Raw genomic sequence first — 72,089 nt, 5'->3', positions numbered from 1 at the left:
AATTCAGTATTTATGTGTTTCAGAAGCAGAAGAAATATTTGAGCTGGACAATTTCACCCTTTGAATCAGTATAAGCTTGATTGAACTGACAAAATCTTACTCTGAGATGTGTGTTTGCTAGCTATGTGCTGACCTATGTGTTATTTTTCACTCTTTACAGCCCAGATGATTTTAATTGAAGTATTAAGCCCTAAGAAAAGAAAAAGACTTTATCAGCTCACAACATCTTGCTTGCTGTTAATGTTTTCTTTCACGGAAATAGCACAAATATTTAAATATAAACAGCATTTCCGGCTTATTGAAACCCTTGAGGAAATAAGACAGAGTATCATGGCAGTAGTATTATGTAAAAAGACTGTCCTGGGTACAGCAGTAGCAGTCATTTTTTCTCCTTAGTAGCTGGTGCAGCGCTGTGTTTTTGACTTTCGACCTGGGAATAGAGCTGATAAAACTGATGGTTTTAGTTGCTGGTCAGAATGTTTAGTCTGACCAAGGACTTTCTGAGCCTCATGCTCTGCCAGGGAGGAGGGGAGGCCAGGAGGAAGCAGGGACAGGACACCTGACCCAAACTAGCCAAAGAGGAATTCCATACCACAGAACGTCATGCCCAGGATGTAACTGGTAGTTACCCGGAAGGGCTAGATCACTGCTGGGTGGGGGTGAGTTATCGGTCGGCGAGTGGTGAGGTGTTGCGTTCTCTTCCCTTGTTATTTCCTTTATCATTATGCTTATTGGTGGTAGCAGTAGTGGTTTGTGTTATACTTTGGTTACTAAACTGTTCCTATCTCAAACCGTGGGAGTTGCATTCTTCCAATTCTCCTCCCCATCCCTCCAGGAACGGGGGGAAGAAAGGGTGGGGGGGAAAGTAGACTGCATGGTTCTAATTTACGGCCTGGGCTTAAACCACGACAAAGATTAAGGAGAGTTAATTTAATGTACAAACTAATAAAGCGGGCAGGCTCTAGATTCAGCAAAAGACTTAAATATACCTTACAAGTCCTAAGTGTCATCCCATCACCAAAAAAGCTTTAGAAGCTCTAGAAAAATCAGACTGAGTTCAGTGATGCAGGTAGAACAAGTGACTGGACAAATCGAAACAAATAGACACTGCATCTGACAAGGAGACAGTACACAGAAAAACATGTTGTGCACAAAACGGTACATACTCCAGCAAACCATAGGTGCATTTTCAAATACACACACTAATACATTTCTGGAAATAGGGTGAGCAGAAGGACACTGTTTCACTCACAATTTCATAATCTGACATGGAAACTCTGTGACATCACTAAATAACTATGTGCATAACAATGCGTATAAAACACCTATATATGAAATAAACAGTTGTCCAAATTAAATCATAACTTGTATACTACAAGAACGGGACTCACTGAGACCCTTTTGTCTCCTGACCTGATTTCTACGCAGGACCCTTCTGAAGCCAGTAAGATAACTTTATGGTGCAAACAGAATCATGCCAAAAAATATCTTATTTGCAATGAACACAGAGAAAACCTATTTCCCCTGAACAATGAAGGACATAGGAAATAACCCTACTTTGCAGCTTTAAAGATGTCTTTCAGCTAGCATAGCTGTGCATTACCCACAATTGCTCCTGTCTGGCCTGTCACCTTACAGGTAGGATTTCTGCTCAGATATCATAGAATCATAGAATAGTTAGGGTTGGAAAGGGCCTTAAGATCATTTAGTTCCAACCCCCCTGCCATGGGCAGGGACACCTCACACTAAACCATGCCACCCAAGGCCTCATCCAACCTGGCCTTGAACACCGCCAAGGATGGAGCATTCACAACCTCCCTGGGCAACCCATTCCAGTGCCTCACCACCCTCTCAGTAAAGAATTTCTTCCTTATATCCAATCTAAACTTCCCCTGTTTAAGTTTGAACCCGTTACCCCTTGTCCTGTGTGGCTCATGTTCATTTTTTCATCGACCAACACCCCCAAGTCTTTCTCTGCAGGGCTGCTCTGAATCTCTTCTCTGCCCAACCTGTAGCTGTGCCTGGGATTGCTCCGATCCAGGTGGAGGACCTTGCACTTGGCATGGTTAAACTTCATAAGGTTGGCATCAGCCCACCTCACAAGCTGCCCTGGGAGTTGAACCCCTGTGGTGACATATGTTTGAAGAATCCTGTTGGGGAGCTGTGGGAGGGGGCTGCCAGGCAGTACCTAGGGGGTCAGGGCAGTGGTGGCCACAGGGACAAAATGTGGCCAATGAAAGTCAGGCAGGGTGGGATGCAGTGACTGATCCGACATGTGCCATACACAGGTTAAAAAACCCAGACACTTTGAAAAATGCTTTATTTGTTTATTTATTTTGACCTATGCCTGCCTTGTAGATAATACTTGGGTCATTCACATGCTTCCCCAGGAATGATAGTTTGATTTTCATGTCCTGTTCATCTTCTATCTCTTAGAAAGAAGTCATCAGCCACCAGGTCATCAGTTTAAGCTGGGTGAATTCACTTTCCATTTTAAATTGTGCCTCTTTCTGAGAAAGGAAAAAAAAATGAAGAAGAAGAGGCCCAAGATTTACCTTAGTCCATGTTCTTGTGGTTGGGACACCAACATAGGATGAGGAGACCCAGACTCTGGTTGAAACTTACAGGAAAATGTCAAGGTTTTTTCTCAATGGACAGAGCCTCAAATCCATAAATGGTTGTGAAAACAGGACTAGAAGACCCCTCCTGAACCACAAATACTCTCCTCCCTTCCCACTCAAAATAAAGGTCCTACTTGCTGGACTATACAGCCTTTGCTATTCCTCTCTATTCTTCACTTACTGAAAATCATTAGATAAAACTCGTTACTTGGCAGAACTGTTGTTTTGCCTACCTCTGTCTTGATGGAAAGAAGGAAGATCTGCTTCATTTTTTCAAAACAAATGTCAGTGTGTATCTGCCTTAGAAAGGCTTTTATTGTCCATACCTGGAAGCAGATAAATTTCTGACATCTGGAGAGGAGTAAGATTTGAAACATATTCTTATATGTTTCATACATACTTGCTTTTCTGAGCCACTCAAATATCACAGTGCTGTTTATGAGTTTGTGTTCCTGACTTCAGATTCTGTTCTTGCTTGGCTTTTCAGGAAACACTATCTTAAGTGTGTGCATTGTCCAACTCATTGGCTTAAAGTGCCAATGTAAAAAGTAAAAACTTATTGAACTGCACAGACAATACACTGCAAATAATATACACTGCAAATAAGATCCATGATAATTTTGCCTCTCTGAGGATTATCATGTCTTTTTCTAGCAAATAAAGTAAAATTGAGTTTACTAAAATGTCTGAATGATCTATTTGGCATGCAGACAGTATTCACCATGCAATATCCAGCTAAACAGTGCAGCAAAACAACTGTCTTACTTTTTTTAAATCTCAATTTATAAAGAGCTGATGCTACCTGACTAAATCTAGCTTTTCAAATATTATCAAATCTCTTCTGTCTAAGATATGTTATCCTACCAAAACAGTCTCCAGTATCAGTAAGTTGAGCTGTAAGCTGATCAGCAGGAGAATCATATTGATGACTGTATTGTTAGGATAAGGCATTCAAGCATTCATGCTGCAAGAGAATATAGAAGTGTGGTGGGAAACCACAGCATTCTCTGCTTGCAGAACAGCTGTTCACATATTTGTAAACAATATTTTCCACTTTCCCCTTCTCCCTTCTATTTTAGCTCTAACGTCATATTTGTAAGATAACTAGAGACAGTAAGAAAATTTTATTTTTATTTCTATGGCAAACATAACTTAAAGTGGAATAGTAAATCTAATTTAATTTAGTTTAGCAATCAAATTGAACTATTGCCTGTATAGTTCATCATTAGACCTTCATCTATGTCCATTCTTTCCCTCATGTGTTTATAAAATTAGTCAGACTTGCAGCTACTAAAACTATTATAGCTCACAGCACCCATAGTGCCATTACACTACCAGCAAGAGAAGCTTTGCCAGCACTACGACACATGAATACTGACTGAAAAAAATCAGAGATTCTAGTCTGTGGTACTGCTATTGCCTCCCTCCATCACAGGTAACATAAATTGTATCTTCTCTGATATGCTCATCAGCCCCCAGGATACCTGTGAACCTGGGACGTTCTCACAATATCCCTTAAACCCCAGAGCTCACTCTAGACCAAATATGACCATTTTTTTCAGATCCAGATAGCTCCTAGATATATAGGAAGAAATTTCATCAGTAGTCTATAAATCTCTTTCTTTTTCTGAAAGAGAATAGACAGGGGGTAAGAAAATGCACTAAAAAAGAGAAAGGCATTAATATTTGTTTTGACTAAAGGAAAAAAAAAAAGTATTTTAACCTGGGTGAGGTATCAGTCTCAGAAACTGAATGAAAAACTTCAATCAAAATATATCAATTTATGAAGTTAGAATCCAATACATTTCTTATTTCTAAGGAGAGCTAATATAATTATTAGACAGGTGTGAAACTACCAACTTAATTACATGTGTTTAATTGGTGCTAAATACAACACTAAATGTAAACATGAGAGAATAGAGGTAATAATATGAAGGGAACTGTAAAAGTTAGAATGTCAGAAATGTACTGAGATAGTCAAGTGAAATGTCACTGGGAAATGAAAGTCAAAGCAAAATTATTTCTACAGTGAAAGAAGAAATATCATTGACAGCAATTTGTACACATTTAGAACTAGACATAATGAGGAAGCTAGAGGAAGTGAATGCAGGTGTAGATTGTTATCTAAAAGACATTGCACACCAGAAGGAAGGGGAAGAAAGGCCTTTTAATAGCTATCAATAAATACTGCCTAAGAGGATGACACCATCAAGACAGTCAGGAAAAGAGTAACACATTACTGGTAGAGGAAGGTTTTCTGGTGTTAAACTGCTACTTTTCCTTCCTTCATCACCCAGCAAACCTGCCAACACCATGTTGAACTTGAGTTCAACATTACTTCTTGAAACAGAATTCTAGCCTGGCTGGTGAAAGATCCTGTTTTCATATGTCATCAGGGATGCACCAGCCAGGAAAATCCAGATTGGCCAGTTAATATTCTAGCAGTGAGCAAAGTCCTTTGTCCTGGTTTCAGCAGCAGCAGTCAGTTTTTCTCCTTCTTAGTAGCTGGTGCAGCGCTGTGGTTTTGACTTTCGGCCTGGGAACACTGATGTCTTTAGTTACTGCTCAAATGTTTAGTCTGACCTAGGACCTTCTGAGTCTCATGCTCTGCCAGGGAGGTGGGGAAGCCGGGAGGAAGCAGAGACAGGACGCCTGACCCAAACTACCCAAAGAGGTATTCCATACCACAGCACATCATGCCCAGGATGTAGAACTGAGAGTTCCCGGAAGGGCTGGAGCACTGCTGGGGTGGAGGCGAGATATCGGTCGGTGAGGTGTTGTATTCTCTTCCCTTGTTATTTCCTTTATCATTATTATTATTGGTGGTAGCAGTAGTGATTTGTGTTATACCTTAGTTATTAAACTGTTCTTATCTCAACCCGTGTGAGTTACATTCTTTCGATTCTCCTCCCTGTCACTCTGGGAGCGGGGGGGAGGGGAAGAAAGGGGGGGGAGTGAGCAAGAGGGCTGCTGGCTGACTTATGGCCTGGGCTTAAACCGCTACATCTTTACATACTCATTACCATGCATAATGTAAAGATTTTCAACTAGAGGCAAACAAAAATAAATAAAAAGGAAGATCTAAATCAACAAAGAACATTAAGATAAGTGCTTGTTCTTAAGGTGTAATGATCACTTGCTTACAATTACAGGAACATAAGTTAGAGAATCAAATACATTTTCTACATCTTAGGTAATTAAAAGTAATCTGATTAGAGAACAAAGTAGATAAATGGATAGAATATGTGCTTTGTAGCAGCACAGTATAAATTTCAGAACTGTTCATAGAATGTTCCCTAAGGAAAACAATCTAACTGGAAAATTCAGACTTGGCAAGATCTAGGTGTAGTCCAAACAGCTTTTCTGTTTCTAAATCATATGGTTCACAATTATACAAACTCTGTTTTAATGATACTCTTTCTCTGATATTTTTCAGTACAAAGGCAGACATCTTTGATTATCTTTAGAAGGGATATGAGCACTGTGCACAACAAAATGGACAATAGACAACTTATTTACTTAGATCCTCTCTATTTAATGTGTGGATGAGGCTAAGAGTTGTTCTGTGACCTTCTGATTCTGAGGACAATATAGGATTTCACTTATAAAGCTTTTATTTTGGCAAATCATATTTTGTGCAATTTCTATCACAAAGTTTGTATAACACTGGGGAAGTAGAAACTAACAACTAAGAGTAGAAACACAGGCAGCAGTGTATCTATCTTCCCATCAACTCCCGTTAGTCAAGACAGCTTTTGCTATGATGAAAAATGTAATAGGATATATAGATCATACTAGATGTCTTGTTTTGATTTTACATTCTTTCCTTGTTAAGTCAAGTGCACTGAAGCCAATATGACACAAAATGACTGACCTGGAGAGGTCAAATTTATCTGGTTCTTTCAAAGTCCTGATTTCACTCAAATATCTGCAAGAAATAGGGTGAGCAGAGAAGGAAAATAAGACAATGTTATTTTTTTGATGGGAGCCAGTCCCTAGGTCAAAGAATTCTTTAAAAGGTAATTTCACTATATTTCATATAGAATGCAATAAGAAAAGTAATTTCTATAGGCACATTCAGGGATTCAGGTTGAGTTTTGTAATTCCCACTGACGTGAAAACAAGTCATGACAGTAAAGCCCCATAATATGAATTGGAAAACAGGAAAGAAAAACACAAAATAGAGCTGAATGAGAATGAAACAAAACAGCCACTGTGAATTCCAGCTTTAAAACCCCTAAAATACTTAATGCTGCTTCTGCAACCCAAGGGATACACAAACTGTGACCCTTATCACACTCCCAGGCCAAAGCTCTAATCCATGGAAGAGATTAAAAGAAAGGTGGTTTTTTTGTGAGGAGGAAGGTGTAAAAAGCAAGGTTAGACCCACCTGTGTAAAAGAGGTGAAAGAAGTAGACAGAATCAGCCCTAAGATCTCAAAATAACTTCATACAATTGATTTTCTTATGCTCTACCGCTACGGAGGAGGTTGAGTAAGGAAAAGAGTAGAAGAGCTTTCAGCCAGCTCTATGCTACATTCTGTAGGCATGTTCAAGACTCAGTATGCTCCTACTATAAACCAATGGCTTCCCAGACAGCTTTTCATGCTATGATTTCCCCCACTACCTGACACCTGCCCTTCCCTGGATCATGTGCTGCTGCCACTTTTCTTGCGACATTTCAGGCACTCAATGAACATACTGCCCATTGCCAACTTGATTCTAAACTAAGCGGCAGAAAATTAATTTGGCCAAAGTAAAAGGAAACCATGTTCTACTGGGACAGCAAACTGAACTGGTTCAGAGAAGAGCTGTCAAGGATTAGTCACTGGGGAGGGAGGGTAATTGCTCCTTTTGGCAGCAAAGAGCCATTAGCTTATCTCAACTGTATGTAGCTTCAGCTAGCAGTGAACTCACCAGCAATATCCCTTGCAGAGAATGTTTTCTAAGGGCCTTTTCATTCATCTTACAGAATCTTTACATTGAGAAATAAAGAAAAAGCTGTAAATCAAATCAAACCCAAAAAGCTTCTAGGAGCTCTAATCAAAACACTGTTACAAAGGCAATCGTTGCTGCTGCCCCCAGATAGGCAAGAGCTTGCAGCTTAAGCCCTTGTCCTCGATTTGTAAAGCAGGAAAATGCACGGGCTACTACTTTGCATTTAGCTCAGAACAACACAGTAGGACCTTGGTGGAGAACAGCCACTAAAATGAGGATGAAAAACTACCTTACACTGTGAAGCTTCCTCTTTATAATGAACTGGGACACAGACTCTGTGACTCCCCTTCTACATTTAGTAAACTCTGCCATACTCAGAGTGAGACAGGAGTTTCCTATGTATTAAGCTCTAGATACTTTTAAGTAACAGTTCAAATTCAGAACAGGAGAAATGATACTTTATAAAACAAAGTGTTAATTATTCCTCAAAACTTTAATACAAGATAAACACACTCAGTAGATGAAGCTATGGAAAAATTGTTGTTTATGGAGCTAATTCCATGGGACTGTTTCACAGCCTAATACTGCAAGTTCTTTCCTCACAGGAAAAAGGGAACGGGAACCAAAAAGGCAAGAGACTAGATTTTAAAATAAAACTCATTTTAGAAGCAAAACAAAATTAACCAAATGCAAAAGATACACAGTGATTTGCATAATACAAATTGTAACACTTTGATTGAAAACATTGTAGCATTGTGACTGAAAAAAGGAGTGAAGAAAATGTGAAAATTTTTAAACTTTAAAATATAGACAATATAGTAGTACAAATACCATTAAAGTTTACAGACTCTTTAAGACATTTCTTTAAGTTCAATTTAAGGATCCTTTATTAAAAACAATACACTCCCCACAGTTTTTTTGAAGCAAGACACAGAAATCCTGAAATCTCTTCAATAAGATCACATTAATAAAAATTTTTAAAATACAGTACCATTATTATGTAAAAGTTGTGTAACCAAGAAAAGACTTTTTCTAAGAACTGTGCAAGGAATCTGGACCTATAGGAATATAAATGCTATAATCTAAATTAATTCATAGGTCAGAGAGATACTCATATGGAAATATTTTCAAGAAGTACACAGGAACACAAGCCAAATATTTGCTGAACAAAAAGATAAAGATAAACATAGATGTAAGTTTTGAAGATAGAAACATCATTCCAAGTAACTCACCTGAATGGGTTCAAGCTCAGCCCCCAAAATGTCTGTATTTTCACATACGTTAGTGGGGCAGTATTTTATCTTATCAATATCAGTAGCAAAGCACACAGCGGTTAGCTGAATGTAGAACCAGTTACACCTTTGTAGTTTTCTTGCATGTTTCTATTTCATAAAACTGTTTGCTTTCATTCATGTTCATGCCAGCACTTAAACTTATACACAACACTCATCAAATATTCTCTTGAATTGAAAGCTGGAAGCACTTTCCTGTCATTCTGTTAAAATCATTGAAGAGAATTAAGCAGGATTTCAGCACAAAATATACATACATAAACATTTCATATATTTGAAAACCAGACACAATTCGCTGAAGTAACATGTATGGATACTGAAAGCCACGCACACATGCAGCCAAGTGAAAAATGCACAAACTCAAGTCACAGGACAAGGGGGTAGAACCACAAAGAAAGCTGCCATAAGAATTATCCTGCCATTATCCTGCCATTGCTCCTTTTAGAAGTTGTGTTTCAAATGGCCTGTGACAGCTGCAGGGAGGTAATCAAATTATTCAATCTAAAATAAGTTGCTCCTGCAACTTACTTACTGAGAATGAGAAACTGTATGAGAAAGGTGTATATGGGAATGGGACTTAAAATGGAGAATGGCCTTGGAAAGCACAAGCAAGGTTACATATTATCCGGAGGGAAATGGCCCAGATGGCAAGGACTTCAGATCCTTCAGTATTCAAATATAGCTCCAAACTATTCCTCCTCACACAGCATTACTGGTGCCAAGGTCATATCAAGTCATGGACGAAAGACATCCATTTGAAGGACAAGATGAAAGTTTTGCCAATAGATAAGAGAAAAACATATTGGAGCACTTCAGGTCTTGTGAAGTTTACTGTGATTGAACCTCCCTCCAAACCTGGAGTTTACAAGTGCTCTTGGATTCCTCTCCCAAACTAAGCTAACACATCCCCCAGCTGTGCTTTCTCCTATATTTGACTGACTGAAAAATCCATCCTGTAGTAACTTATCAGTCTTGTGATGACATCATGTGATGACAGGATTGCTTTTCCTGTTTCAGATATGAATCAATATCACAAATTCTTTGAGGCTTTTGTCTACAGGACTTTTATCCTGCTGTTGCATAGAGGTATGGAGACAGTAAAGAAAGGTGTTGCAGGTAAAGGTGGAAATCCCAATGTGAGACAGTGCAGAGAAGGACAGTTTTTCATCCTTGCATTTATGACAGAGCAAATAGGGGGGTCACTTATTCTGGGGTTTTCCCACATGGTCAGGAACAGCACATTATAGAATCATAGAATCATAGAATAGTTAGGGTTGGAAAGGACCTTAAGATCATCTAGTTCCAACCCCCCTGCCATGAGCAGGGACACCTCACACTAAACCATGTCACCCAAGCCCTCATCCAACCTGGCCTTGAACACCGCCAAGGATGGAGCATTCACAACCTCCCTGGGCAACCCATTCCAGTGCCTCACCAGCCTCACACTAAAGAATTTCTTCCTTATATCCAGTCTAAACTTCCCCTGTTAAAGTTGAACCCATTACCCCTTGTCCTGTCACTACAGTCCCTGATGAATAGTCCCTCCCCAGCATCCTTGTAGGCCCCCTTCAGATACTGGAAGGCTGCTATGAGGTCTCCACGCAGCCTTCTTTTCTCCAGGCTGAACAGCCTCAACTTTCTCAGCCTCTCTTCATACGCGAGGGGCTCCAGTCCCCTGATCATCCTCGTGGCCCTCCTCTGGACTTCTTCCAACAGTTCCATGTCCTTTTTATGTTGAGGACACCAGAACTGCACACAATACTCCAAGTGAGGTCTCACGAGAGCAGAGTAGAGGGGCAGGATCACCTCCTTCGACCTGCTGGTCACGCTCCTCTTGATGCAGCCCAGGATAAGGTTGGCTTTCTGGGCTGCGAGCGCACACTGAAGCTGGCCCATGTTCATTTTCTCATCGACCAACACCCCCAAGTCCTTCTCTGCAGGGCTGCTCTGAATCTCTTCTCTGCCCAACCTGTAGCTGTGCCTGGGATTGCTCTGACCCAGGTGGAGGACCTTGCACTTGGCATGGTTAAACTTCATAAGGTTGGCATCAGCCCACCTCACAAGCATGTCGAGGTTCCTCTGGATGGCATCCCTTCCCTCCAGCGTATCAACCGAACCACACAGCTTGGTGTCATCAGCAAACTTGCTGAGGGCGCGCTCAATCCCACTGTCCATGTCACCGACAAAGATGTTGAACAAGACTGGTCCCAACACTGATCCCTGAGAGACACCACTCGTTACCGGTCTCCAGCTGGACATCGAGCCATTGACCACAACTCTTTGCGTGCGGCCATCCAGCCAGTTCTTTATCCATCGAGTGGTCCACCCATCAAATTGATGTCTCTCCAATTTAGAGACAAGGATGTCGTGTGGGACGGTGTCGAACGCTTTGCACAAGTCCAGGTAGATGATGTCAACTGCTCTGACCCTGTCCACCAGTTTCATAGCCCCAACATAGAAGGCCACCAAATTATTTTATTGATGTTCAGATTGAGGCATTGAAATGTGATTAATTGCTTAATAGCTCAAAGTATGGACTAAATAAAATCAGGGTAAGAAATTAAAAGTGGGATACATCTGATCTGAGCTTTGGGTTTTCCTTGTTAAATAGAAATGTTGTTATTGTGGACTTGTGAGCATAAATCCAGATGAGAACTTTGGTTTGCATTTCAGCTTCACTGCTTTAAAAGCTGTGAAGTTTCTAAGACACAGTCTTGACAACCTCTAGTTAACAGAGGAAAGCCATCCCACTGCCCCAGTCACTTATGTGAAAGGGAGTAAAATTTAAGTGTTTTAGGGAGCTGATCTTTATTGCTAGTGATTTCCTAGTTGTTGCTTTCCAAATCTGCTCTTCATGGTATGCCTCTGGGCAATAGCAGACTCTCTTGCCAGGTATACGTAATTGCTACTTTCCCCCCAGCCCCCAGCACTTCAAAGCTGAATATTGGAAAGAAAGATTAGTTTAGAAAGATACATATATTTTTACATGACACCAATGCTTTTAAACATTCACAACAGTAGTCCTGAAATCCCATTTCAGCTGCTGATTGCATATTCATGATCATAAATATATTCATTGAGGTTTTAGTTGTAGCATGTTTCTCAAAGTTGTAAAATGTTTTGTTATAAATCCACTTACACTGTAGTACAGATAATTTACATTATTTTCCTTTTTGTAAGTTCATGAGTGAAAAAAAGAGCTCATTGAACAGAATGTCCTTGACTCTTTCACATAAGACCACTTTAATCCTTCGACATAGCTTCTAATTTAACATCAGAAACAATAAAGTGTATATGCAGCTGCCACAGTGCAGATAAGGCAATGTTTTCCTGACTCTCAAAGTCATAGTTTACTTGATAGGTTGATGTTTCAATCAAAAGGATTTTTTTTTCTCCATGCTGGCCTGAAAAGATATTTGGTACAGAACTGACAAGACATCTTGTTTTTATTCTCCTGGACTTTTCTTACACAATCTCAAAAATTCTGAACTAAGGTGGTTCTACTCAAATACCAGAGGTGCTGCAGATACAGTGGCACATGCTGCTGAATTACACTTCATAAATGCTTTATTTGTTGATCTTGATACCCACTTCATTCTTGGTTCCATATGCCTCAGGGTTAGTCAGGTTATGTTAATTAGTTGCAGATATGGAGACAACAGACTTTCTAATAAGATAAGAAAGTCCTGTGATTATGGTATATGAACGTGATCAGGAAATGTGCTTCAGCAGGCAACAATGCTATAGATTTTCAGTCAATTACAGTCCAAGCTCTTGAAAGATAAGCTCAGAAAGCTGCTTAAATATAGGTACTTGCTTTAACATTTTCCTGCATGAGGCTTTGTATCAGTTCCCCTCATCTGATGAAAGCAGCATGATTTCTTTATAGAGAGTTACAAGGGCAATCTTTAAGGCTAATTCTTGTTTTTATGGTCATTGCAAGTTTCTTTAGCAAAATTGAAGTTATATGGGTTATTTCCATGACCTTTAAGACTGCTGGAGCCCACTTGCATTTGGAAAATTATTGTTCTATAGATAACTGGATTCTAGCTAATACGGTCTTATAATTTCTTCATAAACCACAGCATATGGTCTCCACTCCCAAGAAGGAACATGTGTCTTCAGCTCATTAGGCCAATGCATTTTGAAAAGTTATGAATAGGTGATCTTTTAAGGCTCACTTGTCCTTATCTTAGAGTGTCCTCTAAAGGACTGTGGTTTAATCCTAGCCAGCAACTAAGAACCAGCCACGACTAAGAACCACTTAGGAAGAAAATTAATTCTATTACAGTCAAAGCCAGAACAAGTTCTTAAAATCCCACTATTCCAGTAGACTCTGTAGCAGAATTTTAGCACTGAAATGCTTGGATGTACACATACATGAATTATGTTATTGCCCCAAATTGTCCTAGTGGGTGAGAAGAGGTAGCTTCACTTCAGATTTTGACATCAGCTGGAATTGTGAGGAAAATCTGTGACTGTATATGTGATTTTGAGTTTATTCCTTTCCAGCTTACATATTAATTGTGAGCTAAGTAGATCTTCAACTACTAAAACATGACCAAGTAGCATGTCAAGGGTTAATCTTACATTCCAGAAGTCCCAGCAAAATTATTTATAGGTGCAAAAATGTACTTCCCAAGTGTTTCTTCTCTTAACAGAGGGACATCATAAACACACTTCTTATATCAGATTTACATCTGAGTTATTCATGTACAGCAATTCTACTTGCTATGGTGTCCAAAAACAAACATAAAATTTATGATAGACCACAGACATTTGCTACAGGAATACACACTGCTGTGTCTTCCACCCCTGCAGCAGAACAAGCAAAACTGTGGTCCATATCTGAAGTTCACCATGGAAAACTCTATTAGCTCACAGTCAGAGTAATCATCACTCACACCCAGTGTTTGCTCCATAAGCTTGTACATTACAGACCATCCATGTTAAGCTGCTATAAAAGAGAAGCCTGGACGCTCTTCCTTCCTACCCCATCTCTCCTTTGCTGTTTAAAGAGCACATGCCTTGGATGCTGGACATCTTTCTTTCAGTATTTGGTTGAACTTACTCCTTATTGTGCTAAGAATATCCATCTTCTAGGTTTTGTGCTCTCTTTATTCTTTCTGCACTTTTGTGTGCAAAAGACTGAAAAAAAAAGCTAAATAATTTCCCAGGCCCTGGTGTGCAGTCACCTGTGAGATTGGACAGTAGCTGTTTAGACAACTCACAGTGCATCTCTGAACATGAATTTAGTCTGAGCTAAAGAAAATCTCTACAACAAACTGCATTTGCAAAGAGAACAAGTTACGCATGATGTCGTTATCCATAAATAATGCTCTGAGAAGGTCATGACATCAGTTTTACATCATGTAAGGAACTCTCACTGTCTATAGCACAATTCTACAGCGATGTGACAAAACTTGCCATTATCTGTTCTACTTCAACTAGAAAAGTCCACTTGCTCAAACTTTGTTTTTTCATCTGTGAATTTCCCAATTTCTCTACTGTGGAAATATGGATTGGTGTGGACATTTATAAGGAACAAGATATATATATATATGCATCATGAAATTAGCTCCTATATGACAGCCCAACAGAGATATTATGGCTTATATTAAAAAACAGTATATCATGGAAAATGATGAGTCACCATTGGTGTTATTCAGCCAAATGATGAAACGTTTGAATTCAAGCAGCAAGGGAATGCTGGCTTGCCACAGCTTCTAGATAACACAGCTGCTTCACCTGTGTCCCTAAACTTCATTTTTCATAATTCCTGCTAACAAAACATTATTTGGTTTTATTTTTCCACTGACATTATTGGGCTATGCTATAACCTAAATCCTGTAGCTTTAGGTCAAGCAATGTGTACAATCACTGTAAGAGAAGTTGTATTTTATCTTGACATTCATTATATGAGACAGAGAGTGATGTGTCATAAGTAATAAAAGAGAAACATCACATATATGATGTACAGAAAGGATTGTTCTCCCTTGCAGATACAGAGCTCCTGAATCTCTGAATAGTAATGAGGATTGAAAAAAAAAATCTTCCAAAAAATACAACCTTAAGTAATGATACCACTGTGCAATCAAGAAACTATATTGCCTGAAACAGTAATAGTTTCTCCATTTAACTGATTTTCTCTGTACCATTTCAAGTAAAAAATAAATATTGGAGTATTAGATAAAGTGTATCAGTCTGATAAAAATATGTTATTCAAATGTGCATATACTAAGAAGTGAGAAATATGTTACTTAACTTGTCACCAAATCAGTCTCTACCTACCAAACAAAAAAGAGTATAGTATATTAAATGAATTTTAGGATGTTAAGAGGACTTGATATTGAAAGGGAAAGTGGTTCATAGAAAAATTCTAAGAACTTGCCAGAAAAGTTTAAATTGACAAACAGGTATTCTTTATTGCTGCACCGGGAAATGTGGGAGATAGCTCCTCTGAGCGTGTCTTGCTCATACACCAAACAAGTTGTGATTGTGTAGCCATCAAACATACATATTCATTACATTACATGTATATTCATAAAGCTACTTATACATGACACCATTCTTTTTGAAAATTCCTCCCACATGCGCACAATAATGTGGCAGTGGTCTTTGGGACCCCTGGTGGTCATTTCTGCCTCTTCTTCTTCTTCCTCACTTTGCCCTTTGGCTGAACTTTAGGTTTGGAAAGTCCCATTGTCCTGCTAGTAAACACTAGTTCGGTTCTAGCTGGTTGTTGTAAAACATTTACCTAAGATACTTCTTCACTGTCATCTACCACAAAGCTCTTAACCATTGCTATTGTCGCAAAGCTATCAAGCTCAATGTTACTTAACCACAAAGCAGAATTGATTTTACTTATTTACAAAAGATTATACCGCATTTTGTATTTCTTTGTGTCAAAAGAAAATGTTTCACTAAACATTTACTATGCTTTATTTTTACTGATTAGTATAAATGTAGCCACCTTGCTAAAGTGGTATAGACATAACATTCCAAGAATACTCATTCATAATATTACTGCAGGAAAATCAGAACTATGATGAATAAAATAATCCAAATAATGGTTGGAGTTATGAATGCTGCACTGAAGTTAATTAGCAAAACAAACACAAACAACTAACCATACTGTTACTATATTGGATATGTATTATTTTCTAGGAAAAAGGGAAACATTGTGGCACAACTCACCTGTGATACTAATCCCAGAAAGCAGCTAACCTCCCAGTGGCTGTGGGCAAGCCCTGACAATATCGACTTTTTTATAACCACAACCCAGAGTAACTAAGTGTTCCTCACATCTTGCTCTAAAACACTAGCTTAGCAAGAAAACCAAAAATTGTCTCGAAAGTCAGTCTTCCTTGCCTTCTCTCATACTCTAGAAACTCCAGGTAAAACTGCAGGCTTGTTGTCCGTATAAATTTCTTTTAAAATTGCAAATTTAGAGAGATCAGTTTGAACACAGAGAAATATTTATATGGGATGTGCCTATTTCAAAGCATACAAATGACTTTGAGTTCGTTTCACTGGAGACACCCTTTACATTCGTTGTACACTCAGATGCTGTCTTATGTTCTCCTTCACTCTCTTCATGCTTTGCCTGTTCTATTCAGATTCCTCATATGATCTCTCTAATCATTAGAGTATTAAAACATCCCCTGGTATAAACAACTTTGTAAGCAGAGCTACTCACTTGTAGCACAGAATATAGAAATGATAATGAGCCATAAATGCTCTTGTAAATCATGAGAGTCTTCGGTTAACAAAAGAATATGTAGTATTTATTAACATATGTCCTCCTACAAGCCTCTTTTCTGGAACAGTCAGAAAAGAGGTGTCAAAGAAGTCCCAAATGATGGATGCCCTGCAGGGACTAAGGGAACAATTTTCAGCATAGTGTTCTCAAACTATTTTTCAATGCTTAACTGAACTTTACTCCCCTATCACACTGTCGACCTTCCCCTGTGGAAGGACGTGCATTTATATCAAGCAGTGCTAGGTAAGAACATGGCTTCTGAAGAGATCATTTGTGCCATTTTACCACAGACAAGTCTGAATTTCTGTTTCCACAAGTGAAAAGCTAGAGCTGCATTAACACTTTTCTGTACACTTAGTATGAATACTTGGAATCCATTGACTCTCACGTGTTGATGCACAAGGCAGAAAGGGAAAAAAAAAAACCAAAACAGTTAAAAGGTTGGTTTTCCTCAGTATAAGTAACCAGAAAGCACAATATCAGGATGCAGTGAGGAGTCTAGCCAGATGTATATGATATCTGTGATATTACTAATACAAGCACCAAGGAGAGCCTAGCAGCAAGCTAAAATATACATTTTTCCTCACACAAAACCCCCAGCATGAAAGACTACCAGAGCAGCCTTCCTGTCCATTCTTGCTGAATCAGCTCCAGTACCAAGAATTGGATTTGATTCTCAATTCTGAAAGCCTATATGCAGAACTTCCATGCTTATCAAAACAAGGTTTAGAAAGAGATACACAGGGTTTGAAGAACAAGGCTTGAGACTGCCTGAGACCCAAATACAATCCTTTGGTTACATGGTTTTTCATAGGCAGGATGTTCCTCAGATGCTGCTAAACTACACTGTTGCTATTCATCAATTAAAAGGAGTCGGTACTGTCAACCTGAGTGTTATTTTGAGATGCATGAGCAGCCACTCTGCTCTAGTTGATTACAGAAGCTGACTTTTTTGCCACCATATTGACTCCACAGTTGCAGCATTTCAGCCTTAAGTGAATATTGAGTCATTTCTCAGGAACTGCAAGAAACAGCTAAGCAGATGCATTCAGTCAGCCTAGTCCGCTTTTCCCTTGTGCAAATCCAAATGTATCAAAGTTTGATTAGCACTGTAGAGAAAAAAGACCATCTGCTAACAAACCAAATGCATGTCCTGTTGCAAAAAACAAAAAGAGCTGTTAGATACCTGCACTGCTGAAACATATAGGGAGCAGGAAGCTGTTTCTCTCAAACAAATGTGTGCCCAAAATAATGGTAAACTGTGAAACCAACATAGCAAAGGTGAAATCACACAATTGGAGCACTTTTTCTTACAGTCCATTTTCTGTAAAAATACAACAGCAAGTACTGTTGTTACATCCAGTTTTCAAATCAGATTAAGGAAATCCATTATTCACTGGATAAAATGATCAGGACTTTTTTTTTTTTTTTTTTTTTTTTGTTAATCCTAAACAATTTAGATTAAATTCCTAAGCCTGTGTCTGCTTAAATTCTTGTGGAAAGACTTTCAGAACACACTTTATAGCCATGTGCTTAAGTGGATGATGTAGGTCATGTTCAGTAGAATTCTTCAATGAAAGATAAAAGATCTTTTCACAACTCTTGATATTTTTGAAACATTGGTTTGGAGTGGACAGGAAAAAGAAAAAGCCACCACAACATCAATTTTGTTTCTGTTTATCCGACAGCTATGGCTCCAAAAAGATTGTTAGTGAAATACAGAAGTTAGAGTCATATTTCATTGATGTCTGCAATAACTATTACTTCATGAAATAAATGACCCTGAGAAATGTCAGTTTATACCTTTTAAAACAAGTTTTAATTTAGGCCAGTTGTCACAGTACAGAGTAATATCATAATTAATGATGTGAAACTGGTAGCTAAGATGTCATTACACACGGGAATGTCACAGTGAATCAAGTTAAACTAGCTACTAAAAAAATTCAGTTCTGGAGTATTAGTTTTTATACGCACAGTATATCAAATAAATCTTTGACAAGTTACAAAAAAGGGCATGGATTAAATATGATATGGGATGAGCAGATTTGGTATAAAGCTGGCCCAGAATCTCAAAATGCCAGCAAATCAAGGCCTGGGGGTAAGTCAGGCTATTTATTTGCCAAGCTGACCTACTTCTATTACGTTTATCATTCTTCTGAATAACGTTTACAAGAGCCTTTCTGTCAGAACAAGAGACAATGTTAATTCATCAGAACTCTGATGTCATTTCTAAGAAGGCTGCTTACCTCCTGAAGGCATGTTTACAAGCATTTCTAGGAAGTGCTCTGAGTTGCCCAAAATACCTTTATCCTGTTATCAGCCAGCTTTTTCTAAATCAAATTAACATTGACACCCAAAAATTAGGTGCAAAATCAAATTAGCATTTACATCAGATTAAAAAATAGTTTCAGTTGTTATTTTTCATTATGGAAATACAGTTGGTAGCAGCATAAGTTACTTTGCATGTAAATATTTATGAACAACATAAAGTTTTAAGAGAATAAAACGTGATTAAAACTGCATAATGGACTGAAAGTATGGTATCTGCTGGAACCTGTCACATACTCTTTTACCTTTGTGGCCTTGTCGTTGGGATTCATATGGGTAGGTAGGAGGTGTTTGGGCAGGCCTAGCCAACAAAATTCTCAGCCCTAAGGGCAGAGGTAGAGTTTACAGTGGGAATCTGAGCTCTTGCTTTTATAAAAATAATTTCAACTTACCATCATTCCACCGTATTCAGTGTATATTCAAATACACATTATTCTTTGATTGACTGGAACAGGAGAAATTTAAAAAACAACCAACTACAAAACCTCCAAGTTTTACTTATTGTAAATGCGTTAGTTTATGGCAGGAGACAATTACCTGTCTTTTACTAACACGTTCTGATGCATAGCCCTTTTTCATTTCAACAAATCAGGACTTACACGAGCTATTGCTGCTCTTGTACAAACTGGTGGGGTTTTGTTCCATTTTATAAATGTATTTTTTTCCCTTTAATAATCCTCCTTTATTAATGTTCTCTTGTTTAAACTTGATTTGTGCTTTTGAATCCAATTTTTTTCCTTTACAAAGGACTGTAGTCCTGTGGACGGTTTGACTAGCCGCCCATGCGTAAGAGTTTTGTATCATCAGGCAGTGCAACTACTGGAAGATGTGACTACAGCCTAAGGGTATACCCATGCCCATTTTGAACTGGTTTGTTCAGACAGTAATTTCAGTGAAGACTGAGCCCCACAGGCTTTCTCCTGCTTCTCCCCTCATATACCAAACATTCCCACAGGCTTATATTTAGAATCCCACACTGCTACAATTGCAGTCATCAGTCCCTTTAAACAGAAAAAGCTATTGGGTGCAAAGCAGAGCGTACAACAGTCTCTGCTTTAGTATAAATTCACATTTAGGTAGTATAAATACTTAAACAGGATGTTTTAGAAGCACCTTTACAGGGAGTACTTTCTCTGTCTGTCTCTTTACTGCTGGACATGTCACTTTCTTCTCATGTAGACTTTGTTTATTTGCAGTGTCTATCTCTAATGAGCTTTTTTGTACATGCACTTAGCCAGGCGTGTCTGCAAGAAACATATTTACACCTCTTGCTGAGGACTTCTTGCTAATGGAATACCTGAGAAACAGTCCACCAGCTCCATAACAGCCTTTCCTACCTTGATGCACAGTTCAGCTCTGAAGTTAGCAGTATGATCATGGCTTTGTGTAGAATATTTGTCCAAAAGGCACATTAATTACATGTACAACACTACTGAGCGCTGATCTGCAAGAAACTGTACAAATAGATGCCCTTTTCTGGTTTTGTTAGAGAAAGTACGCTTTAAGCATTAACTGCATTTTGTTGAACACATTGGTCCAATTTTTTTGTCATAAGGCTTTTTTTTTACTGTCATAAGGGCTTCAACCTAGCACTACTCCTGCAGTCCTGTAGAAATGAGAAGAGAGAAGGAGAAAAGAGAATTTCCTATGCTTCCAGCCAGTTTTTAATGTTTTCATAAACCTTTACAGACATTACCGTTTTACAAAGATACGATAAGAATGGTGTGTGTATATACTTAAAAAAAGCATTTCATGCTGTGCACGCTGTCTCAAGTCACCAGTTACGTAACTTGTACCCACTCATACTAAACCAAGGGTCACTTGGTTCAAGTAACTAGATGAAAGTGAGGCAAGTCACCTTAAATATCTGAAGGCATTTATGGTAAAACACTGGCAGCACAATTTTGAAGGTGGGAGAGGAAAAGGAAGTGAAAAAGTTCCCTTTGAAATTCAGTGTTATTAAATTCAAATACACAAAAGAACATGGTCAGTGTATGGAGGTCAGCTTTCTGCCAACCACTGCAAACTGGAAAAGACTCAGAAAACAAATAATTCTTGTTGTATGCTGAGACGCAGAAGCTATAAGGAGATATTTGACAGTTACACATAAGGACTAAAATAATACTGTATCAAACTCGACTATTTTGAAGTGCAGACGCTGGCCAAAAAAAGTAAGTTTGAATAACACCCAGGAGATAAAGCGAGCGCTTACTGGAGTGTGTAACAGGTATATTATTACAGTTCATAAATAGTTCTGTAGCCCTAGCACCAGAGTAGGCAGTTTACAGACAGACTGAATAACAAGATCTGCGCTGTAAAGAGCCTCCAGTCTCAGCTGGCAGTTACACAGAGACAAGGAAGTGGAATAACAAGGAGGTGTGAGGATACACATTTTCATTAAACACTTTTTTTAAGAAACAGGAGAAGCCCAAATACCAGTTCACTGCTTCTGGAAGTAAAAGTCCTCTACCTCCTCCCCGTAGCTTTTTCCTCCCACTCTTCCATCCAAACATACCTCCTCTTCCTCCCAGAATCACAAATGGTTGGAAGGGACCTCTGGAGGTCACCTGTTCCAACTACTAAGCCTCTCTTTCCTCCTCTGTCTGAGCCAACTAGAATTACTAGAATGTCTAAAAACTACTCAGCTGTTTGTCTTAATGAGTTAGATCAGGTCCCTAGACCTAAAGCCAAGAGGACTGCAAATGAGAGATTAAAGATCCATGAGATTTGTCCCCCTAAATCTCATAGGTACTTCAAAACCCTGTTGTAGGATACTTTATTTTCCTCCAGTGCATATTTTTACATTGAACCTCCCAGTTCTTAAAGAGACCTCAGTAGAGGCACTTTAAGGTATTTGCCCTGGGTTTTTGGTTTTTCGTGTAGAGAAATTTCACTGGGAGCCAAACCAAAGTAGGTGCTACAACCTTTGATCCCATAGGACTCCAAAGTCTTCTGTGAGGGTTTCTCTCCTTTCGATTTCTTTGCTTTAAAGCTGTGTGGGTGTTTGGTGGGTTGTTGTTTTGATCAGTTCCCACTATCATCTTCCTTTTTCTACAACCAAAACATATCTTAAAGGAAGTAGAATTTCAGGCCTTGCCTTGCCTGAAATTCTGCCTTGCTTTGGATTCAACATTCATTTCCCCCTTCTTTTAAGAACACTGGGCTCTCAATTCCATTTTCAAGCCAATCTCAGACAAGTACCAGTTGTCAGCCTTTCGCAGACAGGTGGCCAGCAGAGAGATTTTGCAGCATTAGTGCTCAACTCATTTAGACTTCCTTCAAGACTGAGTGATTTCTGGGAGGGGACTCAACCTCTATGACCTCTCACTGCTCTGCTGCTAATCACTCCACCATCAGTCCCTGAAATGCAATTTTACATAATCTTCACTGGGCAAAAGGAATTACAAGTATTCTGCCTGTTACTCTACTTCTGCAATCAAGTTACAATGTCATTTATATTCTAACCAAGTATTTGCATCTGCCTTTATCCACATACACATATGTATGAAAATATATATATTTGTGTGTGCATATGGACTGAAAAGAGAACTCAGTTAATAGCCTATGGTGCCAGCTTCAGAAGCTTTTCCAAAGAATATTAAAATAGCCAAGGCATCCAGTAGTATATAATGGGGAAGTCAAATTTCAGTTGAGTATTTTCACACTTTATTCAGCATGTCATATATGTTAATCTATAATAATCCTAAAAGTATAAGATAAGAAAGACAGTAGTGGCTTGGATGCTTACTGCACTCACCTCTGAATCTTACTTTCATAGGTCTTAATTATAAACTACGTACTGTAAGTTCTGCAGGCTCCAGCTGCCACTGTTAAAAATGCATGGCTCCTATTGAAATTACCACTAGTCCCTTGCAGAAGCTGCAGAAGGGATCACATCAGTGCCTTAGTCACCCCCAGCACCTAACACTAACATTGCAAACTGATCTGAGTTGAGTGCAACCACGGTAGGCTCTAAATTGGGCAGCTGAAGGTTGCAACATTCCTATCAAAGAGATATAGCTTTTAGCTGAGGGCAGTTGTAATGGTTAGGAACCTAGCTGAGAGTTGATTTCCACTCATGACTGAGAGATGTAACAATGTTTTATTACGGTTTTTGTTTTGGTTTTGTCAAAGTGTATTCAGTAGAGTATATATGTTTATGTTCATTGTGACTATTTGTTGGAAAGAGACAGGAAAACATAGGTGTGCAGCTGTTTTGGTCTTCACACTTGGCCATGCCAGAGTGCCTGAGCAACGTTCTTGGCATGGACAACAGTGAGATCATGAGAAACTGCAAGGCCCCACAAGTAAACAGATCTGGTATAAAGCTAATTTTTTTTCTAAGGGTATAAAAGCAGGACCATCCTGCAACCAAATCCAAAGCCTCACCTATGGATGGACGCACCACGTAGGAGTATTCCCAATTACCTGAGACTCCTGGCATTGGCACAATGTGGCTTCCCAACTTGGAGTGTGGGCCTGGATGGTGATTTGATGGTAATTGGTGATGTATTTCTTCTCAATCTCTGTTCTCTCTATGCAGTAATGATTTGATGCATTGCTAATCTTCCTCTGTACTTTATGTATACATATATATATGATTTGCTTTATTGTACTTATTTACTGTATATACAGAGATATATACCCAGTTTGTGTTAGTGTGCTTGTTTGCTTTAGTGTGCTTATTCGCTTTACTGTGCTTGTTTAATAAACTGTGCATGTTATATAGCTACTATGTAGTTGGTTTGTGGCATACCCTGCCTGTTAGCAGAACAGCAGTTTGTCTTAAACTACCACAGCTAGACTTCTACAGCTGCAGGAAAATTGACTGCAGTTTTTTGCAGTATTACTTTACAGGGGTGACTATTGATAATCCAGTTTGTCAGACTGTCGTGGTTTAAGCCCAGGCCGTAAATCAGAACCACGCAGTCTACTTCCCCCCCCACCTTTCTTCCCTCCGCTTCTGGAGGGACGGGGAGGAGAATCAAAAGAATGCAACTCCCACGGGTTGAGATAAGAACAGTTTAATAACTAAGGTATAACACAAATCACTACTGCTACCACTAATAGTAATAATGATAAAGGAAATAACACGGGAAGAGAATACAATCGCTCACCAACCGGTACCTCGCCCCCACCCCACGGTGATCCAGCCCTTCCGGGAACTCTCAATTCTACATCCTGGGCATGACGTGCTGTGGTATGGAATACCTCTTTGGCTAGTTTGGGTCAGGTGTCCTGTCCCTGCTTCCTCCCAGCTTCTCCTCCTCCCTGGCAGAGCATGAGGCTCAGAAAGTCCTTGGTCAGCCTAAACATCCGTGTTATCAGCTCTGTTCCCAGGCCGAAAGTCAAAACCACAGTGCTGCAAAAGCTACTAAGAAGGAGAAAAACTGACTACTGCTACTGAACCCAGGACACAGACGCATGTTTTTCAATTGAGAATATCAGTTGATTTCACAAAAAATTCTAATGATAACATATATGACAACTATACTGTATTTGAGCATACTTTCCCTTTGGAAATCAAACATGGGGAACTCTTCTCTGCTAGGACAGCTATAGGGCTGAATAGGACCATCCCTTTCTCAAAGCTTTACGTGTCCCTCTCCTGTGTGCATTACCATTTAGTAGAGCTGAGGAGAGTCTTGCATGCAGCTGTCAAGGCTGAAGCTGGGGTTGCCTGAGAGAAACTGGAGAGGAACTGAAGGAACAGTGGATGTCAGGTATAGTTTGTGAAGGAAAAAGCAAGTGACTGAGAAAGAAATGAGAAAGCATTAATGGGAATAAGCATAAGTCATCAAGGAAGAACAACAAGGTACCAAAGGATGATTTTTTGATTGTCAATGCTGGCCTTTCCACTAGCTTCACTCAGATAAGTCATGAATGGTGAGTGAGAATGATACCTTCTCAGATACTGGCACCTAATTAAGTTCAGAAATCCACACCAGTGCTACAACAAAGAAAACAAACTCACTCTCAAGCTATCTGTTGTATTCATATTCCAACCACCTTCTTTCACAAGAAGGTCTGTCTTGAATCCAAGGGTCCAAAAGTCACACATAAATGCTTACAAAAAACACACTTGTGCAGTTAAAGCTGCAAAGGAAATATGGGGATTATCACACAGCTTTGAACCAGCAGTGGTGAGGGCAGTGGCAGCACAAGTAAACGTCTGTCTAGCATTTCAGAAATCTGATAGAGAAAGGCAAGGGAGAGAGATGCTCTTGCATTTTGGAAAAGCATAGCTAGAGAAGGGATTACCACTCAGGAGAAAGCAATAAAAAATGTGATATATGCTGGTAATTGAAGAGCTACTGCTTAATCCTGGTCATAGGTTTAACAGCTTCTGAGGGAATTTAAATAATTTAGTGAGGTTTAACATTCCTTTGAGAGATAAGTCCATGTATAACCTTGTATTTCATAATTAAAAATCTCTTTGATCTGTAGGAACCAGAAAACTGATTATAAGAAATTACAATCTGAACCACCAACCACTTGATGCTATGAATAACGCAGGAAAACTTCAAGATCAGATTTACCATATCTGGATAGTCTACTGAGGATGTGAAGCAATGAGGGTCTTCGCTGCATAAATGAGAAGTGCATGCTATAGAAGAACAGGAATAATGTCATCATCTGCTTCTCCTTACTCCTCATTAGCATTACCCACAGAGTAGCAAAATATGTATTATTTTAGCAATAATGTGAATAGTATAATAAAAATAAAATAACCCTTAATCCCTGAACTGAGGAAGAGTACCAAGTTGGAAAAAAAAAAAAGGAGATCAAATATGTAAAATGAACTGGCCTTCTTAGCCACACATGAATTGCAGCCAAGAAGCTTCAACTGGGTCAAAGAAAGGGCAATGTAAATAAAACAATATCTCAACCTAGGACAGATTGACATGAGCTGTTTTTACTTCAGAAACAACTTGTATTAATTTATTTAGATTCAATATTGGATATGTTAAGTCAGTAACTGAGATAGACATCAACAAATATAGGTGTATACAAGTCAAAAACATTTTAATATTTAAATGTAAAAAGCTTGAATCTTCCCCTTGCTCCCCCTCATCACCTCTCTTTCAGAAGTCAATGCCTTTTCCCCACAAAAAATATTTCAAATGAGCAAGCAGGGATTTTGCCATTAAGGTCACAAAGTCAAAGATGAATCAAGTGAAAGAAACTTGGAGAATACAGAACAGGGAGTTTCAAGGGCAGTAGCAATATGAAACTATTTTAAAGCAAGAACATCTCAATACTACACCATTTCAAGGAAAGCATTAATTTCTACATCTCAGGCCACTCTGAACTCTACCAGGACAATAGCTGTCCTGTATATTCAGACACTAATCACACAGAAAATATCATATCTTCAGCTTTTTCACTGTTACAGAGCCATTCCAAAACAGAGAGCTATGCCATAATTTGCTCAGTGAAGGAAAATTATAAAATTAATTACTTCATTCATCCCTCTTTCCTTCCCTGAGTAACATTCCTATGAACCCTCATGGAGACCGTATACCACAAATCCAAGTTTTTCATAAGAACATGTATAGATAATCAAGAAAAGGTTTTAAAAGTATTATGCACAGGAATCCAATCCTTATTAGCTTTAATTTATTTTGTTTCTTAAGCAGGTTCTGTTTAAGGATATGCCATTGTTTAACTCCAGCCAGCAACTAAGCATCAGGCAGCTGCTCGCTCACTCCCCACCAGCAGGATGGGAAAGAGTATAAATCGAAACAGTAAAAGTGAGAAAAATCATGAGCTGAGATAAAAACAGTATACTACTACTACTACTACTACTAATAATAATAATAATAATAATAATAAGGTTTTAATGAAAATTAGTGTAACAAAGAGAGAGAAATAAAACCCAAGATAGACAAATGATGCAAATGAAAATTGCTCACCACCAACTGAAAATTAACTTTAACTTAGCCAAAACCAGCATAGTATGTTTATAAGTCATTTAACAAAGGTGAAACCCTGAAAAATAAGTTATTTGAGCTTAGACCAAGCTCCTAAATCGAAAGCTTAAAGAAACATCTTTTTGGTGAGTGACATGGAAACCATTAATTGTTGGAATATAGTTCAAATTTTGTCAGCAGTTGTATGTTTACTGACTTTAAGTTGTAATAGATTTTTCAGTAAGATACTTTTATGGAAATTCAAGTTAATTTTCTCTAATTTTTTGGCATAAAGAGAATAACAAGTTTTGGTGGGGATTTTCTTTTCCATTTAGATAACATCATGTACTTGTGTAACTACTTAAATAACATTTTTAACACATGCTCCAAAACATGTACTTACATTTGGATAATAGAAACCATCCTATTTAATCCCATTCATTGGTCCAATGGTATATTTTTCTTTCATTGCAACTAGTAAAGGTAAAATGGGCATGAGACATACGCCAATCTCAAATGAGACCAAGATGAAAATTCACCTCCATGTTTTCTTCAGTAGGATTTTATACTTGAATAACTACATTCAATTGGCTCTTTCAGAGGAAACAGTGAAGACATATAACTATTTAATTAAGCAGTTCAGCTTGAAAAAAGGTTTAATAACCTCTACAGCAGTTTACATTTAATGAGTCAAAAATCGCTTTCTGTACATCTAATTTTAGTGTTGATTTCAAAAATAATGCCAGATAAAAATCTTTCACAGCTCTCCACTACTCTTTCTCCCTCCCTCCCTCAATCAAGCTTTATATTTTATTTGTAATGACTCAACTTTATACATTAAATACATTCCATAAAATAAGATCGATAAAAATAAAAATAATTTCCTGAAGGCAATACTACTTTTAGTGATTAAATTTCTGTAACAGACATCTTTTTGCTTTCCTCTAAAACCAGAGGAAATGGGTGTTAAATAAAAAACTGGTAGTCACAGAACATCTACTTCAACCAAAACCACCACACACCATCCGCTACCTAGTATCCCAAAACCATGTAATTAGCACTAAAGCCAGAACTGCATTCTAACAAGGATATTAATACAATATATGGAATTTTGTTCAAGTCTGGCAAATCATATCCTGTATTCACCAATTGCCGGAATGTTCTGTATATGTGACTAGAATTCTCCATCATGGGGTAGAGCAAGGACAAACTTCTACTATACCCCTGCACATTCTTTTAAGTATCTGTTACAGTCATTTGACTGCTGCATACACAGCACAAAGTTAAATAAATAAGGAGAGCATTAAGCAAAAGCCAGATAAGGGGTGATTGCTGAGAGCTGTAAACTAATGATAATGGGTTTTTTTCTGTTTTTCAGTAATGTACTCAGCAGTATACCTGCAATAACTAAAGTAGGAGATAATCCCCCTATCTTGTAGAATCCCAATGATACCAATTATTGTCAGAGGGCTACATTTTTAGCCTTACAAATTGCATCCACTGATTTCAATTTTTCCCTCTAAAGAAGGCTGAAAATAGTGGTACCTCTTTTACACTTTTGTTGTCATTGCAAATCTCTGTCTGCCCAAACTGTATCAATGTGATAGCTTTTCTAACTGGATCTCTCTATTGGATGAGGAAGGATCGGTGACAGAGAAAGAAACAGAAACACATCTTCAGAAATGAGCTAGGAAAAATATTGAAGCTGGTTTTTCATCAGTATGACAGGAGATCTGCATCTGATTTCCATGAATACAGAAAGTAGAAAATTTTCCTTAGAATTTTTTTTTTTTAGAACTGATGGACATTCAACTAAATCAAACGCTCTAATTATTTCTGGTTTTAACCAGTCTCAAAACATCCATTCAAAACATTTAACTAAATCTCTGAAGATGTACAAATTGTTTGTAAAGAACAACAGAGACTGAGATACAGTCCATGATGGGCAATGGAGTGACTGAGGCTGATCTCTCCACAGCCTACAGGCCTCCTTACATTCAGTACCATGACAGTGAGAAGCGTAGTAACTTTGCCACAGAGTTTCTATGCTGGCTTATTACATCAGGCGTTATATGAAGACTAATATTTAATTATACAGTCTTTTACTCCTCATCTTATTTTAATGGAGTAGAATAACGTCAGTGGCCTTTCCATCACATACAGTTCCACAGGAGATACAGGTGTTTGGCAAGGAACCACAGAAATTGTTTGGTCCATGACTCACTAACTGTACTACTCACACATCCGGACTTCTGCCAGTCCCTTAAAAAAAAGGAAGTGGTATGTCATTTTTTGCCTAGCATTAGTACAGAAAGATACTGATACCAGAGGTTGGCAAAAACCACCACCAATTGCTCCCTCAAAAAAAAAGGAAGGGGCAGGACAGTGAATTTGTCAAAAATATAGTCAGATCGAAATGACTCAGCATTTTACTCCAGTGTCATGGTTTAAGCGCAGGCCGTAAGTCAGCCACCCAGCCCTCTCGCTCACTCCCTCCTTTTCTTCACCCCCCGCCCCCCTGCTCCCGGAGGGACGGGGAGGAGAATCAAAAGAATGTAACTCCCACGGGCTGAGATAAGAACAGTTTAATAACTAAGGTATAACACAAATCACTACTGCTACCACCAATAATAATAATGATAAGAGAAATAACAAGGGAAGAGAATACAATACTACCCACCGACCAATAGCCAGCCCGACCGAGCAGTGAGCTAGCCCTTCCAGGTAACTCTCAGTCATCCTGGGCATGACGTGCTGTGGTATGGAATACCTCTTTGGCTAGTTTGGGTCAGGTGTCCTGTCCCTGCTTCCTCCCAGCTTCCCCTCCTCCATGGCAGAGCATGAGGCTCAGAAAGTCCTTGGTCAGACTAAACATTTGAGCGGTAACTAAAATCATCAGTGTTATCAGCACTGTTCCCAGCCCAGAAGTCAAAAACAAAGCGCTGCACCAGCTACTAAGAAGGAGAAAAAATGACTGCTACTGCTGAACCCAGGACACCCAGATACATCACACAGTTCAGGCTAGAGAAAAAAAAAAGTGCCTTTTAGAATTGTTTTGCCAAATGAAATAGCAATTCATGGATCAAAATGTATAGCTCTACATGTGGTTATGGGAGACCAAGATCCTATTTACTGCTAAGCCTCAGGGATCAAGAATTCAAAGCTCGCACTTTTCATTGCTCAGGAGGGTAGCTTGACCATTTGCTAAGGGGAGGATGAGCTCAATTTCTTGCTGTGAAAGCTAATCCGTTCTGTAAAAGCTTCAATGGCACTAGGAATAGTACCCAAGTGGCACAGCTTCCAAAGAAGTGTCTTACTGAGATATTTTTAGCTATCAGCACCTGTCAGATTGCATAACACAAATTTTCACTATAAAAAAACATAGTTTTGGCCTATGATCTTAAAACAACAGGGTTTTAATTGTCTTGTAAAATTAAATAAGATTAAATTGATTTAAGTCAAAATGTCTCTCCTTTTCCCACAAAAATACATAAATTAAACAGTTCAAAGCCTATTTATTGTCTACCATCATGTGCACGAACAAGGTAATTTTCAAAGTTTTTGCACTTTTTTTTCAAACAAGCTTTCAGTTCACTTGAAGGAGGGGTGGGGGCTGCAAAAAAGAAGGAGCACCTAAAAAGGTCAGTCACATGTTATTAACAAGCACTTAATATAAAATATTAATAAAAAATAAAAAAAATATATTTGACTCAGGTGTTTCCATCACACAGGATTTGTGAGCTCAGTATGAATATAGAGCTATCATTCAGTTGATAATAGCATTTCCATGACAGTGTCATTCTGTTCTCCTTAGTGACTTCTTGCAGATCCAGGAGGATATATTAAAATTGTTGCTTCACTGCCTTTAGTTCTGCTTCATGCTAAATTGATCCCGCACTGTGGCATTCCTGCTAATAGCACTTTTCTTTACAACAAACTTCTCTAAACTTAAGAAATAAAGTCGCTGTTTGCTGTCGTGGTGCTCTCTGAATTTCAGTTTCAGATAAGAAACTTCTGAATCAACAAGAGGTTTTATATGTAACTAATGGAGTAAATTGAGACCTCACTTGGAGTATTGTGTGCAGTTCTGGTGTCCTCAACATAAAAAGGACATGGAACTGTTGGAACAAGTCCAGAGGAGGGCCACGAGGATGATCAGGGGACTGGAGCACCTCCCGTATGAAGATAAGCTGAAAGAGTTAGGGCTGTTGAGCCTGGAGAAGAGAAGGCAGTGTGGAGACCTCATAGCAGCCTTCCAGTATCTGAAGGGGGCTTATAAGAATGCTGGAGGGGGACTTTTCATTAGAGACTGTGGTGATAGGACAAGGGGTAATGGGTTCAAACTTAAATAGGGGAAGTTTAGATTGGATCTAAGGAAGAAATTCTTTACTGTGAGGGTGGTGAGGCACTGGAACGGGTTGGCCAAGGAAGTTCTGAATGCTCCATCCCTGGCGGTGTTCAAGGCCAGTTTGGACGAAGCCTTGGGTGGCATGGTTTAGTGTGAGGTGTCCCTACTGGACAGGGGGGTTGGAACTAGATGACCTTAAGGTCCTTTCCAACCCTAACTATTCTATGATTCTACTATTCTAAAGTTTCAGGGTAATATCTATATTCCCTTTCACAAAATTATTTCTTGTTGTGTTGATTCTTACAGCTTGTAACTTCTGTTAAAGATGCAGTTTGCCTAAGATTTAAATTCTCAGAGAAACTCCAGATTATTTTTAACTGAAAACATTTCCATTGTTGAACTTTAAAAAACAAAATTGTCATACATGTACAGTTGTCAGCTTCCTTTTGTTTTTATATTTCCACCCACTGAAACTGTATCACCTCATTTCAAGACATGCATACACCTACATTTCATATCCAACATTGACTACCAAATCTGACTAGCATGTTTATGAAAGTGTGTGTTTTGAGGATGATTATCTATGCCTTGAAGCAAAGAAGTATAAATGCACTGTACCTATGGCAGATACAAGGGGTAGTAAGTAACAGCATCGTGGGCCTGCCTGGGTACAGGAGTAGTCAGCATGACTTCACCAAGAGAAAGTTATGCTTGAGGAATTTCATTAACTTCTAAGATGAAATGAATGGACTGGTAGATGAGGAGAAAGTGGTGGATATCATCTACTCGGACATCAGAAAGGCCTTTGACACTGTCTCCCATAAGATTCTCATAGAGAAGCTGCTAATGTATGGTGTGGATGAGCAGACAGTGAAGTGGATTGAAAACTAGCTAAATGGACAGGCTCAGAGTGGCGGTCAGTGGCATTAAGTCTTGCTGGAGCTCAGTAACTGGCAGAGTACCACAGGAGTTAATACTGGGTCTAGTCCTTTTAGACATCTTCATTAATGATCTGGATGATTGGGCAGAGTGTACCCTCAGCAATTTCCCAACAGGCTGGAGAAATGGGATGACAGGAGCTTCATAAAGTTCAACGAGGGGAAGTGCAAATTCCTGCACTTGGGGAAGATCAATTCCATGCACCACTGTATGCTGGGGGCTGTCCAGCTGGAAAGCAGCTTTGAAGAAAACAACCTGGGGGTGCTGGTGGACACCAAGTTTAATATGAGCCAGCAGTGTGCCTTTGCAGCAAAGATTCATGGTATTCTGGGCTGCATTAAGAGCAGTGCTGCCAGCAGGCTGAGGGAGGTGATCCTTCTCCTCTGCTCAGCACTGCTGAGGCCACACCTGGGAGTTGTGACCAGTTTTGGGTTCCCTAGTACAAGACAGACATGCTGAACTGTATCCTTAGGTTTTCTCCTCTTCCGACATTTTGCCACCAACCTGGCAAAAAAAAAAAACAAAAACAGTTCTGGTATATTTTGCTGTCAGCCAAGTTGTGCAAACTGTGTCACACAGATCAAGACAGCAGAGAAGAGATGTAATTAGGTAATGTCTTGACAAATTAAAGCAGATATGTATGAAATGTACATATATGTAGAACCTATCACAAGAAAAGCATATCCAAAGCTTTCAAAAGAAAAAGTACAGGCCTCAGCTAAGAGGGATGATTACTGCAAGAAGAGTTAAATTTTGAGATCATATGGAAAAAAGGACATCCAAATTGGCTATCTTAGTTTCAAGAGAGAGTTGAACCAACAGATTTATATGCATAAATGGAATTTTAAATCATCCCTGTTTGGCCACCTTACATACATTTATGTCTTTTTAATCAGAACCGATAAAGGAATCCCTCTTCATCTTAACACTGATCAAGCTAACAAATATTTTTCTACTATTTATTCTTCATTAATAGATTGCAAATTGAACATTTATCTTATTTTCTGCTTTGTCAGAATCACATCCCAGCTATTATTTTGCACAGTTCTATGATGGCTGCCAAGAAATTTTCTGCCTGCAGTTCAAAATCTCAAGAGGTGCTACACTTCCAGAAAAAGAATTTTTATAATTAGTGACTATAGATTGTTAGAAACAAATGTGATAGATATCAAATTATATTTAGGCAAAGCACATTTACTGATAAGTGCAAGTTCAATTGCAGTAACCACTGATCCATGTTACAGCCAACTTGTATTACAAGCCAGTGTATTTAAAATATAAAATGCCAGGTTTGCCCAAGCTGCTAATGTCTCAGAAGTAAAAGTGCTTAGATCTGTGCCTCTAGAGAAATAAGTTGCTGAGTTTAAAATATCTTCATCTGAGCTCTACAACCTCAGCAAACCTAAAACAAGCTGGGCTCATCCTATGTCTCTTACGTAGCTTTCAAATACAACCAGTGTTATGCCAAGGTTTTTAAAATTTCTCAGACAAATGGAAATCATATCAAAAGACAAGACTTTTAGGTAAAAGTTTCAAATACATGCATTTTAATGCCTATATTACCTCTAAATATATAGCATAATTTTAATTGTTAGATTGTTTTACTTAAAGTTTCTTTTACTCCTAGAAAAATACTTAAATATGAAATCATGAAGACATTAATTTCCTATAGCAATGAGGCTTCAAATCATAATGCTTTATAAATCACTTTGACACCAATTAAATGTTTTTTTCCCCATAGCTAATTTCCCTCATGATTAATATTTCCACTTCTAGCTCACCATCCCTAAACACCTTACCACTCTAGTGCCACCCTCCTAGTATGCTTACCAAATATCAGTATTAGTAGGAATGTTTTCATGTTCCTTAAGCCCTTAAATCCTCTTGTTTATTAATGCATCAATCTATTTTGGCTGCATACAAAATAAGTCCACAAAGGAATTTTCATTGCAGTGTCAAAAGGAAAAGATTTCCATGCAAGGACAGTAAATTTTATTCCACTAGTAAATTTTATTTCTCTTGCCACAATCATATTTCCTAAAAAATCTTTATGTCTCCTGCTATACAAATCAGATCATTTAGAATATTGCCCTATGTCCTGCATGGTCCTTGATGATAGAAAATGAAAACTATACCGAATCTCAACATCTTAACATCCTTTTCCTATAGATCTTATATGTTTAAATATAATATGTTTTCTCAGTAAAAAAAAAATCAACAAAATTATTGCATTAATGATGTTTCCTTCACACAAGGAATAATCATGATTTGAATTTCCCATATTCATGTCACCTTTAATCAGTATCTAAAAAGTAATATGGTAATAGCAGCAGGCTTACCTGGCTCACAGCTTTTATCATTCAGCCAGTACAAAGAGCTAAAAATACCGTTATATGAAAACTTAAAAAATATTAACAGAACACTTTGAATCCTAATCCCATGGTCTGTTCCAGCCCCTGCAAGGAAAATACAGTCTCAGGGTTATCCATCACGTGAGTAGCAAAGAAATTAATGCAATCATAGAATGGTTTGGATTTGAAAGGACCTTAAAGATCATCCAGTTCCAAACTCCTGCCACAGGCAGGGACACATTCCACTAGACCACGTTGCTCCAAGCCGTGTCCAACCTGGCTTTGAATACTGCCAGGGATGGGGCAGCCACAGCTCCTCTGGACAACCTGTTCCAGTGTCTCACCACCCTCATAATGAATTTCTTCTGTCTGACTTAAATCTACTCTTTTTCAGATTAAAGCCGTTCCACCTTGCCTTATCACTGCATACCTTTGTGAAAAGCTACTCAACAAATTTCTTGCAGGACCTCTTTAGGCACTAGAAGCTGCTTTAAGGTCTTCCTGGAGCCTTCTCTTCTCCAGGGAAGAACAAGCCCAACTCTCTCAGACTATTTTCACAGGAGAGATTCTCCAGCCCTCCCGATCACCTTTGAGACCCTACTCTGGACTTGCTCCAATAGGTTCATCTCCTTCTTATTTTCAGGGCCCCAAAGCTGAACATAGTACTCCAGGTGAGGTCTCACGAGAGTGAAGTACAGGGGCAGGATCAACTGCCTTGACCTGCTGGTTACGCTCCTTTTGATGCAGCCCAGCATACGGTTGGCTTTCTGGGCTGCAAAATAAATGCATATCATTGGGTCATGTTAAGCTTCTTATCAACCAACGTCCCCAACAGTACTTCATCCTCAGGGCTGCTTTCAATCCATTCTCCACCCAGCCTGTATTAATGCTTGTGATTGCCCCAATCCTGGTGTGGGATCTTGCCTTGGCCTTGTTGAACTGCACGAGGTCTGCATGGGCCCATCTCTCAAGAGTGTCAAGGTCCCACTGGATGGCATCCCTTTTCTCCAGTATGTCAACCACACCGTGCAGCTTGGTGGTGTCAGCAAGCTTACTGAGGGTGTGCTCAATCTCACTCTGTCACCAACAAATATGTTGAACAGCATCAGTCCCAGTTCCAACAATTTGTCCCTGGTTTAAATATAAAATTATGCTTTATATATTTGTTCTTATACATGGCTTCAGTAAGTGTGATTTTGTATTTAGTTTGTCATTTGATTTGTAAGATGAGAAAATAAGATTGTTTCACTTTTTTTTTCTAAATAAGGAACATAAGTCTTGGATCAACTAGAAGTATTAATACAATATAATAAAAGATGTAAGATTTGAGTTACGCAACAGTTACCATCTCCCTAAATCATGAAAAGAAATGCCAGTACCTGTGGAGAAAGCTGGAGTGTTCATGAATAAAAGGGGCACACAGTGCAAGGTCTCATACCTTCTGAAGTGGAAAGTTTTCAGGAAGAGAATCTACACAGGAGCTCCATGAAGCTCTGTTAATGAAGGTGACCTGCAGTCTTTGAAATCTCTGTTGCTATAAAGTCTCCTGACTATTCCTTTGCTCTGCCAAATTTTTAATGCAATAAATACTTATGATTGCCTGATAGCTCTAAGGGTTTCTTACAGGATACGAAAGCCATATTTGATTATCCTTCTGTATAGAACCATTACTATTTCTGTTTCCCTATTCAAATAAGAATTGTATTTTTTATTTTACATGACTGCTTACAGTAAGATACTCAGCAAGTGAAATTCTAGTAACAAAAAGATTGGAAATGTCTAGTAACCTCTATCAGCTTTAATCTCATGATTATCTACTTGTGATTACAATTTTTTCTGTTTGGCTACCTACTTGATTTCAGTGACTTCTTAAATTACTTTGGCTTAAAAAAATACTTCTATTGGGTAGCTAATTCAATCTATCTGCAATCTTTTTTATCTCCTTTAACCTTGAGATTCCAAAGACTTCAAGAGAATACAAAAAAAATGCAAACAAACTGCATTGTGAAGAAAAACTCCCATATTGACCAAGAGAAAGATACAGTTTGCAGTTCTCTGATGAAGGGATGGGGATGGCTGCAGAAAAAAAAAAACAAACAGCCTGTTAAATGCACTTCAAAATAAAATTATTCCATGTTTGCTTGTATTAGAAATACTGCTTTACAGATCATTTAGAGATTATCATATTTTCATTCTTCTGATAAATGCCTCAAAAATGCTGATAATTTTTTTTACACCTTGAACTATTCCCAAAAGAATAAGCCCTAATACTTTTGAAGTATCACAAAACTCATCGGCTGGCTGCAGGAGCTCTAGTGCATTTTGTTTTGCATATGATCCCAAAGTGGAAAAATAGAAGTAAGGCACCAACACTGGATTAAACCTAAACATCAGTTTTATCAACTGTCTTGCTCACTTGGGCTAAGAAGCAAATAAGACTCTTTGAACACCAGCTGGAGACTAATTTTTAGCTATTAGAGCTTTGGTCTTGGTAGACAAATGCTTGGTATTTGTTGATATGAAACTATTAAAATATTGCAGCATGCCCATACTTCACAATTCCCAAAGAGCATGCCATTATGCTCAGACACAAGAAATCATTAAAACACCAACAAGGCAGCCAGAATACGACATAGAAAGTAAAATTTTACTTAGTTATCAGCTTCATAAAACATATAAAAGAGTACAGACAGTGGCTGTTCCTGTCAGTGTATCCACATGGCCTCATTTGTCATTCTTTTTCATAGCCTTTCTTACTATATTTCTTATTTAATCATTAGCTTAAATCAAAGATCAACAAGTAAGGTACACCATGAATTCACAAGTTTATCTATCAGATGATAGATAAACAGCCTGCAGCCTCTGGTGCTGATTTATCCCAAAGGACTGCTTGCAGGTAGGGAAGTACTCACACTGGAGCAGTCCACAAAGGACTGTATTCCCTGGGAGGGATCCCATTCTGGAGCAGTGGAAAAGCATGAGGAGTGGCAGAAGAACAGCTGTTATGGACTGACCACAACCTCCATTCCCCGTCCACCTGGACTACTTAGGGAGGGTGGCAATGAAGAAGTGAAGTTCAGCCTGGGAAAAAAGGCAAGCGGCTGGAGGTGTTGTCTTAATTTATATTTGGTACAACTCTGCTTTAAAGCTCAATACATTAATTTTCCCCAAGTCAAGCCTGTTTTGCCCATGACAGTACCTGGTAAGTGATCTTCCTGTCTTTATCTCAACCCAAGAGCTTTTCCATCTTACTTTCTTCTTCTGTGCTGTTGGTGAGGGGGAGTGAGAGAGAGGCAAGCCAAGGTCAACTCACCACAGCCAGTTTAGGGTATGGACTTCTCAATCCCAAATTTGCAGTGTGGCCTTAGTCCATGTACCCTCTGTGCATATTATGTCCCTAAGTACCTCTATGACAAATATAACAGCAAGAAGTCATTGCCATTCCACATTTATTTCACACTTATAGCTTGAATAATCATTTTAGTCTGTTATGAACATACTTTCAAAGGTCTAAATGTCACCAGTAAATCTTCTTTCTTGCAAATACTGATATTGAATTTCAGTGCCTTTTACTTCATCCATCAGTAGAAACCAATATTTTGTCAGTAATCCAAGTAATTCTAATTGACAAGATCTGTGTTTTTAATGCCTGTCATTCAGGCGTCACTATTGTAAAGTCAATTTTCACCAGCACCATCAATACAGTGTAATGAATATTAACCTAAAAAGACAGCTTAAGACACAGAAGGAAATTAAGCAGCAAAGGTAAGGAAAGTTTTGAGATTCACAGTTAACCACAAGACAGGCAAGTAAACGTTTTGTACCATATCAGTTATGGGGATATTTATGTATATTAAGCATATTTTGCAACCCCATTTTATACTTAATCAAATATCTCTAATAAAGGAGAATTACAAGGACAACAATTTTACTTAAGTTAGTATTACCATTCTGTTTCTAGCCTGTTCATTTTATGTTATTATATGATGAATACATGTAATTTATATTCTAAATTATAATGTATAATACAAACAAAGAAGTAAAGAAGTACCATAATATACACAATGCAAGAAATATTACTAAGAGGGATCATTACCTTATTCTAAAAAAAATTGTTTAGTTTTTGAGCTAAAGTTCAAGAGAATTGTAGAACAATTCTGGTTCTCGCAATGTGCCAAGCATGTGCAAAATTTTGCAGTGTGTTTTTTGTTACGTTATGTGCAGAAAAAGTCACTGAAAAATGTCACCAAAAGGTGCTTCTCCCAAACTGAACTGTTAAATATATGCAACTCCTATTTGACTATACTTGTACTGAGGCAAAATTAGAGTAATATTAGATTGCTTTAAAATGTAGTATCACCCTTATATTGAAAAGAATCTCAAAACAGAGGTGAGGAACATGCATTGCATATTAACAGACTGTCTAAAAAAGGTGAAAAATTCCTTCATGATATTACAGTAAAAAATTTCTTTCAGAGAGCTAATAAATCTTGCAAATAGGTGTTTGTGCACTGCAAACTACTACCTTAGTAAATGGATAAACTGAAGGTTAAAAGTGGGTTTTGCATACATATCTATAGCTTTGCTGATCCTAAATCTTACAACTGCTTAAAATACTGTGCATGGTTTTAATAGAAAATTGCCACTTTTACTCCCTTTAATAGCTGACAGCTCAAAAAGGTTCTTGCTTATCTCCTGAAATATCTAAACAGTGACAGTGTATGAAAGCTCCGTTTATATATCTCCTAGGTGACATTTAATATGAATTCAGATAACATCCTGTTGACAGTCAAGCAGAAAAAAGAAAGAAAAAAGGATCCACATGCCTATACCCAATAAAGTTATACTAAAGCCTCTACAAAAATCAGCAGGCAGCTTCTTTATATTATGGTAAAAATAAAAAATAAAAGTTAAAAAAAAACAAACCACAAAACAATACGCATGCAAAATTACATGGATAAATGAACATTTTAGCTTTTATTTCAATAGCTAATGCTAATTCAGATAAGCAACATATACAGTGTCCTTAAACACAGCCTAATTATAAAACATCGCTGTATTTCTAGCTTCATATTACTGCCTGGACAACACTGCCTGGCAATTCACCTGAACAACAACTTCTTTCTTGTAGACAGATCAGGCAGTTTACGACCATGCTTTGCTGAGACTTTTCCTTTTTAAGACCTCTTTTAAGGCCTGTTCTGCTTTTAAATAAGAGTTCTTCTGCATGCCTCAATTTACAGTATATTACTCTAAAGATATCAAAATACGGGAAATGCACCTTTTTACATCTTTCAGTTTCATCTTAGAAATTATAGTGACAAACTTTCAAAAATACTAATGCAGCATTTCATCCAAGTGAGTTATTGTTGGCTTACACATTTTATTATACATGCCTCTTCTATATCTGTTTAAGTGGATCTTTAAAAGACAGCTATTCTCTGCCTTCACGATCCAAGATAAGGCTTTAAAATGCGGTGCATATTATTAGCCTGTATAGAGCAAAAAGACTAATCTAGAAAACAGTATTCTTCTGTTATTCAATTTGACATTTGACACTATATTTTGATCCCAAAAATGGAAAGTTACTGTAGCTCCATCACAATTTTCTCTCCTCACTCTCTCTTTAAAAGCAAAGCCAAAAGTATAATCCTGTAGCAAGACGGACATCAGGACTACCTCTACATGAACTCTGTCATATGATATTTTTATAATTTTTTTACCTGTTTAAAATATGAGGGAGCACCAAAGAAATGAAATTTTCATCACTGATTGAAGAAACCTGCCTTGTAGTCTCTCTTCTTCCAAGACCTTTTTGTCTGTCCTTTATTATTTCCCACTGAGAAGTTATTCTATAAGATTGTTGGTATAACAGGCAGCAATTCAATTTTTGAAAAAACCAACCCCACATTTCCAAGTGCAACAGAAAGCTATGCATTATTATTAACCACAGATTTGGTTTTAGGTCTCTTTAGCAATTTTGCCTAAAAATTACTCCCAGAACGTATCCACCCTTGCCCTTCCTCCAAACCCTTAAAATGTTTCAAGAGATGAGAAAAATTTGATCTATTCCAAGTGAAAATGACATTGGTTTTAGTTGTAGCTTCTTTCTTATCAATCCTAGATATTCAAATTTTTATGAGAAAATAATAAAAACTTAATGGAAGAAGTTCATCAAAGCTATAAATTCTAAGATTTTTCTCCAAGTTTTACAAAATCTTTAAATCTATTTGCAGATTACCCCCCCTTAAGAAACACAGAATTCTTATGTTAACACTATCTCTAAATATTAAAAAAATCATTAACCCAACAGAGAAACTTTAAGTGTAATACACAGTTATCATTTCTTTGATGCTTCCATATGAACCCTGGACTACAGCTTGGACAGGTTGCTCTCACACACAAAAGACCAGAAATAATTTTGAACTGCTAGAGCTAAGCTTTAAGGTATGTTCAGGAGAATGTTTCCACTGACACATATCCTTCGCGTACACTCTCCTTCAGGTGAAGTGAGACCCAGCTTTGCCTTAGAACATGTTGTAGTAGCAGAGTACCACCCTGCTAAAGCTATAAAAGAAATGGAGAATACTGATTCTCCATTTAAAACAGCTTCTTAGTTTTTGAATCAAAACATACAGTTCTGTTGGGACATCGACTGGTTTGACCTTCTCTGCCCAAACATGTTTGTAATGTGCCAAAAAAAGCAGAAATATTAAGAACACATGCTTGATTTCTAGTTTAAAATAAACAAGTTTTAACATCAAATTGCAAACTTTTATCTTCCCACCTCTAAAAGTAGAAAACAGAACCAATGTATTTTTTTTTTAATTTTTGACTGATAGTCAAATAAGAAATTTCATATTAAGCTTGTGCATTAGATATTCTATTGCTATTTTACCATGTGTATTTTACCTAGGGATGGCAGCTGAGAGAAACCCTTAGAGGATTAGAGGGAAAACACTGGAATCTAAACAAAAACTCCAGCCACCTTGTTTGAAATCTGAGTTACCCAATCTACTGAGTAGCTAAAACGTATTGGAATTAAAGCCTTCACAAAAGTCTCAACCGGAATAATGTACAAGAACAAAAACATATTTATTTTTCATGACAGAATAAATTACAACATTCTGTTAAAAACAAGTTTTTTCAGGCAGTGAAATTCTGCTGATGGTTTATTGACAACTGTACTGAATCAGGACAATGAAAAAATGCTATAGTCAGTGCAGTCTTAAACTAGATTTAATGGGTTATTTTAAATGCATACTGCAACTAGAAAACAAGATTTTCAACTATTTTTGGTATGCATTTGAGATAACCTTTTTGTTCCACTTCCTGAATATTGTTGTCCTTCTCGTGGTAACGCGAAATCCCCTATCTTATAATAGGCACTACTGAACATAAAAATATTTTATCTTTAAGGCCAGAATCTGACAAAAATATTCACAGAATAAATATAGACTATCTCTGCCCCTAAAATATGTATTAGATTGTAAAATGGTTATATCTGTCAGGTTGTCTGAAAATATTTGGGTCAAGTGCATTGTGGCAAACTAGGAAATATATTTTCCCCTTTCCCTGTTGTAGCAGAAAGGTGAAAGTTATATTGCTACATTTTATGCCCTAGAACAGGCCTCTTTTCCTATCAATCCAGCATAAACTTCAGTAGAAAAGAAAATCTAACTACATATTCAAAGGAGAAAAAAGCCAAGGACAGATTTGTTTTGTATGACTTAATGCATGACATGACCAATTGAGTAATTTTTCTCTTTAGTTTCTATGCATAAATCCCATAATTCAGAGTAAAAACACTACCCTCACTCTAACTGTTTACAGATGTTATTATAATCCAGAAAGTCAAAACCACATGCCTGCAAATCTATTTTGAGAACATGAACTTCCAAAGAGTATATATTAATTACAAAACTTGCCTTGACAGGACTGGAAGTTTCATCTTTCTCTATTAAAAAAAGTTCAATTTTTTTCTTTGGTCTGAAATTTGGTTTATTTTTTTCATTAATTAATCATAGAATCATAGAATCATAGAATAGTTAGGGTTGGAAAGGACCTTAAGATCATCTAGTTCCAACCCCCCTGCCATGGGCAGGGACACCCCACACTAAACCATGTCACCCAAGGCCTCATCCAACCTAGCCTTGAACACCGCCAAGGATGGAGCATTCACAACCTCCCTGGGCAACCCATTCCAGTGCCTCACCACCCTCACACTAAAGAATTTCTTCCTTATATCCAACCTAAACTTCCCCTGTTAAAGTTGAACCCATTAGCCCTTGTCCTGTCACTACAGTCCCTCATGAATAGTCCATCCCCAGCATCCTTGTAGCCCCCCTTCAGATACTGGAAGGCTGCTATGAGGTCTCCACACGGCCTTCTCTTCTCCAGGCTCAACAGACCCAACTCTCTCAGCCTATCATCATACGGAAGGTGCTCCAGTCCCCTGATCATCCTTGTGGCCCTCCTCTGGACTTCTTCCAACAGTTCCATGTCCTTTTTATGTTGAGGACACCAGAACTGCACACAATACTCGAAGTGAGGTCTCCCGAAAGCAGAGTAGAGGGGCAGGATCACCTCCTTTGACCTGCTGGTCACGCTCCTCTTGATGCAGCCCAGGATACGGTTGGCTTTCTGGGCTGCAAGCGCACACTGCCAGCTCATGTTCATTTTTTCATCGACCAACACCCCCAAGTCCTTCTCTGCAGGGCTGCTCTGAATCTCTTCTCTGCCCAACCTGTAGCTGTGCCTGGGATTGCTGCGACCCAGGTGGAGGACCTTGCACTTGGCATGGTTAAACTTCATAAGGTTGGCATCAGCCCACCTCACAAGCGTGTCAAGGTCCCTCTGGATGGCATCCCTTCCCTCCGGTGTATCAACCGAACCACACAGCTTGGTGTCATCGGCAAACTTGCTGAGGGCGCGCTCAATCCCACTGTCCATGTCACCAACAAAGATGTTGAACAAGACTGGTCCCAACACTGATCCCTGAGAGACACCACTCGTTACCGGTCTCCAGCCCCACATCGAGCCATTGACCACAACTCTTTGCGTGTGGCCATCCAGCCAGTTCTTTATCCACCGAGTGGTCCACCCATCAAATTGATGTCTCTCCAATTTAGAGACAAGGATGTCATGTGGGACAGTGTCAAATGCTTTGCACAGGTCCAGGTAGATTACGTCAACTGCTCTGCCCCTGTCCGTCAGTTCTGTAGCCTCATCATAGAAGGCCACCAAATTGGTCAGGCAGGATTTCCCCTTAGTCAAGTCATGCTGGCTGTCACCAACCACCTCCTTGTTTTTCATGTGCCTTAGCATGCCTTCCAGGAGAATCTGCTCCAAGAGTTTGCCAGGCACAGAGGTGAGACTCACTCGTCTGTAATTCCCCACGTCATCCATTTTCCCCTTCTTAAAAATAGGGGTTATATTTCCCTTTTTCCAGTCATTGGGAACTTCACTTGACTGCCATGATTTTTCAAATATGATGGCCAGTGGCTTAGCAACTTCATTCGCCAGCTCCTTCAGGACCCGCGGATGGATGTTGTCAGGTCCCATGGACTTGTGTACATTTAGGTTTTTAAGATGGTCTCGAACCGGATCCTCTCCTACAGTGGGCCTAGGGTCTTCATTCTCACAGTCCCTGCGTTCGCCTTCCAATATAATGATGTATAACAGTGATGTACCAGAACTGTGTTGTGAAATCTTATTGATGACAAATCAAGGAACTACAAATTGTATTTTATCTATGTGAAGAGGTATACTATAAAAAACAATTCTGAAATACGTTCACATGTTTCAGAAATGAACAAGTCACAACCTATGAATATATTATCTCAAAATTTAGTACAGATGCATTTGATAAAGTACATTGGCACCTAGCTAATTGGGAAACTATTGCTTAAAGCAGCCCCAAGTTGTTGATTACCATCAACAAGTGAATATTAAACAGCTAAGTAGGGCATAGCTGGAGTTTTGCACACCAGGCAAGAAAAGCATTTTAATAAAGCAGTTCTGTCTATTCCAGAATGGCCCACAAAGCTTTCCAAAATGACAGCTTAACCTTCATTAGGTTAGGAAAATACAACTCATAGGTAGAGCATTGCAGTCTGACATCTTAATACAACTGATTCCTGCAAAATGCTACAACTGTAGCTCCAGGGAGTGAATTCTCTTATTGTTGGCACCAAATCATTTGCTAGACTAGCACAGCACTGGCCATCTGGCAATACAGCAGCTGGACCAAAGCCCAAAGGATGCTTCTGGCTGCCAGCTCCTGAGGGGACCAAGCCAGAAGAAAGAGGTTACCACCACAGTCGAGACCCCCAGTCAGCCAGTGGCACAGCAGGGATTTGGCAGGACCAGCTCCAGCCACTGGCTTCTCCATCACATCCCCCTTGACAGTAGCAGCCCACCTCACTGTGCCAGGCAGAGTATGCAATGACAATTGCTGGCAATGTCAAGGGGGCCTTAAGAGAGGGAAAGGAAAGGGGAGCACTAGTGAAGTGGCTCTAACACTCCTGCAGCAAACAAGGTTGCAGCAGAGGGCAGTAAGATTGAGCATGCCATATGGATAAAGAGAAGTCTGTATCTTCCCTCTGTTACAAGAAAAGTGTCAATCTAAAACAGACTCTTAAATGCCTGTACATGAAGTCTGGTCTTTTTTGTGAAATTGGCTTATCATTCCTCATTCAGGAGGCTGTTCATATTTCTGCAGAAAAAGGGAGGAAAAGATATCTTTTCATGAGCCAGTGAAAAAGATCATTTGATGTATTTAAATCGGATGTATTTACATTTCTACACACAAATTACCTTTTTTAATCTAACTTCATCCCCCTAGAATACCAGCAACAAACTTACAGTAGGGACAGAGCATAACTTCTACATAAAATATCTGAACAGTTCACCTGAATGGGGAGAGAAGCCGAAGAGTAGGACCAAACCCTGATAGTCTCTCACCATTCAGAAGTTTGAGGCACTTTGCCTGACCTAGCTCCCAGTCTGGAGTTTATCACCTAGGGCTGACAAGCTCTCTTTTGCCTCCCAGTTCCACATAATTTAAGTCTTTTTTACTTAATAGTTTGCTGTTTCCAAGCCCGGAATAGATAATAACCAGTGAATCTCAGAAGGTTTCCAGGTTTAATTCAGAGAAATATCTGAAGGGCCTGCATCTTAATGAGCTGAATAGCTCATAGGAATCAGGTCTCTGTTGACATTTCCAGTAACTTGCTTTTAACAATGACTAAAATGTTACAACTGCCTCTCCTGATGTTTTCAAAATTTCTTTGTATTTTCCTAAGCAAAATCAGACATAATAGGGTGGTGGGTGGGGGAAGATGACACCACAACAACAGAGAATGAAATTAAAGAAACATGGTTTAAAGGTGCCTCAAGTTTCAAACAAAATTTTCAGAGCTTCTTCGGTTGGTTATAGATGGCTTCCAGTTTTGCTGTCATTTTTTTTTCCCAAACATTTTAATCAAGACTGAAGAAACAGCCTGACATTCTGTTATAACAATATCACATCTTTGGCAAAATGAGCTCTTCTTCATTATTGTTTTACTTGAAATTTGCTAGTTCAGGCTACCAAATCTGGCTACAACTGAATTATTATCTTTGGATAATATAATCTGTGTCTACAAAGACTATTTATTTTCCGCAGGTCAAGGCTTGGTACCTAAGCTTTGCTTTAGTCTCACTGTGGACATAAAACAAGTTAGGCAGAGATGTCACTAATTTGCTGTATGCAGCCTTGAAATTCAGTCACAGATGAGGTTTTTAAAATAAGCAAAACTGATGGTAACATTCTGTACAAATACATAACGAAGTTTTTTAGAACAACCTTTTATAATGTACATTTTTCTTGAATGATAATTTTAGGTCTTTGCAAAGTGTCAGCCTGCGTGATTTCTAAATTATGTGGTAGGACTACTTATTATTGACATACCTACATCTTTGATAATTCTACCCCCATGGGGTTAACTTGTTTAATAACTAATTTCATTCCTATTCTCCATGCAGTTGCTGTCCTCTGCAGCGCTACGTCACCCTATGACAAAATTAAGGTAAAAATGCATTCTGGAACAGGTTGTTCCCTGCTGTAATTCCCCTGAAGCCAACTCATTTTCATCAAGGGTAAACTCAGATCACAGACTTAAATCGAACTCCTCACTATTTATTGAAAGGAATCCAAAGAACAACTTGTTGTTTCAAAAAGTTTCTCATGAAACTTTTTAATGTACTACTATGTAATATTTTAAGGCAGGATTATTTTATTTATCATCATCATCATGGCTTGACTTCGCGAACGAAGATTTGGGAAGGGCTTTACCCACACTTACTACAAGCGCGCTGATGACTAAAAAGGCCAATGTGGGATAGGCAAATCTGGTTGCAAAAAGCACCGTGAAAGGTCTCCTTGGGTGGTATAGGCGTGGCGCGATTCTTTCTACGTTGTCTTTTCTCCTCGAGACTAATTCTGCATGTGTTCTCAAAGGAGACAACAGCGTTATATGCGGTGTGTCTCCAAGTCTCCTGATTGGAGGCCAAGGTGGACCACTGGTGGTAGTTAATATGGCCAGACAAAGGGGTGTCCGTGAAAGAGATTTTATTTATAATATTAATCTAAAACATACAATAGCTCCTGACTTTTCCAAGACACAATTGCCTTTTAAGTACCTGAAGTAGAAAAGTCATAGCAAAGATATTCTGAATGGATTTAATAAATTGATGATAGGGCTGGGTCTCCAGTCCTTAAGTGGGGCTTGTCTTTGATTATTTACCTCTAGTTTCTAGAACGCAGAAAACTTTATAAATATTATTTCATCAGATGTTAAACCAATTATCCTTACTTTTCTTTTAAGCATAATATCTTTCTCTGTTTCCTTTCATTTTGCCTTGTGTTGCTCAATCTTTTTGAGGTCTGAAAACAGATGTTTAGGAGCTATTCTGATTGTATTTGAATATTTTATGGTCTGGAGATTCTTTGTCCATGTCCCAACATGTATCTAGCAAGGCTAGGAGGTTGCATTAATTTCAGGGATAAAGAAATAGCTAAACTTTTTCAAGTTTTACATCAACTATAATACCAAGAGCAGACAAACGATATTTTATGTAATGTCAGAAATGAACCGTGCCAGTCCTCTTGAGTGCATCTTCAGCACATGGACTAGCACAGAATATCACTATATCAGTCAAGCTATGCTTGGCTAGAACAAGCTCCATCTTGCCCACCTTTTCCTGTCTCTAATGATTATCAAGAATAAACACTTAAATATAAAAAATGAGCAAATGTATAGCAACACTTTTCCTGAATATCCACCCAGCCCTTGACTTCAAAAAGAATTTCTGTGGAATTTCAGATTCTGCAAAGTGACACAGTGTATCCCAGTTCCTTCTAAAATAAAGGTACAAAGGAAACTGAATTGTAATAGTTGTTGGTCTGATACAACAGAATTAGGAACTGTGTTGCTGGGATAACAAAATGTAATGGTCAATGTACCGTTTATATCCTACAGTTTCTAACCATTTTTACCATTACTTACTGTAGCTCCTAGATGTTGATATCTCATGCTCACATAAAACCAGGAACCTGACAGAATTGCATACCCACCGTAATAATATATTGCTTTATTTATAATTTCTTTATTGCAGTGAAAGAAAACATATTTTTTGGTGCACCTGATCTAAGCTAAACAAATAAAACAATGCATCAAAACATACTTTATCCTTGTTTTCCTACAAGAATTCACCATTAATAGAAAACACTATGCAATTAGGAATAGATTAGGTATCTAATCACAACCTTAAGACTGCAGGTTTTCCAGACAGACATATCCTTCCCTGATACAAAATTGTATGTGTCTTTGAAATTCAGCTTGAAATTTTACTAAGGTTGCACAAGTAAATAAATATTGTATTTCTTAACAAGACTACCACTTTCTATGTATAAATAAACCACTGAGACTTGGTATGCATAGCATTATTTGGACATATGCCAAAGTTCCTGATTGCAGCTGGCTAATTGCTGTATGATTTTAGATACTACAGAATCCGTTTTTAAATTTGTCACTTGTCTGGCATGCCAAAATCACTCACAGGAGCAGAAACTACAATTAAAACCTCTGCAATATGCAAGAGTGTCAAGAATTTGAATAGCGTGCATGTTACAGAACTCGACTAGGTCAGCCTTTGGCTTGTGCGTTTCCCGAATTCAACTGATCTTCAGCAAGGCTTCACTGCATTCCTTCCATCTAAATGCAGTAACACAGAATGAGCTCATTCTCCCAGAAACAGAAACAAAAGGAAGGAATTAAAATTTAAAGTTCCTCCATACACAAGACACTTGTATAAAGTCACATAATCCAGGGAATGAAAATACAAAAAGCCTGACAGTGTCACTGCCTTGTAATCATTCTACTGCATGTTATTGTATGTCTTCCTTTGAGACCCAGCCTACTAGGAGCTAAGTAACTATATGAGAATATCAACCCTCATTAATTTCTACAGCCTCTGCCTTCATAGCTGAAAAAAAAAAAAAAAAAAAAAAACACTTCAAATTACTACAGGAATATAGCTTTAGAGGTGAAAGTCAGAATATTACACCTTACCACAGACACCAAATTATGCATCCAACTTCCTCTCTGTATATTTCTTTCAGGGCACTACCACTCCTGAATGGACAAGAGAGGAAATCTGTGAAGACAGGAAGGCCAGAATCTCTATCCTGATTCTTCAACATAGTTTCTTCAACATACTTATAACTTTGCTCTTGGAAGAAGCTGTAGGGCAGTGCTTATCGTAACTATTGAGAGAAGCCCACAGCTTCAGATCCATTGAAAATATTGGAAGGGCACAGCTATTTTTGCAAAGTTAAAGTTACAATTCATTCAGAGATTGTCCTGGGTTCAGCAGCAGCAGTCAGTTTTTCTCCTTCTTAGTAGCTGGTGTAGCGCTGTGGTTTTGACTTTCGGCCTGGGAATAATACTGATAAAGCCGATGTTTTCAGTTGCTGGTCAGAATGTTTACCCTGACCAAGGGCTTTGTGAGTCTCATGCTCTGCCAGGGAGGAGGAGAAGCCGGGAGAAAGCAGGGACAGGACACCTGACCCAAACTAGCCAAAGAGGTATTCCATACTATAGCACGTCATGCCGGCAGATGTAACTGGGAGCTACCCGGAAGGGCACATCCTCTTTTCTGTCGGGCTTATTTCCGGCGGGCGGTATCGTATTCTCTTCCCTTGTTATTTCCTTTATCATTATTATTATTGGTGGTAGCAGTAGTGATTTGTGTTATACCTTAGTTATTAAACTGTTCTTATCTCAACCCCTTTGAGTTACATTCTTTCGATTCTCCTCCCCATCCCTCTGGGGGGGTGGGGGGGAGTAGACTGCGTGGTTCTAATTTACGGCCTGGGCTTAAACCATGACAGAGATGCAGGATGAACATCTCAAACTCTGCCTAGGAAGGTGTCAGTTGAAGAAAATGACACTGTCTCCTTAATATTTTTTGGACAATAAGAACACCGGTACATGTCAAACTCTTAATAACATTTAAACATACAACTTGAGGATAGTTTGTTCTTCTCATTCCAGAATCTTATCTGAAGATGTCTCTTTTTCTCTGAGGTTTGCATGCCTAATTGAAATGGCAACAAAAGTTACATGGGCAAAATGTGACTAAAAGACTCAGTTTTCAACGGCTTTAATCAGTCACATAATTTGGAGAAAAATATTCCCCAGCCAGTGACCCTCTAGGTATACAATTAGTTGCCTACTGAAATAGAAAACAGGCAACAAAATGCTTCTGAGTGAACTGGTAACAAACAAACAGAACAAAAATAAGCATATGATAAACCCTTCATTTTTAAGACAACTTAAAATGCTCTATCTTTTTTATTTTGTCATTCTTCACTCAGAAAATAATGCACCTCTACACGTCCTAGTATATACAGTATATATACTACTTATGCAGTGTTTATCACAAAAACAATTAATAATAATAGTAAAAGTAATAAGAATAAGAATAATAATTCTTTATCTCTTCCAAAACAGTATTTCTAGTATTAAAGTTCACATAATGAACTGAATTGGTGGTGGCATCCCATTTCTAAAACTACTAATTTTCAGGATTCCTAATTCAAATATTTCATGCTTAGGTTAACAAAACAAGAGTTGCCCTGGATTTTTTACTTGGCTATTTACAAAATAAACCCAGAAAAGCCATAAATTCTATCACCAAGGAATTATTTGCTAATCAGATAGTAAGACCACCTTATGTAATTAGGTAACAATGGGAAAGACCTCAGTGGTTGTCATTGGACTGCCTGTAATACATTCTTATACAGCATTCAGGATACCATCGGATTTCCCACATTTTTATTTTCACATCTTAAAAAGGTAAATAACATTTTTTTAAAAAATAAAATCCATTATCACTTACAGAGGTGATTGTCAGCTAACACTACATGAAGAACATGTACTGAACACATAATACATCAATTTCTAAATAAATAAGAATTAGTCTTCCATTGCTGCAACTTCCCAAAGTCAATAAGAGAGAACAGGATCTCAATGCTGAGCTAAAACAAGAAGGCGTCCATCAGCAGCAATCTTCTAATTTCAAATTCTGTCTAACTTCCACTAGGGGTTGAATTCCTGAGAAATTCAGTTCTACCCATGTTGTCCTATCACACTATGTCCTGAAGAGTTTCAACAGATTATTTTGAATAAAAATACCCATAGATTATCTTATAACCAACTTCTCAGAATTTAATCTACAAGAATTTAGTCATATACTTACTGTTTTGCAATTAAAACAAAAAAACCTTTTTCATTAGATCTTATCATGGTTTTTATACTTACTGCATCTACAAAACCCACTAAAATCAGCTTAATTCTCCTTACCCTAAAACCTAACTATCTGCTAAACCTATTTCAGAGATAACAGTTTGCTAGATTTATAGTGAGTATGTTCTAAATTGATGCAATTAGAGTGTCTTGAGCATAAAGGTTGCAAGATCTATTCTGATTAAAGCACAAATTTTAGCAACTTATGGGTTGGGCTTGGGTTTTTTTCTGAAACAAACTCCTTTGGGGCTGAGGCTGTTTATTGTTTTGCCTCAGCTGTATAGCTTGGAGAGGGAGAGGGTACAGTATCAATAATCCTTATATTAGTCTTTAGAAATTATTAAAACCGGTACATTTTTTTGGTGATAATCCTAACATCTGTGGAAAATACCATACTTTTCACAGCTACAGGTTGGGCACAGAAGAGACTCAGAGCAGCCCTGCAGAGAAGGACTTGGGGGTGTTGGTCGATGAGAAACTGAACATGAGAAGTGTCCTGGGTTTAGCAGTAGCAGTCATTTTTTCTCCTTCTTAGTAGCTGGTGCAGCACTGTGTTTTTGACTTTCAGCCTGGGAACAGAGCTGATAACAGCGATGTTTAGGCTGACAAAGGACTTTGTGAGCCTCATGCTCTGCCAGGGAGGAGGGGAAGCCGGGAGGAAGCAGAGTCAGGACACCTGGCCCAAACTAGCCAAAGAGGTATTCCATACCACAGCACGTCATGCCCAGAATGTAACTGGGAGTTACCCGGAAGGGCTAGTGCACTGCAGGGTGGGGGTGAGTTATCGGTCAATGGGCCGTGAGGTGTTGTATTCTCTTCCCTTGTTATTTCCTTTATCATTATTATTATTGGTGGTAGCAGTAGTGATTTGTGTTATACCTTAGTTATTAAACTGTTCTTATCTCAACCCGTGGGAGTTACATTCTTTCCATTCTCCTCCCTGTCCCTCCAGGAGGGGGGGAAGAAAGAAGCGGGGGGAGTGAGATAGAGACTGCGTGGCTGATTTATGGCTGACTGGGTTTAAACCACAACAAGGAGTCAGCGTGCGCTCGCAGCCCAGAAAGCCAACTGTATCCTGGGCTGCATCAAGCGGAGAGTGACCAGCAGGTCGAAGGAGGTGATCCTGCCCCTCTAACTCTGCTCTCGGGAGACCTCACTTCGAGTATTGTGTGCAGTTCTGGTGTCCTCAACATAAAAAGGACATGGAACTGTTGGAACAAATCCAGAGGAGGGCCACAAGGATGATCAGGGGACTGGAGCACCTTCCGTATGAAGATAGGCTGAGAGAGTTGGGGCTGTTGAGCCTGGAGAAGAGAAGGCTGCGTGGAGACCTCATAGCAGCCTTCCAGTATCTGAAGGGGGCCTACAAGGATGCTGGGGAGGAACTCTTCATCAGGGACTGTAGTGACAGGACAAGGGGTAACGGGTTCAAACTTAAACAGGGGAAGTTCAGGTTAGATATAAGGAGGAAGTTCTTTACTGTAAGGGTGGTGAGGCACTGGAATTGGTTGCCCAGGGAGGTTGTGAATGCTCCATCCCTGGTGGTGTTCAAGCCCAGATTGGACAGAGCCTTGAGTGACATGGTCTAGTGCAAGGCTTCCCTGCCCACGGCAGGGGGATTGACTAGATGATCTTAAGGTCTTTTCCAACCCAAACCATTCTATGATTCTAAGATTAATATCAAGTAGTATATGAAGGTTGGTTTAAAGGCTTTTGTTTATTCTTGTTTTTAAGAAAGAGACATATGAAGTACACAAAAACTGCTAAAAATCAGTACTTTTTCAGGTTTGGAAACAATGGTTCTTTTTGCTGTTGTTTTAGAGTGACAGCTAAACTGACATGATGACAGGTGCCCATATTATGTTCCAGAGGGGCTTTTTGGCAGGAAGTGAATCAAGAGAGAGGAATGATACTAGATATGATCTCACTCTGAAGTGGATTATCTTCCCAGGATTGCTGTGGGGTCTCACCTTGCCAGGCACTTAACTCTGCAAGGTACTGGGGCTTTTGGGGATTGATTCAGCAAAATACCATAACATCAAATATGTCCTTAAATGTATTCACACAAAATGCTCTAGTGTAATATTACACACACCTTTAAACCAGCTAAATCACCAGGAACTGTCTACAAAAATTATAATGTTGCACATAACCTCAGTACAGAAAAGCACCAGACTACAAGCTTATGACACCTGCCCCAATATTCAGAAATACACTCTGCAGAATATATTGACATGAACTATTTGCCACACTGCCATTGATAAGATCAGCACAATGAGATCAAGTATTTCTATACTATATTCCTGTTTTCACTACTAAGACACAAGGTAACATCCCTCATAAAGTCAATTAGTCAGGAAGAAAAACAAACCAAACCAAACTCAAACACACATGTACACACACACAAAAAAACCAAAACCCTAGAGAGGCTTTCAAGTGTGCAACTAACACTCTGTCTCCTCTACGTGCTTAGATGGTTATGACACAACCACACATATTCCAGTGTAAGGATGCCTGTAGGCCTATTAACCATGCCCCTGGGCATGCCAGTATCACTGACCAATAAAATCAGCTTGCTGAATGCTGACTATATAAAGTGTTGATGACATACAGAAACTCAAAAAAAAGGCAAACATTTTGTGTTTTCTGTGTCAACAGCCACACAACAAGGCTATTCTTGAGAATGTACATAGCTCAGTATTTAGTGACACAGACAGTAACACTCTGCAGCACTACCAGCACCAAATTATCTCATTTGAAACCATCCAAGGTATATACCTATATGAGCTCCAGCCACACCTTAGAACCTGAGCAGTGAAGGATTATTTATCCTCAAAATAAGCCTCAGGATTGTCTATATTTTGTGTCCCATTATAGTAACTTGTATAAACTGGAGTTTCAGCTAGGCATTATTTTGAAATAAGAACATAAAACAACATTTGAACATTTCTTCATATGACCTCTAAACAATAGACTTTACACCAGGTATTAGCGAAGTATTTCTACCAATATATTTCAAGAAGTATTCTATTTCAAGTACAAGAAAGATCTAGCATGACAATGACAGTACATAGAATCATAGAATCATAGAATAGTTAGGGTTGGAAAGGACCTTAAGATCATCTAGTTCCAACCCCCCTGCCATGGGCAGGGACACCCCACACTAAACCAAGCCACCCAAGGCCTCATCCAACCTGGCCTTGAGCACCGCCAAGGATGGAGCATTCACAACCTCCCTGGACAACCCATTCCAGTGCCTCACCACCCTCACAGTAAAGAATTTCTTCCTTATATCCAATCTAAACTTCCCCTGTCTAAGTTTGAACCCGTTACATCTCAAATAATACAAAGCATTACCATTTTTATTTCATTAGATAAACAGGTGCAGTAATTTCTAATATCAAACTGTTCAGCACATCTTATACAGGTTCCATTACTGTTGTTTACAGTCAGTATTTAAAAAAAATTAAACAAGTGCACATAGTACAGGTCTACACAGGACTAAGAAAATAGATATCTCACAACAGCTTATGAACCAGTTTTTAAAAGAGTTCATGCCAGCTTCACTCACCTTCCAATGTCAACAGTAGTACACCTGAAGGCAGCAAACACAGGTGCATGCTTTTAGGAGCCATATTCTAGACATTTATTTTTTTCTAGAGTATAGCTCATAAGAAGCTCTACTAACAAATAACAACTTGGAGCTGAATTTGCCTCCGGTGAAACAGTTATCTGAATACTGTGGACATACAGTATGTTTAAAATTTAGATTTACTTTTTTTCACTTCAGAAACCTTGTATTTTTGAAGGTCAAGGTTCATCTCTACAGTTTATTTTTATAAAAAAAACCCAGAAGAACATAGAGAAGAAAGGAAATCCTCTTGGGTGACCTCACAGTCTGGTGCATTAACAGTGAACATAGCTATTATTGGTTAGCAAAAATTTGCAAGGACCAGCTTGGAAACAAGGTGACATGCTCCACTTTAAATAGAACTGAGGCACTAATTGGAATAAAATATCACTTTGCTTGAAGAAAAATCATAGGTTATAGTCGCATTACTCTTCTTAAACACCAGTTAGACCCACCCTAATGAAAAGGGTGAGTTTTAGACCCAGATTGATTTCTGGGTGCTATGCTGAAAAGAAGGTATAGGAGCACAGTCCACCCACAGTACACTTAAAGTAATTCAGAACTGACAGGCAATAAAAGAAATATTGTTCCTCTTCTCATTTAGAAGAACAAGAATAGCTATACGCAATTTTATTTCTGAATCTGATAAGTGAAAAATGACTCATCTTATTAGACAAAGACCATTTAAAATGTTAAAAGAGCCTGCTGCTATAATTTGCATATTTTGAAAACGAAATTGGTTCATCACAGAACATTTAAATATAGCATTCTCAGATATGTGAAAGCCTGTAGATACAGAGAATGGTTTACATCATATTGCTTTTCATTTATGTTAATAGTCATGGAAAATACACAATAACAATATTATGTAGCTGTTCATATATCATTTGACATTTTGGACTATCAAAGTAGGTATGATTGGAAGACCAAAACCAAATTGCTCTGTTCACACTCAGCAATAAAGCAAAAAGGAATGAATTGAAAGGGAAAACCTGTTTTGAATTGTATGCCTCTTTCGTGCATTCACAAACAGATGTGCCTATTTAAAACCACAACTGCAAGTCAAGTTTATCACAGATGTGACTCACAGAGTATATAAACAAATGACCTTCTAACTCTGCTGCATTGCTAGTTCAGTACCTCAGATAAGGCAGGTAATGAAGATTTCAAATGGACATCCCATCATTTCTCTCACATACACACATACTTTTACTTAAGGTATAGCTTTATAGCTGCCTTTCCACCCTCTATTCTTTTCCCATTTGGGCCATTGAAAAAGAGTGAATGGTAAGGAGGCAAGATATTGTTATACACCTGACTGAAGTGTTTCCTAATACAGAAAACACTCCAGTCAGGCTGCTTAGATAGATGTTTTTATATATATATATATATATATATATATATTCACATCATATATATATATAAGCAAAATCTCAAGATATGTTTATAAAAATCATGTTGACACTATTGGAAACTCACAATAGAACTATTCCTTTGCTATATACAGTCAAAATATTAATATCCTCTATGCTGCCAATAGTGTGATTTTAAAAAATTAAGAGGAATTCTGGGGCGTAAAAAGCTCTAGGAGTCAGAGTAGGAGTTAGAAAAGATTATGTAGTTTTTAAGGCACTGGGCTGGAATTCAGGACACACAGCTCAATCAAGTTCACTGCAGACATTTTCATGTAATTTTAAAGACACCTAATTGAATCTCCCCATAAATCTCTTTTGCCTACAGTTTATTCAGGCTATGAACTCTTTGGGGAAAGAAGCAAGTTTTTTATGTGCGTGAATGTTGCACCTTGCTCACAGGTCCTTGCAATGGTCACTTATACCTGAAAAATGGATACAGTTGTTGTACAACCTTTGTGCTTGCACAACCTTTGTGCTTCCCTCATCACTCACACCTGAGAGAACCCCCAAGTGAACATCTGCAGAGTAAATTGATTGTCCTCTTCCCAAAACCTACCTTCCTTCCTTCAGATGGCTACAAATAAACTCAACAGCAACTACAAGTGGTGTGCTCAGAGACCAGTATTACATCAAAGAGTATTGTCTCATGGTTTTTTTCATTCTTCTCATTTTCCCTTCTGCTTTTAGGAGCGGGTATTGTCTCTTTGTCCTTTGTTTTTACACCATCTGCAACACAGAAAGTCCTGACCCATGGCTTGGGATTATGGCGCTCCTGTGCTTACAAAAAAACCCACTTCCAATACACTGATCTAACAGCCCCTACGGAGCCCCTGCTCCTCTCAGGCCAAGCAGCATGCTGCAAACATTTTGGTGTATCATTTTTACTCATCTGAAAAATAACAGTGCAGTGGAATCATGTTTAAGCCACCTAGTTTTTATAGTTTTTTATTTTATAGGAAAATAATTTTCTATTATATATAAAATTGGTAATAAAAAGCACTGCAACCAGAAGTCTTGGGCTCCAACCATTTGATAGCTTTATTTCTCTGAATTTTGCTTGGTCTATGGTCATCTATCAATACCCTCACTGAAACTGGGGTTAAAGTGCAGGTATCTTCACTTCTTATCAGGGTGTGGGAGGAGAAGGAGAATTGTAATCAGAAGTGTTACAACAGTTTTGCATTTCTTTCAATTTTACTTTTATTTTTATTTAACCTAGCTGACAAAACAGTAAATTAGTGTAAAAGCAGAAAGGGAGAAATGAACACATCTAGAAATGAGAAAAGGTGAATTTGGAGAAAAAAAAAACATCGTGAACAAGGTCGGAAATTAAATTGATTCATTTTTTTTGAAGCAAGCTCACTTTTTAAAAGAAAATTTGAATCATTGTCATGTAATAAATCATTTTTGGGATCTTAATATCTCACATAGCTTTTTTATTTACTAGGTGATGCAGCGTTGCAAACTTTAAATTCTGGAAAAAGGAAATTTGTGTTAATAACTATGTAATGTAAAATCCTTCACTTAAAGAATTAACTTGTCACAAACGCTAATAAGGTTTTCTCTTTTATTTTTGTTTTTTTGTCTGGGAAAAGTTGCACATATTATACCAGAGCAGTGGCCCAAATGTTTTTAAAAGTCTATGAAGGAAAGAGCAGAACCGCAATGTCTTAAGAGCCAACCCAGCATTTCCTGATGAAATCTTCCTGATCTCAGTAACTTTGGGCACATGCTTGGCCTGTCTGGCTTATCTTTGGGACAAGAGTGTAATTTCACATGTGATCTCTGACATTCACTTCATGATACATAAACCGTGCAAATTTGTACACTGACACACAGAGCGCAGTGGAGCTTTGTGTCTAACATATTCACTTCACAATAGTCCACATGTTAAAGGTTCTGTTCAGAAAAAATATCTTCCTATGACATTTACAGAAAGTATATCAAATCTGAAAATAGTCACATCTAAATTTGGAGCATAAATGTTTTGTGGTTTAGGTTCTGTCAGTACAATTTCCACTTTAAAGGTTGGAAATAGAGAGAGGTTGTGATTTGCATCAATTATTTGAATAGTATAACAGGTAATTCTGATTTTTAATTCCTGTTAAGCATATAACAACTTGCCTTGAAATGTCATGCAAGGATTGCAAGTAGTCAGCAGATAATGAAAGACCCTGTTTAAAGAAGCTAAACTATAGTAATATCGAGGAAGTGATCATTACCTTGAGTTGAGAAGCAGTGAAGTAGTCCTACATTTCATTATAGTTCAGAGAGATACTTTGTGATGTTTTACATTACAGTAGCCCAAGAAGAAAATTGTGATTTGAGTTACACCAAGAACAGACCTGAATGGAGGTTCCTCACTGTTCAGTGTAAGTCTAGCTATCCCTTTTTCTCTCTTTTTCGTCAGTGAGCTCTGATTTTGCCTGAAAGGTTGAAACTAAAAAAAAAAAACAAACAAACAAACAAAAAAAAAAAAACAAAAACCAAACAAACTCATCACCACATTGGAAACATCGTGGAGCAAAGCTTGAAGAAAGTCACTAGCTGCCTAAGACAGGACACTGCAGAAGGCAGCAAGAGAGCCATGGGCACTCTGACTTGTCAGTCTATGTCAGTTCCCTGAAATACCAGGTTTGCTATCATAGTTGTTGTCAGACAGAGAGCAGGTCTTTCTTTTGGGTAATAAATAAATAAATAAATAAATATGTGTATTTCTACTACTTCTTACTCATTCTTCACCTTGACAGTTTACGTCAAAGGAAAAAGTGGAAAGATAAAATATGTGCTATTCAAAGTTAAATAATCAAAAGCTTACAAATTACCAGATCCAGTTTTGGATATCCAAAATAGAGTCCTAAACAATTGTTAGCACTCATCAGTTAGGGAGATGTTAAAACACCTGGCTTGATCATAAAAAGTGACATTTATATGTATATGCCCAACACACAGAGCATACATACTTTTTTTTGGTTTTTAATATAAGCAAAATGTTTTTGAACCTCTAAGTTCTATGGAAAATTCTCCAGCAAATGGCATCTCATTCTGGATTAAACAACCTTTATTAAATCAAGTCCTGTTAAGCATAAATTGTTCACTATTGACCCAATTATCTAACTTGTGTGTGTACTTACCTGCCCACATGTACTCTGGTAAATGCTATAATTACACTGATGAATCACAAATAGAATTTTCATTTTACCTTGCAAGTACCGGAAAGCAGTGGCTAAAGCATTACTTGATTATATAAATGCTACCTAATTTCCAGGAATGACGACAGAGCTGGTGAAAAGTGTCGTTAAATATAGCTCTAATTGAGCTATTCTGTTCAGTAGATAAAGAAAACAAAAATCAGGAAAACACAGTGACAGAAAATAGCAGAAGAGGGAAAAAAAAAAAAGGAAAAAAATCCCCACAGTCTGATGTAAAAGCTGGAAGACAATAAAACATCAATAAGCTGAAATTAAAAGCTTTCATAGGAAGGATTTTAAAGTAGGAAGACGGAAAACAAATTACATAATATAATACTCAAAAGGCAGAAAAACACACAGCTGTGATTCTTCTCCTCCAGTTTTCCAACATACACATAATGTAAGCCGCTTACTTCCTCACGGACAATACAAATGAAGCCATCAAAAACCCCCAACTATTCCTCCCAGTGTTCATTGTAACTTACACTCAGCAGATTACCTCCAGATCCGTTTTCTGAAGGGCAGTTATTTCAAATGCTGTGACTGAAAGATGCAAACTTTTTTTTTAAAGATATGTAATGCCACGGAAAAGTCCAGCTATGTTCTGCCTTCTGACAACTCTTCAAATCATGGAAACCAGACGAGAAGGCCATGAGAATATTTGTACAGCTATTAAGAGTCCTAGATGAGTGTCATTGTGCTCTGCACAGTAGGACCTAACAGATAGCACCAACTTTGGTTTGTTGCAGCTTACTTTGGCTTTTCTTTTTTTAAAGAAATATTAGAAAATACTTCCTATATTTACTTAGAAATTGATCAGTGAACTTCTGGCTACTTTAGCTACATCTCCATAAACTGGCATCATGATTTATATAGGCATCTTTAGAAAAATGTTTAAGCAAATACTTCATGGGAATTTTCTTGGGACTGAAAGGTGTGCCTTCTGAAACAAGTCCTGATGATCATAGTGACTTCTAATCCACTAAGAGTTATTAGGTCACAACACCATCTTGCTCTGCAGAGGTATGTTTTCCATGACAAAAATTGCATTACAGCCAGGTAAAATTAGCTACTTCCCTCACTAACCTTTTGAAGTACACCTAAATGATAGCTATGCTACTTGAATATGTACATTTATTTTTTTTAAAGCTCTTAACTATCGTTATAGAAAGGCTTGATTGCTACGAACATAGCAGTCACATCTTATATACCTCTGCATTAGTAAGTGTAAATTCCTTCAAAACATCCCTTGGACACAGTATTAATGACACTGTCTTTAACAAGTGCTTAGCCTATGTAGCTAAACGGATGGCATATCTGCAATGGATGGCAGTGTTCTGCAGAATTCATTCCAAATAAAGTACTTTATGTGCTTCCTACATGCATTTCAGCTGTGATACATTACCAGAGCAGGACATCCCCTCTAGTCAGTGCAGGCAAGGACAGAGTTCAGTCATTTCCATTGCACTGGACTTTGAGAGAAATTAAAACCACAAAAAGATAAACCAACAAACCCACTCAACATGGCTTTTAAAAAAACATTTGAAAAAGCAGTCTTCAACCTCTTTCAATGCTGCATCTTTGGTTTGTGCAATTTGGAGTTGAAAAATCTTTGTTCCCTAATTAATCATTTTACAATCTATTTCAAATGGAATCTAGGACCATACTACCTATGAATGCGGCAAGTAGGCAAACTGGTACGAGCAACTCTGCATATCCATGGTGATTAATTCTATTTTAAGAAAATTATTTAGGTCTTAATCATGGTATAAACTTGTCAAAGTCTTTACCCACTAACAATGATTTGCCATAAAATAAATAAGGTGCTTTTGTATCCAGCCCAGACTTGTACAAGAAAGTACAAGAAAATAATAATACGTGTTTTCCAAAGTAGACTATATCTGCATATTCAAAGATATTTCTCCAAATATATAAAATCTTATTCCTTTCCTACCTTTGTCTAAAAACTTGAAACTCATGAACACTTGATAAAATGATTCTTCCTACCCTGCTCTACAATTATGTATTCTTCAGTTGTAGTGAGGTCACATTTCTGTAAGGAGAATAGTTTTGATTTTATGTGTTAGAAAAATCCAACACTTGTGAAATGCAAAACAGACCTAAAACCCAACAGTCTCTTGCATTTTAGGAACAAAACGAGAAAAAAAAAAAAAAATGGTTGCTTCAAAGTATTTATCCACAAACTGTAACAGAAAAGTTCAGCTAAATGTAAAAAAAACAATTGTAGTTTAATCAGATTTCTACTCAACAGTGAGAACAATACACGCAAAAATAAAAATCTGAAACTCTCATGCTAATTACATTTATAATAGCCAAATGTTCTAGTTTTCTTTCAAAATCAGGAGAGATTTTACTTAGAGTCAAAGCCAATGAAACACTTTGTCATGATCTGATGTTAATCAATGGCTTTGTGCTGACCTCAGTGAGCACAGATGTTTTGCAAGGTGCATTTTGTCAAAAGCTATTGATAGCCTAGATGCTTCCTAGTAACTAACTTTGTCTTCCTTCTCCTTGCATTTCTCATACTTTGAACTAATTAAAACTAGGAATGATTAGTAGTAATTTAATGAAAAATAATCTTCACCCTTACTGAAATTGTTTTGGCTTGGTACAACACGTTTTCCAAACTAATCTGTAAACCAAACATTAAAAATCACTAGATGTAAAGGTTAAAATGTGAAATGCAGAGCGCAGACAATCAGTGAAGATGCAATCATTCATGGGAATGCAGAGTGGCTGTGGAAGTCAAGAATTTATTAGGCAGTGCAATTAGACAGCTCAGAAAAAAACAATGTTTTGCTGAATCAAGATATTACCTTACTTTGATGCTAATATGTAAGCAGGCGTTCGACCCAAACTGGATACACACTAACTGCTGTCCCAGTGTTGGCCTTGACATTTTCAACTATTTATATCCAGATACTAGTTCAGAATGATGAACTCCAGTGCCTGGCAACCTTCTTAGGGAATAAGATAAAAGTACAGCTGTAGATGCTGAATCCTTTTTGGTACTGTCAAAATCCAGCTTACAGATGCATGGGTTGGTATTCAGATGATGCTAGTGCCGATTTCTTTTCCTCATGCCATTAAGGTGTCAAGATGCAAGAGACTTCTGCCAGTTTCTGATGTAATAATGTATCATAACATTTTATTTTTTAGGATAGGATATCTGAATGTATCATCATACATTATAATGCATCATAATACATCTTTTTGGTTCTTTTCATTCTTACACTTGTAAGACCAAACATCGGAGCCATAAAATAATATAAAAATTTCATTCAGCATTCTAAAATGGCAAATCTTAGTGTGTTTACTCATGAGACTTACACTTCAAAATGTCAGACATTCCTTACATACTTTTTCTGTAGCTCAAGTTTATTTTTACTTTTAAGAATATTTAGATCAAGTGGCATCATATAAAGCAAACAAGTCCAGTAAATCAAAACCAGGTCAAAGGACTAGTACTATGTTCCCATCAATGGAGCTATAGCAAAACATAGCCATCTGGTGTCACAGAACTCTTCCTGGGATGTAATCACAGGAGGTACTGAAAATGGCACAAGCAAAAGCAAGAAAGAACTGGAAATTTCCATAGGGACGTGTTCATGAGTTTTCTAACTTGACTATAGTTAGATTTTTTTTGTTTCTCCATACTACATTTTGATCCCTGGCTAGAATGAGCCTCAAGCTGGTGCACTGTGCCCATACCTTTTCACTCTTTCAGTAAATTTGTGAACAGCTTACAGAAAACCACCTGTATTTATGCCAACATTGTTCTAAAATGATAGCCAGCTTTGGCAGTCAGGCAGCTGAGCCAGATGCTCCAATGCAATTTCTGGAAACTGAAAATAAAAATACAACAATTCAGAATCCTGAAAGGGAAGGATGAGTACTAAAATGTACCTTATCTGATCTCCAGAGCACACAGTGCAAGACAACTCTGGGTTTGGAGGAGGTCAGGCAGAGCAGCATATAGCCACTTCAGCATACACTGATTATGCTGGTTTTCTCAAGTTCCCAAGCAAGTTTCACACACAGTGAAACTTCAGCTGAGCTAGCTGAAGCAGGCTGCTGGCAGTCTTCAAGTTTGCTAACATAAAGCCTACCTCAGGCATGTATAGATTGCGCTGGCGTTCGGATACTTTTTTCCACAGAATAAGCATCAGTATATTCTGTCATAGCAGTGCTTTTCTAGGCTTTTTTTCACACGGGCTTTACCTTTTCCATTCCCACCAGGGCAGAAGAATTCATTTAGCCCACTCCACCCAGGGATCTCTATCAAAGAGAAGGCTCAGGAAGACATACTTTCCAACACTCATATTGAAGTGTGAAGATACAATGAATATTCTAATAAATCATCTTTCTTATTAATGCCTCCACCGAAATTTGAATTTCCTGCACTAATGTGGTGGGTTTAGCTTTAATATTTTGAAGAATGAAGAATTTCCTTTTTAAAAATTTACACAGTGATATTCAGCCAAGTATTTAAATCATTCTACTAATTCTACAAGCTTCTTATCCTCGCCATAAGCCCAGGTTTTCACTTAAGCTGCAACAAATTAAATAGAACTCTTCATAATACAGCACTGATTAGATACCCCCAGAGTATGCAACAAACTCAGGATGTATCACACAGGTTTGCTCTGGAGAGAGGTCTTAGATTTTCTTTAAACCAGGATTGTATCAATGTTCCTGTTTACTGGTAGAGTCCACACACAGATGTATCTGCACAGCTGAAAAGATAATGAACCACAGCAACAGAGCAAGCCTCTGACAGAAGAGGAATATTTTATAGATGAAGACCTGCTCACCACAAAACTATGCCCTGACACTGGGCTCAGGGTATTTCTATTATTTCCTCTCTTTACCTTAAAGACAACTTGTTAAAAACATACATACAAAATATTTATCTTTTTGCAATAAACTAAATAAAATTCTATTCATTCTCTGGACTTCAAAAACTTTATCACCCACTAAACATTAAACAAGCTCCCATCAGTCAGTGGAAAGTCTTTTATTAATGCTAATGAGCTTTCTATCAAACCCAGTAAAGGTTCCTGTCATTATCACTTGTTGTCACCTTATATTTAAAGAGCTACATTCACACATTTATAATACAAGTATAATTAGCTGCTAGACTTGCTTGTGATCAACATCACCTTAGGGAGTGATAAGAAATATGATTTGATTAGCTTGGTGGGTTTTTTCTTCTCTCCCCCATTTTTTGTGTTCTCTGCTTTTTTTTTTTTTTTTTTTTTTTTTTGGTCATTCATTTAATAAAAGGCATATAATTAAAATTTATATAGAAATGCTAAGGTTTCTGTAGTGTATCATGTTTGCCCTTGGTTCTGCAGGGAAAGAGTGTTGATTTCACCATATGTGGTTTCCATCCTGTCTCTCAGCAACAGGTAGTAATCTCATCCGTTGTTGCCTGTACCTGAATAACCAGCTTTTTAACAACTGAGCTTCTGTTGGAGAAGAATAGAAGGATTAACTATTCACATGCACACCTTCAGTGCAAATATTACCTCTCTGGTGAATACTATGTCTATGTCCCCAGCAGAGCTAGACAGAAAGGTAAGCATCAAGAGAGCATTTTGCTGGCTATCAAAATCAGACCAAATGCTGCAGCAAACTCATCTTAAACCATTGTCTCAGTAGGGTGGGGGGCCTCTGTTTTGGAGGGTTTTAATTTTATTTCTTTTTTATAAAAACTTATCAATGGAGAATAAAGAAGTGGAGGATAGTGAACAATGCTGTCAGATATGAGACATCAAATCAGATATATTTTTTCCCACCTCTGAGGGACTGCAGCTGTGGGCAACGCTCTCCAGGGCAGAGTAAAACCAGTAAGAAGGGCAGAGGAGCAACAGACAGAAAGTGTTACACAAGGTCCTCAGCCTCCTGCACTGCCTCACCAAAGGGACTAGGAGGCATTGAGTGCCAAAAGAGGAGGTGAGGCCACAATGGGAGAGGAGAGGTGTGGGAATGAAACTGAACTAGAGAGATGGGGAGGGGTTCTTTCCCAAGAAGCTTGATTGCTTATTTTCTGTCCCTTATACTCTGAACCAATGATGAAAAATTTGTGTTAATTGGCAATTAAAATTCCAAGTTGAGCTACATTTGCCTGTAACAATGGGTAATATAGGAATTCTTCCTATATCTACCTGTCAGCTACATACAAATTTTGTCTGAGTTTGAGGCAAGTTTTTATTGCCTTTCATGCCCATTTCCCATGACTACCGAGAGCAACTGAAAAGCACCCTACTTCTGTTCACATTTCACTCAAATGAAAAAGAACCTACAAACTCTAAGTGGGAAAGAAGTCACCAATCCTACTTCACCAGTATTTAGAGATAAGGACAGTTCCACACAATCTTCAAGTCACTAATATCATGGTCCTTTGATTATTTTTTTTTTAATGTAATTCTTACAACATGAGTTTATGTGTGAAATTTCACTTGTTTGAAACATATTAGAATGCCAACATACAAAGATAATAACAGAAGCCAACACTCTGAGAATTAAATGGGAAAAAATAAATTATCCCACCTCTCAGAAATTGTATTTTCACTTGCTTTTCTGGGCTTAGATTTTTGACATGTATTTGAATACAATATTGTAACCATAATATGAAAACAATGAAAACATGAAATTTGAAAGCACTATAGGATTAACTGTCAGTAAGAATGAAAACCTGAGTGGTTTATTTTTCTTTTACATATAATTTTGGATTCAGAAATCAACTTTCATAATTTACTGGCATAAAGATCATTAGGGATTTAAGAGCTATCTTTAGTGCAGTTGCACATTTGTTGTGTGTACATTTTGCTGACAGACAACAAGCAGCTGTAATTGAAACAATACAGAGCTACCACATACTTTCGTGGAAACAGACATAAACCCCTGGGAACTGTTAAACACTGACATGAAGGAAAACATGAATTTTAGAGGAGCTTCTTTCACTTTTCATACTAAACATACCCTAACTATGTCCATGTTAGGGTGACAGGTACTGCATATTCATCTCATGACTACATTCACCGGAGTTGAATGTACATTCAACACAGGTTGAGATTCACCTTAATCTGCATCTTAAAAGTTCAGAATCTGCTCAAGATGTATTTACTATGAGACATATAGTTGTGCGGTGAGTACTCAGAAACTATCCCTTACCCTGAGCCACTGGGAACATGATTAAATTCAGCATAAATGTTTCCAACCATTATGTATTAGAGCTACATTATGATGAAGTCTGTAACATTCCCAAAGGTTTGCCATTGGTTTTACATTAATTTCAGAATCAGCTCCTTCATCTCCCATGGTGATACTTCAGACAGTTTCAGATGTCACATAAGGATAATGATGGCTCTCTCACATGTGTATGGCTCTCTAATAATGAATTAATTCTATATAAAAATATTTACTAAAAATGAGTTAAAGTCACTACAATACAAGTGGGATTTTGGCTACTTCCTTAAAAAAAAAAAAACAACAAACACCTAAACCAAAAACCAAACAATTTAATCCATTCCCTCTCCCTTCCCCTCCTCCCAGGTCTTTAGAAAGTATTTAATATTACAGCATATATAGTCTAAGAAATCCTTGTTATATCAAAAACTCAAATCATACACAGGCAAAATTTGGAAGCAAAGTTAAAATAACACGACTGGGCAGATAAAGAAATTGTAATGGAAATGCAGAACTGTAAAAAATGGAGTCTTTTCATGTTGGATGTAGAAATTATGATTCTATTATATTTGTCATAGGCAGGAGGGGAGGAGGAGGTAAAGTACTTTGATACTAGCTAAATTTAGTGCCAGATTCAAAAGCCATGAAGATAATACTGCTGCATTTGAAATAATGAAAACTTCAGTTTCCTACCCAACAATACTGATGTTCAATGTTACAGCCGACTTACCTAACTTTAAATTTATTTTTATCCACATCATACCTTATTATTTCCTTGCCAGAGTTGTTCTCTTTTTAGTAAGAAATAAAAAATAAAAAATAAAATAGGCTTGTCACTGTAGGTTCAGAAAAAAAAATAAAAATTATCAGTGATTAAAAAAATAGGCTCTAAAAATTGAATTCACAAGATAATAATTAGCTGAATGTTTTAAAAGACTATCCTGGTGACTTCAACGATAAAAGTATCTCTGCATATGTCATTTTATTCAAGGCTGACAATTACAATCAGAAGATCAAATTCTAAAAATAAAACAGTTTAAGAAGTGAAAGATATTTAAATTGTTAAGACAAACATTGGTAAATATGGCCTGGCAGAAATTTTGCTTCAGGGGATTGTTTTGATGTCTTTTTAGCAGAAATATCAGGAATAAGGTTAAAATAGGCAGAAGAGAAGGCTGGGTTCTCCAGCGCAGCAAGCCCAGCAAGGGCCTGCCAAAACCTAGTGTGAGCTGCAAAACTCTTCTCCCCCACCCTCCCGAAGAAAATTTGTAGTTACTGTTAAGGTAGAGATGATGGAAAAGGTTAGACCTGCAGGTGCGGTGGGGCTGAAAAGCAGCTGCACAGGGAAAGAGCAGGCTGCAAAGGGACCTGTCCTGGGAGCACGTTTGCAGCAGAGCCATGCCTTTAGGGGGCTGCAGATATTTTAGGATTACTTTTAGAACATGGGTTAAGGCAAAGAGGAAGCCTGGATTTTCCTGTGAGCAGGGCTAGCAAGCTCCTGTCCTCTACTGTGTATGGTTCCACTGCTTCTGAGCTGTGGGAGGATTTCTTCACTTACTCAAGTGTGTGTGGGAGGTGTCTGAGTTTCTTTAAGGTGAGATTGTTCTCATGTTTCATTAAGTCAAGCTCAGCTACATCAGCTGTATTCTCAGAACAGCAAAGTCATCACTATCTTGGTGAACAAGACCTCTTCCTCTGATGCCTTTTCATACCAGCGTGCAGTTGTCAGCAAGAAAAGGCCACTGACCATTTGCCTTAATATTCATCCATCTATTTTGCATTTTCATCAGATTAACTCATTGCCTTTGATAATTTTGTTTTATAAATTTTGTCCTGGGAAAGAAATAGAAAGGGGGCTAGGAAGCCCTATTTTTGTTTTGCAGTTAAATTCTCATTTTACTTACACTGGCATCAATCTGGTAAGTAAAAATACTAAAGTTTTACAGTGAGTAATGGGTGAAAACTGTTTCTTCTGTCCTGAATCATAGTTCTTAAATAAACTCTCCTCTGTCCTGAGAGGCATCTTAATCTTTATCATTATCACACTACCTATTAATTGGTTTAGTACCACCAAGAAACAGCGCTATTGGAAGATCTCCAAGCATTATGAACCTAAAGTAATTACGCTTGTTACAGCCTGGCTCTTTTCAACACTGTGATTTTCTTTTTGCCTCTTCTCAGGGTTCACCTTGCTCGGAGCTGGATGCTACACAAGCACTCCCTTCAGGGTAACCATAGGAACAGAACTCAGAGCATGATATGGGATGCAGCATCAATATGCAAAACCCAATGTTTTTAACTCACAGTGATGCTTTGTTATAAGGATCCAGGACTCTTAGTATAAAGGTTTTACAAAATAGTGCTTTCTCTACCTGAAAAACACAGCGAAGGTCAGCTGCTGAAAATACTAATTTTGCATTTCAAGCAGAGATTTATAGTTCTGCATAGAAAACTGTCCTTTTGAGTGAGTAAGTGCAGCAATAAGAAAATAAAACCATCTATCATGAACGCATGAGTTCTTAGTAATCCCATGACCAATTTAAACAATGCATCCATGAAACTGGAAATCTTGAATTATCTTTCTGTGTAACCCATTGGCTGTTAATCTTGTTCAAGTCAGTCAAACCACCTGTGCCTCAGTCTCTGTGCATTGACCTGCATCAAGTACATAAGTAACTGCTTTCAGAGCCATTTCATTCATTTAAGATTGTTAAGCTGATTTCACAGACAGAGATAGTTCAGAAAACCTTAATATTAAAAGTTAAGATTGTCACAGTGAAACAGCACGGCCAAGACAAATTGAACATGAAAAAACCCTATAACCTCCTGAGTAGACAAAACTGAACTGGATATCTAAGAAAAACATGGTATCATCTGAAATGTCTTCCATATTCTTTGCTTTGTTTGGACCATAAATATTCCAAGCCAGTTTCTTCTGTTTCTTGACTGGTAAAAATGTTAGATTTTTTTTTTTTTTCCCATTTAATAGGCTGCATTTTAGTGACTGATGCACTCAACACAATAATTTACCCTCCTCTTGTTTTGCACCTTGGCCCTAGCCTTCTCTCCATCTCCCTTACCCTTTCCTCTCTAATAAACATTTACTTTCAGATCTGCACACAGAGCAACTCATTACATGCTCACAGTGATGCCCATGCTAGAGAGGTAGTCTAAAGCTCAGATGGGTGGAAACACACCTTTTTAATAACACACCAGTGCACATAAATTAATATTTTAATTGCAAGAGCTTTATGTTAATAGGAGCATAACAAGTTATTTGCCCTTTCAACCTTCATGCCATACAAGTTTTTACTCTGTTCATCTTTAACCCTTACAGCTGTCCTCTATTCACTATCTGTAACAGTAATCCCAGGTTTCTATTTGCCTCAAACACTACTGCAGTACCACACTAGGATATACCAGCAAGTTTAATGGGTCTCTGACTCTTCAAATCTCCTGACTAACTGCATACACAAAGCACTCACTCTCAAATAAAAACAGCATCTGTAATGATCCAGTCTAAAGGAATCTTATAATTTTCACTGCCTAAGGCTCGAGTTAACAGTCATCTGTCACTCTGTGGACAAACATTACACAGAAGCTTTCACCAACATACATCAAGTGAAGTCTGAGGTCAGTTAAGCAAATTTCTAGTTTATCTGCATTCTTTTCTGTTTTCCAGTAAATGCTTAACTTAGAAAACATGACATACAATGTAAACACCTTTGCAGTAACATAAAGTATACTCTTGCTGCCACCACAAACCATAAATTTATTTGTAACTGTGCTAAAATCATGTTTTTATTCTGTGAAAAAAAAAATAGCATTATATCACTATACATTTATTGCATAGATTTTTACAATTGTTGATGCTGTTACAATGTCAAGGAAAATTTCTTACAAGCCAGTAGATGTCAAGCCTAAATTTACATTGATTTTAATGCTGCCTTCTCAACAAGAAGCCAAATCAAGGTTCACAAGACGAAGTTAAGAATTCAGACATCAAGTATTTCAAATTAGATCGACGTGGTGAAAATGCAAGCTCTGATATGACAGAATTTACCCTAGAGGAGGACCTGTTATATTTGAGCTTGTTACCATCCCACAACTCACAGAGCATTTCTGAGATGGTCTTGTTATTTCCCTAAAATCAAAACTACTGAATAACACCGTTATCCAAATGCTGGGACTGAATAAATAGAAGGAACAAAATTTCAAGTACTCTGTTTCTGAAAGCAGACTTCATCTTAGTTCTATCATGTTTCAGTACACCATCGTTTGCTTGTTTGAATCTCTCAACACCCTCAGTCATTACCCACCCTACCAGAGCAAATCCTTATAAGCAGATACAGCTGACAAAAAAATTCTTCCCATTGTTGAGATAAGTATTCTTAAAATCATAAGTGTTACTGTAAAGAAATGTATGGCACAAAAAAAGTGCCTCAAATATTAGCTGTGGAGCCCTTAAAGGAAAAAATCCACATTTCTTTCTTAAAAGCTTTCCTGAATTCATCCTTGTGTTACCTCTAGAATATCCAGGATCTGTGTTATAAAGCACAAACTACACTTTTGAAAATACAAGGTAACAAATGAGGTATCAATAGACTGCATCTTCTAGCACAAGAGAAGGGAGGACAAAAATATAAAATACTTCCTAGACTCAGATTCCAAACCAGAGTCTAGGAATCCAGCCCTAACCCAGACACGTTTCTAGATTACAGCTATTCATATTATGGTACATGTGTTATGGGATGATGTACCACAGCCTCCCATGTAGTCCTTGTCTCTAGCTAGATACTTCAGCCAACATAAAGAAAACCGAGGATCACAGAATCATAGAATGGTTTGGGTTGGAAGGGATCTTAAAGTTCCAACCCCCTGCCATGGACAGGAACACCTTCCACTAGACGAGGTTGCTCAAAGTCCCATTCAACCTCGTTTTGAACACTTCCAAGGAGCACCCACAAACCATGCTGTATGCCTTGGGCTCTTCTCCAGAAGAAAATCAAGCAGGCAAGAAGCCATACTGCTTTTCCGAAAACCCTCCAGTGCAGACACTGAGGATCCATACATGTTGTCAGGCAGACATGGCCAGGCGTAGCTCTCAGGAAGCACTGCCAACACATAACACCCTGTAATGACAGAGCATCAAGGTCATGAAAGCCGTTTGATTTCTCTATTCATTATTTACTTATTATTATTCCAATTATTATGCTGTTATTATTCCAGTACTTGTACCAACCTTTTGGTAACAGACACCTATCCTTTGCTTTGTATTTTTGGATTCATACAG

This window comes from Psittacula echo, assembly GCF_963264785.1.
Source record: "Psittacula echo genome assembly, chromosome: 2".
NCBI lineage: Eukaryota > Metazoa > Chordata > Aves > Psittaciformes > Psittacidae > Psittacula > Psittacula echo.
The sequence above is the reverse complement of the archived record's forward strand: the minus strand, read 5'-3'. Positions refer to the sequence as shown.